At 40.1% G+C, this 72,089-nt stretch overlaps 2 protein-coding genes and 1 non-coding gene across 4 annotated transcripts; 1 reads left to right on the top strand and 2 right to left on the bottom strand.

Annotated features, from left to right (window-relative positions):
* Positions 1-4,416: 4,416 nt before the first annotated feature.
* On the bottom strand, positions 4,417-21,016 carry AFG2B (AFG2 AAA ATPase homolog B). 2 transcript variants are annotated; one of them, XM_065872084.1, is made up of 8 exons: positions 19,852-21,016; positions 18,665-18,850; positions 13,189-13,347; positions 9,466-9,675; positions 8,720-8,944; positions 7,234-7,368; positions 6,219-6,344; positions 4,417-4,770 (listed from the first exon to the last, which is right to left on the bottom strand). In XM_065872084.1, exons 1-8 carry the CDS (start codon positions 20,944-20,946, stop codon positions 4,603-4,605), a joined length of 2,304 nt encoding a protein of 767 aa, XP_065728156.1. In that variant the 5' UTR covers positions 20,947-21,016; the 3' UTR covers positions 4,417-4,602. The 2 variants fall into 2 exon arrangements, with proteins under 2 accessions (XP_065728156.1, XP_065728157.1); XM_065872085.1 differs by having other exon boundaries at positions 4,603-4,770; positions 7,234-7,364; positions 8,752-8,944; positions 19,852-20,946.
* A 12,824-nt stretch (positions 21,017-33,840) lies between these two features.
* Positions 33,841-33,944, bottom strand: LOC136119473 (U6 spliceosomal RNA). The gene has a single exon (XR_010655475.1). It is a non-coding gene; the product is annotated as a U6 spliceosomal RNA (small nuclear RNA).
* Positions 33,945-42,406: 8,462 nt separating this feature from the next.
* Positions 42,407-56,845, top strand: GATM (glycine amidinotransferase). Its single transcript, XM_065871842.1, has 9 exons — positions 42,407-42,475; positions 43,962-44,180; positions 50,185-50,380; positions 51,223-51,413; positions 52,397-52,534; positions 52,679-52,843; positions 54,124-54,187; positions 54,649-54,765; positions 56,733-56,845. Exons 1-9 carry the CDS (start codon positions 42,407-42,409, stop codon positions 56,843-56,845), a joined length of 1,272 nt encoding a protein of 423 aa, XP_065727914.1.
* Positions 56,846-72,089: the final 15,244 nt, after the last annotated feature.

Below are 72,089 nucleotides of genomic sequence, written 5' to 3'. Positions count from 1 at the left end.
TCCTTGTTGTCCTGATTTTTTCCATTAAAAAAAAAAATCAGGAGATGAGGGAGAAGAAACAAAAAGAATCAACCGGAGAGGTTTCCAGGAGAATATCTCTGAGACGACCCTGAAGGAACTCGCCCTTAAGCTAGCAGCCTAGCCTTTCACGGAGCATGAAGGCGGCTGCAGAACCACGGGAATAATAATTAAATCAGTATCTGTGTGTCAGGCACTGTACTGGAATCTTCTCGACATTTTTGCAAGGTATGTTATTTAGGCTCAGAGATGCTCTAGGCACATAGCCAGTAAGCGGCGGAGATGGAATTAGAAGCCCGGTCTGTCCGGCAATCAGGCAGCACTGTTCTTTCTGCACCCTGCTCTTAGCAACTGCGATTAAGTCAAGAGTGCAAGCTCAGTTATCTAAAAATAGTTATTTTAAAACAATTATTTTAAAACTGTTTGAAGTTCAAGCTATGAGTTAGCATAAAAACGAAAACATCTTAATGTTTTCTAAACGGCCAGACCCAGCTCTGTTTCAGCCCCATTTTATTTCTAGTCATGGGCTTTGCATTCAAACTGACGTGAGTTCAGAGCCCACCCCTGACATACTTTATTAGCTGATTGACTTCGAGGAAACTACTTAACCTTCGTGATGACTCTCAGTTTATATATCTGTAAAATGGGGACAAACCTGGCTCGGCAGGGAGTTGGAAAAAATGTTAGAATGTATGCAAAGCATGTAGCAGTCTGCCTTGCCTGTAGTAGGCATTCAATAAATAGTAATTATTATTTGCAAAGATTTGTTTTATATAAGGGAGATCATAAATATAACTTCTCACCCAGTCACTGACAAGGGTTCTTACTGTGTAACTCGAGCTGTAGCTGGAGACGTTTGTTGATTACTTCAGAGAAAATTCAACATTTTCCGTGGTTTGTATTGAATAGAATCAAAGGAGCCTTTTAATGCTCCTTCTGCAGAATCTCTAAAGCTTCTTTTGTCAGAAGGTTCTAAGAAAAGCCTCAATTTGTTAATTAAAGATAAATTGTTTTTTCTAGGATACAAGGAGAAAAAGGAAATCTTATAGGAATATATCATGGCCCACAAATTAAAATTAAAATGTGTAGCCCTTGGGAATTCCCTGGCGGTCCAGTAGTTAGGACTCCATGATTCCACTGCTGGGGGCCCGGGTTCCATCCCTGGTGGGGCAAGTAAGATCCTGCAAGCCACGTGGCGCGCCCCGGGGCAGGGGGTGGGGGGGTGGGGCGGGGGGCGTGTAGCTCATGCCTAGTAATGACCTTAAACTTAGAGCCCTGCTTTGCCAATGTCATTTCTTTTCAAAATGCAGTTTTGTAATAGCCTAGGCATTATTCTCGGAATGGGGCATGGTAAATTTAAAAGAATAAAACACAAGTCCCTTACTTCACGTTTCTTACAATTTAGCGCCTGTAAGTAACTCTAACACGCTCTGTCATGATCTGGTGCCAAAGACCGATGATTAATTCTGACTAATGGGCTCTGAGAAATCTTACCGAAGGTGAGGATATTTATTTGAACATAGAAATAGACAAACCAACTGTAAAGACATTTTGGGGGCAACTAGAGAAATTTACAGACCAGATATGAAATGATATTAAAGGGAGTACTGTTGATTTTTTCAGGTGTGATAATGGTATTATGGTTTTTTTTTTAAAAAACACATTTATAAAGAGATTATATGTGGAAATAATTAAGAAATATCATTATGTTTGGGATTTACCTGAAAATACTTGTTTTTCAGTAGAAAATGAAGCAAATTTAGCAAAATACTAATTATTCAATCTAGGTGACAGATATGTGGGAGTTTGTTATATTATTGTGTGTGAAAATGTTCAGAATAAAATGATTAAAAAATTTATAAATTGTATATATACAATTGTATATATTCAACTGAGTCAATTTGAAGATCTAATTGGCTTCATTCCATGTTTCATGAACTAGCAGGGTGCTCCAAGGGGTAGTACAAACAGAAAGCTTTTATAAAGGGAGGAGGGTGGGGCAAGAAGTAGTAGCAAAAGAAAATGCTCGTTTCAAGCCAGACTGTCTTCTTTTGGGGGCCAGAATGGGGTGGGAGGAGGGGGTGGGTGGGAAGGAACCAGAGGGGTCTTTATCATGCAGATTACCTCGCTACTGTTGATCAGGAAATTTTAGACTGGCTGTTCTAAAGCTCACAATGAGAACTAGACCCTGAAAGCCATACTTTCCCCCTTTCGGTTAATGCCCAGGTTTACTGAGCTTGTGTTTAGTCTTTCCCAGAATGACTAACTAGCAGGCACAGTTCTCACCCTTCAAATCTTGGCAGTGCCCCAAAGGAACCCACTCAGGATACTCACCAGCATTACCCTCTGTGGCTGCTCCAAAGCCCAAAATCCCTTGGGGGAGCTTCTCCTCCCCACCCCAATTGCCAGAAACTTCCAGAACCTTCTCTAGCTGCTGCAACCCGGGCTTGCAGGAGCATGGAACCACAGCTACTTGGTTCCCACGTTAGGAATTTAAACTTAGATTTTAATCAGCCCAGCTCAGGCTTTATAAGAAAAATAGAATATCCTTTCATTAAATATTTTGTGTTGGAATTCTTTCTGCCCACCCTTCAGTGGCTGCCTAGTTACCAGGTTTAGCAAATATGGATTTGCTAAATTCCAGATGGTCTGGGAGTGTACTATTGATACATTGTTTAATGCTGTAATGTGGCTCAGAAAGGAGTTTGAGCTTAATGTAAAGCTGTTCACACTTCCCAGGTATAATACTTAGAAGCTGAAGTGTTTTCTCACCGATTACGAACACAGCTTTTGGAAATTTCCCAGAGCCATCCTCTAATCACACTGAAGTTGAGTCAAAAGAAATCCTTGATCTGACTTCATCATTTACTGATTTATTTCAATGAGAGAAGAAACATGGTTTTTGTCCTCAGGAGGCTTCCAAAGTTCTGTTGCAAAGTTACAGTTTAAAAAGACATTTTCAAATAAAAACTCAGCCTCTAACCAAAGTGTGGGTACTAAATTTCCTGGCTGACCCCTAGAAACTTTCTCTAGGAAAAAACAAGGAGCATACAGCTAGAATCTGAGTTAAGGGGTTCAGGCCTAGGGATGGCAAAGGCCTAATGGCTGCCTTTTCCTCTGAAATCAATAATGGACAGAACATGAATGAAAATATTCAGAATTCTAAAAAAGTTTCTAGGTATTTTCCCTACTACTCAAAAGCAAGAGTCAGGTTGTTAGAATAATTTTAACTGGATTACATTTTATACCTATAAATAAGACAGGCCTTTCCCTTAATTGTTCCCCAATAGTGAGGTTTTGCTTGATAAGAGTACTGGCTCCCGTCAGATATAGAAAACTTTCCAACTGCTTGACATTTATGACTTCATATAGTTCACGCACCATGTCCTGACTGTACCTATACTTCCTCTGAAGCTCGTCTCCTGTGTTTAATTCACACTGCATGATTTGTTGGAGGTCTCCGCTCCCAGCTGCCCTATCAGTGCCATGTCTGTCTCCTTCACGAACACTCCTGCACCCTGTATGGCACCTTGAGAGTGAAGAAAGGCTCAGTAAGATGCTTACCAGATACTGTTAGGTGAGAAAAACAAGAGCTACACAGTACCATGCTTTTGGTTTTGAAAAGTTATCTATACATGTGTAAGGGACTGGAAAGTTAAATACCCACATGTTTTCTTCATGTTTATCTACATTTTCTAGCATTATTACTCTTTTAATAAAGGAAAATAAAAACTTATACATAACCTATCTCCTTAAAAAATACTCACAATTACAAAAGGAAAACTAGCAGCTATACAGTGGAGAAGATGGACAAGATCATAAACAAGTGATCAAAATTAACATCACCAATAATGTGCAGACGTCACGTGCCTCCAGCTGTGATCTGAGGACATGACAGCACATACATATGCTCCACTGGTGATGCATAACCTGAACCTATCATGATGCACATCAGACAAACACTAATTAGGAACCAACTGTTCTATAAAATACTTAGTCTGTACGCTTCAAAAGTGTCAAGGTCAAGAAAGACTGAGGAACTGTTTCAGATTAAAAAAGGCAAAGAGGCTAAAGAGACATGACAACTAAGTGCAGTGTATGCTCCTAAACTGGATCTTGTAATGGGAAAACAATTACTATTGGAAAAATGGATGAAATTCATTGTCAATAGATTAAAATGTTGTATCAATGTTAAATTTCTTGAATTTGGTACTGCACTGTGGTCATGTAAGAAAATAACCTCATTTATAAGAAATGTACACTGAAGTATTAAAGGGATAAAGGGGCATGATGTGTAAAATCTACTTTTAAATAGTTCAGAAAAATACTGTGGTGGGGAGGAGGGAGAGGGAGAGAGAGAAAGGAGACAAATGTAGGAAAATGTTAAAAATTGGAGAATCTGGGTTAAGAGTATATAAGAGTTCTTTGTATTATTCTTTTAACTTTTCTGTAAGTATGAAATCTTAGCTTATTAGGCACAAGCTTTTTTATTTATAGGAAATAACACACACAAAGTGTGAAGTTGCAAATTATAACGCACGTTCACGTTTAAGTTAATCCTTAAGCAGGTATGTAAAATAATTTTTAAATATCTTCTAAGTTAGAAAATCCTTGTTTCTGAAATAAGTTTTTATATAAAGTCAAATCCTTGTGACTTAAGGATGGTTTTACAGTCTTAAGTGATTCTAGAAAGTGCTCTTGTTTCACTGTGGTCGCTTCCAGTCCATTTTCTTGCAGAGCCAGTAAGGCGGCCTATAAGAGACAAACAATAGGAAATAATAAATATGCTTCATTGTTATTTTATAATATATGGTAATACTTTAAAATCTGAACACAAGAATCTCAGTCTCACTTCATAGAATTTCAATATTCATGATGCTAGAAACATTAAGCTAAAAAGTTAAAGTGATTAAAAGTCCTCTCAGTAGACCATCTTTTCTTCTACATTAAATTCTAGCCTTAAGTGGGTGGGGGGCTGGGGGGAAAGCAGACTGCAGAATAATATAGACATTGTGAGTGCATATATTTTAAAGACGAGATCAACTATACTCCGGTATAAAATAAAAATTTTTTAAATCAACTATAGGCCAATAAAAAAAAAAATTAAGTTACAAAAAGAGAGACTATATTCCTGACCTCAGAGTAGGAGTTTTTAAACAGGAAACAGCACTGATCATAAAGGAACAGATCAACACATACTAGATGACCCACCAATTCTCTTTGTATACGAAACAGACATACACACACACACGTATACCAAATTGTTCATAGCAGCATAATTCATAATAGCAAAAAAGTTGTAACACAAATGTTCAAAGATAAAATGCGTATATAAATGCAGCACATTCATATATTAGAATATCATAAGCAATGGAAATGAACTACTGCTACACACAAAACAACGGATGAACTTCACAGACATAATCTTGAGTTAAAGAAGCAGACAGAAAAGCATACCGTATGGGTTCCATCTATATAAAGTGCAAAAGCAGGCAAAACTAATCTCCCCAGTGCTGGAAGTCAGGAGAGTGGTTCTCTTTTGGGATAGAGTGGGAAGGCCCACGGGAAGCTTCTGGAGAGGTGGTTATACAAGTGTGTTCACTTTATGTTAATTCAGTGCACCATATCCTTCTGATCTGTGCATTTTTCTGAATGTTATGTTTAACACAAGCTTATAGAAAGGAAAAACCCAACAGTGGCTGCCTTTTTTGGCAGCCAACATAAAGACTAAATGCCTTAAAGTGACCTACAAGAACCTGTGTGATCTGGCCACTGTCCACTCCACCTCTTCAATAATGTCATTTCTCACCTCCAGTTGCTGCACATTTTATTCCTTCTGCCTCAAACACTCCGCTTCTCTCCCTTAGCCTAGCTAACTCTCTAATCATCCTTCCAGTTTCAATGTACACACACCCTCTCTCAGATAGCCTTCTCTGATGCCCCCAGGTCTGGACTGGTGTCCTTCCTAGGTACTCCCACAGCACCCTGAACTTCCCTGACTCACTACATGTTTTAATTCAGTATTACCTCTCTGCACCTCCCCCACTGCCCCATCAACCTGTAAGCTCTGAAGAGAAGGTAAGGGACCACAGTGGTCTTTTTCACCTCACATGGTACCTCCCTTTCAGTAAATACTGCCAAGTGAATGGAGTTCTGAAAAAATGTTTTGAACTATAGGTTTTCTTCATTAATTAACTTACTTCTTTGCAGAGGTTTCCAAGATCAGCTCCAGAGAAAAAACAGGTATCTGCTGCTACGTTTTCTAAGGAAATATCAGGCCCCATTGGCATGTTTTTTGTACAGACTTTCAGAATAGAAAGCCTGCCCTGGAACAAAATAAAAAATAATATGTTTATAACCTTACAACATTTATGTCTGATACAATGCTGTATTAAAACATTTCAAGTTAGAGTTTTCTATCATATTACAGAGAAAGTATATATATTTCAGAAACAATAAGAAAGAATCACTTCTTCTCAAGAAGTAAGAAAGTAAATGTGACATCATGATATATTTTAATATTTTTATGATTAATTTAAAAAACAACCAACCATAGATATAATCTTTAAGAGACTTGATGAATCTCTCTTTTGGGTACAAACAGTCCCATCAGACATGGTTCAAAAGCAAATACATAAATTATCAGACACAATTTAAAAATAAAATAGATATAATTTTTTTTCCATCCCTTCAAAATCTGGTAAAAGCCTAAGGAAGGAAAAAAATTCATTTTCTGTGTCTTTCACCACTCACTGCCAGTGGCTCTGGATGTGAAGGGCAACGGATTTACTGATTCTTTGGCTGTGGATACATTGTATAATCTCTGTAACCTCAGATTTCTCCACTGAAAAATAAGAATGCTGACCCAGATAACCTCCAAAACCCTTTTAACACTTTAGGATTCCTCCATTCTAGTTGCAAAATAATGTTGAGTAGACTCGATAAACTCAGTATTTTGAGTCTTCCACAAAAAGGAAATTACTACCTTGCTTTTAGGCTTATGTTTCTCTGAAAACAGGGCCAGAGAACCCAGCAAAAGCAGATGAAAATGATGATTTATGACGGGCCCAGATAAGGAAAAATGCGGAATTCAATATAGGACACATACCATGTACACCTACACCCAGTAAGGGATTCAATTCTGCCGTCTTCTTAGAGCTCAGACACTGATGTGTTGTTAGAAATGCACACAGAGTAAATGTGCACAATGATTACCTTTTCATCTGGAGGTGGAATATAAATAATCTTGTCTAATCTTCCAGGCCGTAACAAGGCATCATCTAACACGTCAGGTCTATTTGTTGCTGCAACAATCATGACATTGCTATTAAAAACTTCCTGAAACTCTAGCTGAGGGAAAACATACAACACAAAGTAATGTCAATAAGTTGTTAATTATTAAATGTATTTTTTTTTTAAATTACAAATCAGAAGGTCCATTTGTTTCTAAATAGAATTTCTTGGGACTAGAATACTTACATTTCCTTTCCAGACCACCTTCTTAATATCAAGGTACTCCAGAAACAAATTATCATCAAAGAGTTACTGTGTGTACCCAGTGAAGGGAGTGATCAATCCTGATGGGGCACCTCTCAGTGTGAGAACTGATGAAAAGCTTTACACCACAGCAGAGTACATCTATCTGTTGACCTAAATGCACCTGAGCCCCAGTGAATGATTACAACTTAAATGGACGACTTGAAAAGACAGAAGCATCTGACTAACACATGTATGGCTATGAAAAGTCTTGGCTCTCATGTTCTTGAAGAGGGAGATTTATTTTACCTCTTTGTTTTCTTTCCGAAGGCAGAAATATGACAATTAACATAAGCTGCATTTATATAAATCCTGAAGATAAGAAATATCTAAGAGCAACCAGAACAAGGCCTTACGCATGCTAAGCATTCAAAATTGTTGAACTTTATTATCAGAGCAGTTCTCCAGTGATGTGATCTCTCAAAGCAATGAGTTCCCTATATCTGCAAGTATTTTAGCAGAGGCTGGGTAAACACCAGTCAGAGGCTATACAAGGAAATCCTGCATGATGAGGAGATCTGATTAGAAAACCTGATGGGTCCCATCAAATTCTAGTGGCATATGTTCCTAAGGTGCTGTTAAGACTCTCTTTCCATGGAACAATTTAAAAAATGGGAAACAAGTAAGAACAAGAAAAAAATAAAAGAAAAAAAATTATCTGTCAGGAATTACTTAAGGATACCAAACTCTATCTGGAGAAGGCTCAGAAGAGAGGAAGAGGATTTCCAAGGTCACTTTAACTTTGTTATAACCAAGGAAACCCATTCCTTAAGAAAACTGAAAAATTTCAATTACTGATCATTATTTCCAATGATCAGTAACCCAAACATGGGTTATGTTTCATTTCACATAAACAATTTTAGAAAGGGATGAACACTAGTTTTTCAGGGTATAAAAATAAGAAGAAACTCCCTTCTCCACTAGCAATATGTAGTTATGTTTCTAATCTTAGGAAAAAATTCACATTCATATCGAAGATATTTTATTATAAAATTTGCCTCACCTTTCCCAGGTAAATCACTATTTTACCAGCTCTGTAAAAGTCCTAAGAGTCACACTGAAATTACATAATTCTATGAGATGAATCCAGCATAGGGAAAGCTAGTGCAGATGCATTCTACTTAATGCTGGCCTGGATTTTTGGTGTATTCTGGCTAATAAATACCTCTTCGTTTTTTTCCAGCTCCTTGTATTTACCATGTTGATCTGATTTACTTCCTCTTCTCTCTATAGTCTTCAATCCAACACCATCTAGTTCATTTAGGAGAACAGAAAGAACACGTTCTTGAACATTACATCCTGTTCTGCTGATTGATCGAGAGCCCAAGATTGAATCAATTTCATCCAAAAACACAATTGCTGGAGTATTTGCTCTTGCTTGTCGAAATACCTTTTGTTCGAAAAACGGAAATATTTAAAAGCTATACATCATGCCTTATTCATATGAATGTATGTTTTCTGCATTACTCTGTATTTATAATTTTTAAAATATAAAAAGAAGAGAAAGATTCTAATGTCTAAGAACTAGGGAATGAATAAATAAGGAATAACAGTATTATATGGGGGTTAAAATCATATTTTCAAAGAATATTTAATATTATTGAATTTTAAAAGTGATAATATTAAGTTAAAAAAAATCACAGATATATATTACCATCCACCCATTCCCTGCCCAAGGAAACTGAAAAGCAAAGGAAATTCACCAAAATGTTAACGGTAGGTAGAGGAATTATGGAGGATTTCTTATTTACACTTTTCTATATTTTCTAAATTTTCTATACACAATCAGGTATAACTTTCTTAATAGGAAAAAAAGCCAGTTATATTTTAAAAAATAAGGTTTATCCTTAAGGCATGAAACAAAAATTCAAAAGTAAACTTAACTGCATGAGGGAAAATAAAAAAACAAACCTGAGACAAGATATTTTCTGAATCGCCAACAAAAGGTGAAAAGAGATCAGCTCCGCTCACTGAAACAAAAGAGCAATGACAGCTCGTGGCCAGGGCCCTCACCAGGGTGGTTTTAGCACACCCAGGGGGACCATACAGGAGAACTCCCTTTGGCTCTGTCAGGCCCATCCTAACAAATTCCCGAGGGAATTTCAGAGGCCATTCAATGCTCTAAAAGTACACAAAAAGAGAGAGTTGTTTTAGTATAATGATGAACATCAAAAAATTCAGTAAATTCACGCGTTCCACAACCCTCAGGTACCTGCTATGAGCTGGAAATGTGGTCCGATCTCCACACAGCAGCCAGTGACCTTATGACCTAAGTGAGGTCACATCACTTGCTGCTTAAAATCTTTCCATGACTTCTCATCAGAATTAGAATAAAATCCAAATCCAAACTCCTAACTTACCACTGCTTACAAGGCCTCACATAACCCATCGCCCAAACACTCCAGTTTGTTCCCATCTCATGGCCTTTACCTGCTAGTCTCTCTCTGCCTGAACACTCCCTTAAGATCTTTGTGTGCTATCCCTCATCATACATGTCTCCACTCATATGTCATTTCCTTGGAGAGGTCTTCCCTAACCACTGTAGTTAAAGCAGATCCTCCTCCTCCTAGGCAGTCTACGCTGCTACCCATCTTCTACTTTTTTTTTTTTTTTTTTTTTTTTGCGGTATGTGGGCCTCTCACTGTTGTGGCCTCTCCCATTGCAGAGCACAGGCTCCGGACGCGCAGCCCCAGCGGCCATGGTTCACGGGCCCAGCCACTCCGTGGCATGCGGGATCCTCCCGGACCGGGGCACGAACCGGTATCCCCTGCATCGGCAGGCAGACTCTCAACCACTGCGCCACCAGGGAAGCCCCCATCTTCTACTTTTGAAGCACTTATTCATTTGCTGTCAGAAACTACTATTTTTCCATGTTGAGTTAGTCATTCTGCTCCTGCTAGAATGTAAGCGAAGTTCACCTCTAAATCCCCATCACCTAGAGTGACACCTTCACAAAGTAGGCACTCACAATAGTAAGTAAATCCTCACTACCTCTGAGGTAGATGGTTCTGTTATCATCATAACTTCACAGTTGCAGAAACTCGGGCTAAAAAAGTGAAGTAACCCGCCCAGATCTGATCTTACTGCTAGCGAGGCAGCAGAACTAAGACTAAACCCAGACAGTGTAGATCAAGAGCACAAACTCTTAACTACTGATATATTGCCTCTACAGAAAAGGACAGACAAGACCCCTGTACCTAGAAACTCCTATTTTAGTTGGGGAGACAGGCTTGTAAACTAACAAGCAGACCAGAGAAGGGCATTCCACAGACAAGGAACAATATATACAGAGACACATGAAAGCATCCAATTCATCTCCCAACAGTAAGCAGGAACAGAGGGGAGGATGAGGGAGGCGAGACGAGATAGAGCTGAAGTGGAAGTAGGATTCAGATCACATTGGGCCTTGACAGTTTTAGTCAACAATGAGGAAGCAGTATAGAGAATGGATAGAAGGAAATGAAACTAGAGGGAGGCAGACCACTTAGCAGTCTCTTGCAAGGATTCAGACTACAAAAATAATAAGGCTTGATGTGTCACAGGCAGCAGAGGTGGTATGGGAGGGATGTATATGAAACATAAAATGTAACTGTATTTTACGCAGGGGAAATCCAGAGGGGAAGTTACGTGATGTATGACATGACTCCATGCATTCAGAAGACAGGTTTCTGAGTGAGGGGATGGGGTGACTGGCTGCATTCACTGAGGGAGGGAATCCAGGTGTAGAGGTGGAATTGATTAGCTGAACTTTGGACATGCTGAGTTTGAGATCCCTGGAAGTTATCCAGTAGGCAGGCATTTAAGTAGTTCTAATGATCAAAAGAACTATCTGCGCTGGATATAAAGATTTCTGAGTTAGCATTTTTCAGGGGACAGCTGAGGCCTGGGACATTGAGGAGATCAAAGGCTCACTCAGAAAATGCAAAAAGAAAACTCTCAGGAGCTTGGAGAACTAACATTTAAGGTAGGGGAGACGAGTGCTCAGAAAGGCAGGAAAGCTTAATATTCAGAGCTAAAGAAACAGTGTTTCTAACAGGAAGGTGTTACTCATCTCCCACATGTATTTTGTGAAGATTAAATGAGACAAAGCATGTAAAAAATTAGGGGGACTTCCGTGGTGGCGCAGTGGATAGGAGTCTGCCTGCCAATGCAGGTTCGATCCCTGGTCAGGGAAGATCCCACATGCTGCAGAGCAACTAGGCCCATGAGCCACAACTACTGAGCCTGCACTCTAGAGCCCGCAAGCCACTACTACTGAGCCCGTGTGCCACAACTGCTGAGGCCCACATGCCTGGAGCCTGTGCACCACAACGAGAGGCCACCGCAGTGAGAAGCCTGCATACCGCAACGAAGAGTGGCCCCCACTCGCTGCAACGAGAGAAAGCCCACATGCAGCAACGAAGTCCCAACGCAGCCAAAAATAAATAAATAATTAGGGCATATTATAAACGTGCTTATCCATGGACACAAGGATTCCAGGGTTCACTGTAGATATAGCTTCCAGTTAAGACAAATAAATTATAATTGATACTTATAAATCAGTCTTGTGTGTGTGCAATTAGAGAAACCTACTTCCTTATGGCAGGATCACCCAAAGGGGTATTGGCAAAATCAACTGCTGAACCTGCAATGCAGGTAAGAAGGGCTGAAGAGCTGTGTCCCTCAACAGCCACTGTGAGAACCAGTATCAAGTAGCCACTCAGGCCATACTGACTGTTTATTATAATTTTGTGTTTTTACCAGTCCCAGGGCAAACTCAGGACTATGAACAAAGAATCTGTATTTGTATAGCCCATGAACTAATAAGAATCGTTTTTACATTTCCAAATGCTCAATAAATAAATAAATAATTCAGGGCTTCCCTGGTGGTGCAGTGGTTGAGAATCTACCTGCCAATGCAGGGGACATGGGTTCGAGCCCTGGTCTGGGAAGATCCCACATGCCACGGAGCAGCTGGGCCCGTGAGCCACAACTACTGAGCCTGCGCGTCTGGAGCCTGTGCTCCGCAACGAGAGGCCGCAACAGTAAGAGGCCCGCGCACCGCAATGAAGAGTGGCCCCCGCTCGCCCCAACTAGAGAAAGCCCTCACACAGAAACGAAGACCCAACACAGCCAAAAATAAATAAATAAAATTTTTTAAAAAATTCAAAAGAATACTGTTTTGTGACGTGAAAATTATATGACTTCGGTGTCCATAAATAAAGTTCCATCAGAACACAGATACTCATTGTATACTGTCTATGACTGTTTTCGTGCTACAATGGCAGGGTTGAGTGGTTGCAACAGAGACCACAAAGCCTAAAATATTTACTCTGGCCCTCTACAGAAAAGAGTTTACTAATCCCGGTCTAAATTATAAACTCTTTAGAGCAAAAGGAAATGCTTTTTGCTCTAAATTAAAAACTCTTTAGAGCAAAAAGCAAACAAAAAGAGGGTGAGGCAGGAAAGTATGAAAAATAATATTTGATGCCTATAGAGTCCGGTTAAATAAGGATTGAAAATCGACCATTAGATCTAGATGTTAGGATCGCATTAGTGATGACGGCAAGAAGTTTCAGTGTAGCTTGTTTTCACCATAAAGCATTACACTTAGACTGTTATATTCTACTGGCTTAAGCAGATTCTCTATCTCACCTGTTTTAACTTCAGTTTTACATCTTCAAGGCCACCAATCTGCTCCCAGCCAACAGGCTTGATGTCCATCAGTCCAATGACACTTCGAAATGATGAGGGCTGGATCTTTTTAAAAGCTTCAAGGAAGTCTGTTTCATCAATCATTGGATTGTCCTGGTTCTGAAGAAATCCACCCCAAAAAGCAAAATCAAACCAAAAATCAGGTGGGCCTTTTTTGTGGTACACAAACACAATTACTTTTTAATTGTAAATCCTCTTTTGAATTTATACATCTATTTTGTTATCACTATAAAGAAATTTGTAACACATGGTATAAAAAAATTAAATGTCCCCCCCTCAACTCCACCAATATTCATCCCCAGAGAATGTCAACAGTTTCCTGTGTATTCTTCCAGTATGTTTTATGACATACGTATATGCTTTCAAAAAGATACACAAATGTGACCATACCATACATATTAATTTGTACTTTTTCATTTATCTTAGAAATCTTTTCATGTCAACTAATACATCTCTACCTCATTCTTTTTTTTTTTTTTTTTCCTGTACGCGGGCCTCTCACTGTTGTGGGCTCTCCCGCTGCAGAGCACAGGCTCCGGACGCACAGGCTCAGCGGCCATGGCTCACGGGCCCAGCCTCTCCGCGGCATGTGGGATCTTCCCGGACCGGGGCACGAACCCATGTCTCCTGCATTGGCAGGCAGACTCCCAACCACTGCGCCACCAGGGAAGCCCTCTACCTCATTCTTTTTGACAACTGCATATTGTATGAGTATTTTAACGACATCCTTCTGTTGAACGTAGGTTGTTTCCAGTCTTTTGTTATTAAAAACAAAGCAGCAACTGAAAGTCCTTGTGCACATGCTCAAGTATTTTATATAATAATTTCCTCAAAGTAGAATTATTGTGCTTAAGAGTATGTACACTTACAATTTTCACAGCTACTACTAAACTGTCCTCAAAGCTGCACCAATATATGAAGCTGTTCTCCCCACACCTCTCCAACAATGGACATTACCAAACCTTAAATTTCGGCCAGTATGAGAGAGGAAATGGTGCTCACTATTGTGTTAATTAAATTTCTTTAATCAAGAGTGAGGTAGAGGAAAATAATGGAATTAGAAAATCAATTTTGCAACCATCACAGTAAAGGCTGTTTAGGGCAAGAATCAATGGATGCTAATCTAGAGGAGGGAAAGTTTGATGAGGAACAGTATGTCTGCATTGTCTCAGAGCATTTCCTCACAGATTTCTTATTAGTTGCAAAGGGAAAAATAGCAGCTATACAGTAAATAAACTGGACAAAACCTTGATTGATTGATCACATCAGTCACCATTAGGGACATCACCAATGAGGGGCAGGTGGACATATTGTGCCTTCACATGTGACATCATAAGAAGGACACACTATCACTTATGTAGTATCCCCAATGGGAATGCATAACCTGAATCTGACTATGAAGAAACAGACAAACCCAAACTGACAGAAGTTCTATAAAATCACTGACCTGCATCCTTGAAAAATGTCAATGTCAAATGTCGCACACACACCAAAAAAGTGCTAAGGAAGCGTTCAAGATAAAAAGAAACAAAAAACTAAACACAATACATTATCCTGGACTAGATCCTGTACTGGAGGAAAAGAATGCTACAAAAATGGATACAGTTAGCAAAATTAGAATAGGAACTATAAATCTGACAACAATTTTGATCAATGTTAAATTTCCTGAATATAATGAGATTATACATACTTTTTCATAGGAAATGGACATTAAAATATTAAGGGATAATGGGTTAAGATGCATGCAACCCCTTCTCAAATGATTCAGAAAAAAACAATGTGTATACCTAGGCAGTTGACCCTTGAACAACATGGGAGTTAATCCTCGTTTAAGTAGAGGTGGCCCCCCATATCTACCGTTCCCCACGTCTGTGTGGATTCAACCAACTCCAGACCGTGCAGTACTTATAGTATTTACTATTGAAAAATATCCATGTATAAGTGGACTGGTGCAGTTCAAACCTGTGTTGTTCAAAGGTCAGCTGTACAGAGAGAAGAAGAGAAAAGAGAGAATGATAAAGCTAATTTGGCAAAATGTTAAAAACTGGTGAATTTGGATAAAGGATTTAGCAGGAGTTCTCTATCTCAGAACTCTCCCCGAAGTTTTAATTACTTCAAAATAATAAGTTTTTAAAAAAGAAAAAGAACCAAAAGATTAATTTTTAAAGGAAGTTGAGGATTTTTCATGTGTATAAGCCATTTGTAATCCTTTTACTGTCAACTACCAGTTCATATCTTGCTACCCATTTTCTCTTGGATAGTTGGTCTTTTCTTATTGCTTTGTGAGAGTTCTTTCTACACCAAGGAAATTGGGCTTTTGTCATGGGCTGAAAGTATTTTTCCCAGTCTGTCTCATGTCTTGCCTTTGCTTATAGTATTGTTTGTTTGTTTGTTTTGATTTTGAACTTGTCATCTTTCTTTTTTTTTTAAACAGTATTGTTTTGCCATTCTAAAATGGCCAAATCAGTAAATCATTTCCTTTCTGGCTGTTAAAAACTTATATTTCTATTTGTAATATCTGTATTATATTTAAGTATTTGTCCTCATACATCAAATTCTGAACATTCAGTTATCCCAAAATTCCCATTTTCAATAACAAACTATTTTATCCCACTTATGAAAGATTAAATAAGTGAATATGTATATGTGGAGCTTTTCTGAACAGTTTTCCTAAAAAATGTCAATAATTATAATCTCTGGGAGGTGAGATTTCAGACAATTTTTACTTTCTTTATAATTTTTATCTTGTTTAATTTCTCACAAATAATGCTATTAAATAGTTTTTTGAAATAGCGCTTTTTTTTTAACTAGTTAGCAGTATTAGATATTGGGTAACTGAATACGAATTAATTTTTAGGTAACACCAACTGACATTTGAAAATCCCATTTACACTTGCAGATTACTTGTGTATACACTATTCATTTGATTTTCATAATCCTTTCAGGCAGATAAAAATCCTTTCCCCTCTATGTGTATATGTGTGTGTGTTAAACTGTCTTTCTAACCCTTTAATAGGCATACTTGACAAAAAGATGAACAAACTGTGATGTGCCCTTGTCTGCCCTGGCACAGATAGAGGCAGCAGCAGCCCCTCAGCTGCCTGGGGAGGGAAAGAAGAAAAAGATGGAGCCAGTACCTTCCCAGAAGCCTCTGCCCCTTCTTCCTTTTTGCCTTTCTTTCTTCCACTTCCCCTGGTTGTTTATGAACTGAGCCATCACCTGTGGTAACTATGCCTGGGCAGGCCCCTCCTGAAGTAGCAGTGGGCTCCACCCTAGGACGGCTGCAGCTGGATGGTCCACCTAAGCCAACGTGCTTAAGGTCAAACCTGGAACTTCAAAGCAGAGGGAATTCTAAATGTAAACCTCCTTTCCCACACCGTGGTGTTCTTGTCCTCCCCTCAAGAGGCATATATCCTCAAATCTTCACACATGGGACTTGTCATTAAATCTTCAAGCAGCTTTGGTTCTAAACTGAAAAGATGAGGACTTACAAGTTCACATAACTCCTTCCCCACCTTTGGTGTAAGAGTAAAAATAAAGGAAAAGAAAATGAGGAAGGATATAAATGACCTAGGTAAAAAGGTTTTCAAAATTTAGGATGATAAATCATCCTTTTATAGCTTAAACAAACTCGAATTAGGTTTTAAAAAATTATAAGGTCAAAGAACAATTTTAAGGTTACAAGAGAATCCTCAGCATGCTGAAAATAATTTTTTTCGGAAGGGGTTTAGGGATTCAGGTTGACATTACATAAAAGTGAACAGATTTTCCAATCTATAGTGTTGAAAACTACTATATTTAAGATAATATCCTAACATTTTTAAGAAAAGCAGTCATGAATTAAGGATTTGAATGTCAAAGATGAATTTAAATAAAATCCTAAGCACCTAATCGTCTCCTGAGTTAGAAAAGCTTATTTTCCCTTCAAGATGCTTATTAACAACAAAGGGAAAAAATAGTATCTTGAAAATGGAGAAATCTCAGAGACACCACCTTATCCAAGAAATCAAAGTTAATTTCACCAGTAATAGGACAAAGATATATCATTTGCTACCGAACAGATGCAATGAGAAGAACACAGTATTATTTCTGTGATATTTCTGCCAAAAATGCAAAACCTGAATCAAATCATGAGAAAACATCAGTCAAACCCAAGCTTAGGAATATTCTATAGAATAACTGAACTGTACTTTTAAAAAATTAAAGTTGTAAAAGAAAGACTGAAGAATGTTTCTAGATTAAAGATTAAGCAGCCATGACAGCTAAATGCAAGGTGTAATCCTGGATTAAAAAATATATATTTTTTTCCTTTAAAAATTTTTGCTACAAAGGAAACTAGTGGGACAAATGGTGAGATTTGGTTAAGGTCTATATAGATTAGGTCGAAGTATCATGTCAGTGTTAATTTCCTCATCTTGATAATTGTACTGTGGTTTTAAAGTCCTTGTTTTTAGGAAATATACACTTAAATTTTCAGTGCTAAAGGGGCATCATGGCTGCATTTGAGAGTATGAGTATATATATATATATATATATATATATATATATATATATATATATATACACACACACACATAAACATTCATACACATTAAGAGAGTATGATAAAGCAAAAGTGATAAAATGTTACATTTGACGAATCTGTGTGAAGGATATACAAAAATTCTTTGTACTATTTTTGCAACTTTTCTCTAAGTCTGAAATAGATTCAAAATAAAACAAAAATTAAAAAGATATAGGTTTACTTCTTCTGGGGTTACACTGTCTTTTTCCTGACTGCTCTGGGCTTCAGCACTAAAGAGTTACTATGGGAGTGGGGGAAAACACTCTGGGCAAACCTGAAGAACTCAGCTCTCTGTCCCTACTTTCAGTCATATACTATTTCTATGGAGTTCAGTTGTAAAACTATATGTAAGAGGACTTCCCCGGTGGTGCAGGGGTTAAGAATGTGCCTGCCAATGCAGGGGACACGGGTTCGAGCCCTGGTCTGGGAAGATCTCACATGCTGTGGAGCAACTAAGCCCGTGTGCCACAACTACTGAGTCTGCATGCCACAACTACTGAGCCCGTGAGCCACAACTACTGAGCCCATGCTCCACAACTACTGAAGCCTGCACGCCTGGAGCCCACGCTCTGAAACAAGAGAAGCCACCACAGTGAGAACTCCGCGCACCGCAACGAAGAGTAGCCCCCGCTCACCGCAACTAGAGAAAGCTCGCGCGCAGCAACAAAGACCCAACGCAGCCAAAAATAAATAAATAAATAAATTTATTTTTAAAAAAAATATGTAAGAAACAGCTGTCGAAAGTATCAAAAGTTTGAAGAAAATGTACTTACCACTTTTTTAAATCTCCAAATTAACTTGTTATGTTAATAAAAGGGTTCACATAGAAGGTCATAAATCAATCCTTCTTACCTTCTCACAATGAAGCAGAGCGTGCATGGCAGCCTCCCTACAGAGTGCGGTCAGGTCTGCACCAACATAGCCAACCGTCATTTCTGCAAGGAGGCTCAAATCGACTTGACTGGAGATGGGCATCTTTGAGGTAATCACTTGTAGAATCGCCTTTCTTTGTCTAAGTGTGGGAGTTCCAATGACAATCTATGTGCAAAGCAAGGAAAGAAAAAGTTTACAGCTTAAAATATTATTTTTTTAATCCTCACAAACATGTATAATAATTTAGCGAACAAATTTGTAACTATTACTGCGTACTCTTAAGCATACCGTAGATTCTGAATACATGAAAATCTTTATCTTCCAGAGGAGTAACACTGGCTAGAAAGTTGCACAGTTAAAATTACATATGTCATTTAATAAGTTTTTGTTATTTTTGAGAACCTACCACGTTCTAGGAGCCAGTAAACTAGATAGTCTATGTCCCTGCTCTTATGGAGCTTATTCAGGACAGGTACTACATGGTGTGAGGAAGAAATCCACTCAAGTTCTAAACAGATTATGCTAAAGTGGGCAATTATCACCTGTCTCTTTAGAAACCTACCACAAAGTTCAAACATCATTTAAATAATCACTATTCAAACTATTTAGTAGAAATCAAGAATCAATTTAGGACTGAAGTTTATAAAATAGGACAGCTTTGAATATTCAACCTTCCTGGCAACTCAGGGAGCAATTGTGGGATAGGAGGCTGGCGTTCGAACAAGGAATGAATAAATCTAGAAGAGTTAAATGTCTGCTCTGATTTAGTCCTTCCCTGCCTTCCCCCTTATTTCAATACATTTGTTTCTTGAGGCTATCCTACTTTAAATTCTCCTTCCAGATTCGTAAGAGTGTAATATGCTTGTAGCAGTCCTAGTTCCCTTAAAAACTAACACTACTGATTATAGTACTCCTCATTCTCAGGACCTGCACAACTCATCCCAAACGGCCCCCTTGCTTCTCAGAACAATTTGACTCTGGAGGGGGAAAGGGTCCTGGCTCGCAGATCATTTGTGGACCAGAGAATGGGTTCTCTGCTTTACAGAGCCCCACTCCAGCTTCACTGACTTCCAAACCTAAGTGGCAAACGCCTCGGGGCAGCCAACCAGGGCCAGAAGAGGCCGGGGTTCCAGGGGGCAATGAGCTAGCTGGCTGAGCCTATTTACCTCTCGGTCGAATCTCCCAGGTCTACGCAGCGCTGGGTCTAGTGCGTCCGGCCGGTTGGTGGCTCCCACAACCACCACCTCCCGGCCCCCACTGATGCCGTCTAGCAGCGTCAACACCTGGGCCACCACGCGGCTCTCGGGGGCTTGGTGTGGGCCGCCCCGCCGGGGACACAGGGCGTCCACCTCGTCCAGGAAGAGAAGGGTGGGCCTGCGGCTGGCCAGCTCCTGCGCGCGCTGGAAGACCCGCCGCACGTTCTCCTCGGTCTCCCCGGGCCGGGAGCCCTGCAGCGTGGGGGCACTCACGGCCAGCAGCTCCGCGCCCGCCTTTCGGGCCACGGCCCGCACTAGCTGGGTCTTGCCCACTCCGGGGGGGCCAGCCAGGAGCACCCCGCGTGGCACTTCTAGCCCCAGCGAGGCCAAGGCGCGGGGGTAGCTGAGCGGCAAGTCGAGGAGCTCCCGCAGCGAGTCGGCCGCCTCGGAAAGGCCCCCCAGGGCCACCTCGGGCTGCGGCTCCTCTTCCGACGGAGGTAGCCCGCTCAGACTGATGTGGGTGCGAGGGGTGACCAGCCCGGCCGGATTCGGGTTGGGTGCCCCGCTGACGATGTGCAGGGCGGCCACCGGGCCGGGAGCGCCCGGAGGAGCGGCCACCACGTGGCCCAGAGAGACCGGACGGTTCCTCAGCAGCTCCTGCGCCGCCTCCAGCACCGCGGCTGGATTTGGGGCACCAGACACGCCCGCCAGCTCCCGCAACACCGGCCACACGGCGAGGAGCCGAAGGGGCGGGCAGGGCACTAACCGGAGTCGGCTCAGGTTCAGACTCCCCCGGGACCCCGGCGCCCCCACTGCCGCCCCCGGGCTCGCGCACTGCGGATCCAGTTGCACAAAGCCGTCCGCTCCATCCCGCCGCGGCCAGGCGGTGCAGAGGCAGGAGCCGCCGTCAGGCAGCGAGATCTCCACCGCCGAGCCCAGGTGCGCGCCTAAGGCGCGGAGGGCCGCCGGGCCCAGGCGACAGCGCTGGGTGCCCCGGTCCCTAGCGTCTACGGGTAGCAGCTTTAAGAGCGGCCCTTCTGGAAAGGGGCCTGAGTCCGGAGCCATTACTCACGGAAGACGCGAGGCCCAGGAAAGTGGGGTAAGAATTCCACCCGGGCCAGAAAGACTGGTACACAGAGCTCCGCTGCCGGAAGCACGTGATGCGCATGCGCCAGGGATCAGTTGCAGTTCCCTTACAGGAGGCAGAAAGGACCAATCGGAAAGTTAGACGAAGTTAGACGAAGTTAAACGCTCGGACTCTCGGGGCTAGTTTGTTGTGGTGCTGGGTTTGATGAACTCCAGTCGTCCTTTCCATAGCTTTACGAACAAGGCCTTAGTCACGGGTGTCTGGGAGGCAGCGTAAGCTACCTTTACTAGGTCATTAAGCATGTACCTTGGTGGTTTGGGGAGTCGCCACATAGCACTCTCTTTCCCTGGCTCCCGGACTCGAGCATCACCATCTGCGCTTTTGGAGCCTAGAGATTTTGCTATTTTGTGAAAAAACCTCGACAGTCCTCAGGGGCACAGTATTTTGCCTTTTTTTTTTTTTTTTTTTTTTCCGTACGCGGGCCTCTCACCGTTGCGGCCTCTCCCGCTGCAGAGCAACAGGCTCCGGACGCGCAGGCTCAGCGGCCACGGCCCACGGGCGCAGCCGCTCCGCGGCATGTGGGATCCTCCCGGACTGGGGCACGAACCCGCGTCCCCTGCATCGACCGGCGGACTCCCAACCACTGCGCCACCAGGGAAGCCCAGGGGCACAGTATTTTGGAGTGCTCTCGTGCTAATGTCTTAGGTGACTTGGAGTGGATGAGAAATACAGCCTTGGCACCTTCGATAACCTGGGTTCCAACCTGTTTGTAAAGTCCATGCATGTCCTTCGTATACAAAAGAATCAGCCGAGCAAAAGAGAATCACAGTGTAGCATTTTAAATCCCTTGAAGAAGGGAAAGAAGGAAAACCAGGCCATCTGACGTAGTTGTGGCACACCAGTACATTCTGTTCATATTCCTGACTTCTCCTTTGAATGTTCTTTGACAACAACTTAATCATAACCTCTTCTGTTCATGTGATTAAGTCCTTCTTGTCTATCTGGGGCACAACAGTACTAAGTCCTGTATTAGAGGCAATGCCTGTCTACATTATTAAGACCTCCACCTAATATTCGCTTTCCACCTCTCCTCTCCTTTCCCCACCGGGAATTACTCTTTCCTCCTATACTTTTAAATTCTACTCATCAAAAAGAGCTATAGGGCTTCCCTGGTGGCCCAGTGGTTGAGAGTCCGCCTGCCCGGTCCGGGAAGATCCCACATGCCACGAAGCGGCTGGGCCCGTGAGCCATGGCTGCTGAGCCTGCGCGTCCGGAGCCTGTGCTCCGCAACGGGAGAGGCCACAACAGAGAGAGGCCAGCGTACCGCAAAAAAAAAAAAAAAAAAAAAAGAGAGAGCTACAGATATTCAAAGTCAAGATAATATGCCTTGTTTTTTTAAACTACTCACATCTTTCTACCTCTGTTTTTCCCACTTTCACTGAAAACCAAATTTATGTGATTACAAAATTGAGATTGCAGACGGAATGCTTAAGTCACTGGGGTTTGAGTGCTTTTTCTTCCTACTTATGCAAATAATCAGCTGCAGACTCTATAGTGATCTCTTCTCAATGGAAAGTACTGTCAGATCTGGGATCTTATGACTAATGCCCATTCCTGGCCTCACTCTATCCAAACCTCAGGGAAGACACTATGACTAACTTCTGGAGTCCACAGTCACTTATCAGATCTCTGCTGTATGTTTCCAACTACTGTGCTGGAACAACGTAAAAGGAACTAGAAAATAGCATACTAGGAGGAGGTCCTGAAATGGGTAAATCACCCATTACATCCTGTTTGCTTCTTTCTCTTAATCGTATTGCTTTCTATTCTCTTTGGAGAACAAAGACTCTAAACTCAGACTTTTCAAGAACAGCTTTGTATTTTCTGAAATAAAAAGCCAATGTTTTTTTTTTTTTGCAGCAACACGGATGGACCTAGAGATTATCATACTAAATCAGAGAGAGAAAGATAAATATATGATATCTCTTTTACGTGGAATCTAAAAAAAGGGTACAAATGAACTTATTTACAAAACAGAAATAGAGTCCCAGCTGGAGAAAACAAACTTATGGTTACCAAAGGTGAAGGCGGGGGGGGGGGGGGGGGGAATAAATTAGGAGATTGTGATTAGCGTATACACACTACTATATATAAAAGAGATATCTAATAAGGACCTACTGTACAGCACAGGGAACTCTACTCAATATTCTGTAATAACCTATATGGGAAAAGAATCGAAAAAAGAATGGATATGTGTGTATGCACAACTGATTCACTTTGCTGTACACCTGAAACTAACACAACATTGTAAATCAACTGTAGTTCAATAAATTTTTTTAAAAGCCAATGTTTTTACCTCTGAAGATGTGAACAAAATGCCCATTAAGTTATTCAATTATGATACCTCTACCTCACAGAGGTTCTTTTATTCTGGTACCAAGAAGCTTTGGGGATCCAAAAAAGGGAAAGAAGACAGGACATGATAACTGTCCTAAATATGCAAAGGGCTGTCATATTAAAGAGTTGGCAGATTTATGTAATCTATAATGCAGAACTGGCTAGGAAGTGAATGTTTAATGGAGTGAACACAAGAGTCTGCCTCCTCATGTGGTCATGTGCAAGAAGTAGGAGACATAGCCAAGGGGCATAACCAAAGCCAATATAGGGAAGCAAATAAAGTTAAGTCACTCTTAGAATTTTCTGAATTTGGTTTAAAACAGATGTATAGGCTGTAATATTAGGGATATGATATGAAGGGAACCACATGTTGCTTTGGGTTGGTCTGAAAGGTTGACTTTATACAAGGTCAAGCTAGAATTCTCTGACCTTGTAGGACCCATATACCCAGAAAATAGTCACTTCTCTCTATCCCTAAAAGGTTGAATTCTCACCATAGGTTGCAAACAAAAGCAAACAGAAATCCTGTTCCCGGACCTCCAGCTATTATTCACACATTCTCAGCAGAACTATAACTGGCTTTTCTAGTCAGCCAGTGAAATCCACTGTGTCCCTTTAGGTCAGACCATTTGAAACACTATTATTTCAACTACCTTAATAGCCACATTATCATACCATTCAATCACATAGTTTTCTTCTTGTGGGAAACCACTCAGGAGTTGTGTGGTCCTTTTGCTTGTTTTTAATATGACCCAAAATTTGATGATTCTACGAACTGAAGAGTACCAATTAAAGCACCAAAGTTTGAACCACTAGAGGGAGTCCAGAACCATATAAGCCCTAAGGCTGTAAAATTTGAGTTTGAAGTGTTCTCAACTGTGGTTCTAGGTTTTCCCAAGGTTCACACCCAGGTGTATGAAACAATCTGATGACTATATAGTTACTTATTTTCACATAATTTCTACATGCCTCGGGCCATGTATAACTCACTTCTCACATTGTTCACGTTATCCTCGGTACTGAATACTTCATTTGTCCTTTGAAATGAAGGTCACTGTTTCCCTCCCACGTCCAAAAATGTGTGGGAGTGGTCATGAATGCTTAGGCATTTTTCAAAGTTTTCTTTGGGAAACTTCTTTCCATGTTTCTCTGCTACTCCCAGACCCTCAAACTTTTCTGACTTCAAGCAGACTCAATATGTTTCATTGCCATGAAACAGTGTCTGACCTGCTTTGGTGCCACTGGGATGGATTCTAGGCAAACATACCACCTCCAGACAGAATTCATCAATTCTTCCTTTGGCTTTCCTCAGCATGTAACCTGCACCACTTTTATTTTTATTATTTATTTATTTTGCAGTACGCGGGCCTCTCACTGTTGTGGCCTCTTCCGTTGTGGAGCACAGGCTCCAGACGCGCAGACTCAGTGGCCATGGCTCACGGGCCCAGCCGCTCCGCGGCATGTGAGATCCTCCCGGACCGGGGCACGAACCCACGACCCCTGCATCGGCAGGCGGACTCTCAACCACTGCGCCACCAGGGAAGCCCTGCACCCCTTTTACTACATGGCTTCATTATGCCTTGAATGAGCTAGTTGTTTTCCTCCCTGTCTTCCCTCTACTCCCTTCTTACTTTAAGAGTTGACACTGTGTTATCTTTAATCTTTCATTCTACCTTTTCTCAACAGGGCCTAACTACTTGCTGTATGATCTTTAGCAATCCATTTAACCTTTCTGAGCCTGATTCTTGTAATCTATAAAATGGATTATTATGAGGATTAAGTGAGATAATATTATTTTTTAAATTGAAGTATAGTTGATTTAGAATATTAGTTTCAGGTGTACAACATAGTGATTCAATATTTTTATTGATTATACTCCATGAGATTCTATTGTCTTAATTGTAATGATTATTGTCCATTTTATAAGGATGTTATGAGATAATGTATAAAAATTTCTTTTGAAAAGTAGAAAACTCTATTGGTATGTAATATAAGGCTCTACTAAACAGTAATAGCTATATTTAGAGGGTGCCGGCCACAGTTCTAAGTGCTTTACATGTGTGATCTCATTTAATCCTCCCAATAACCTTGGGAGATTGGGATTATTACTTCTAATTTACAGATGAAGGAACTGAGGCACAGAAAGGCTAAGTAACTTCCCCAAGGTCACACAGTAAGTAGCAGAGCTAGGATTCAAAACTAGCTCTGTGGTTCCCACTCTGAACCACTACACTATGTTATGCTACAATCAAATTTCAGTTTACCAGCTAGGTTCACTTGTTACTTATTAGTTATGTGACCTTAGGCAAAGCTTAAAATTCTAAACCTAATTTTCATCATTTGTAAAATTGATAAAAGTAATTCCTATCTCACAGATTTACTCAACAAATATCTATTAAACTCCTCCTGTTTGCTATATGCTGGGCATATTGCAATATCACGTTGATTATATTCACATAAAACACTTGGCATACTGCCAGGCACATGGTAAGTGGCCAATGTTAATTATTGTTTTAATTAATAACAATAAGCCAATAACTTCTCTGACACATGTTTCCTATTACTCAGCTAGAGATTATGTTCTGATCATCACCATATTGTCATTTCTACTGTTCCCTTAATTCTATTTGAAATATTTTTGTGGCACTGTTCTGTAGGATATTGCCTTGCTATCATAGCAAAAACAAACAAAACAAAACAGCAATTCAAGTATCTCTCAGGGCTAAACAGAGAAAGTGCTTTAAATGGCTACTTTCTGATACATAGCTAAGGCTGGGTGAGGCACGCACAATATGCATACTACCAAGGAACATGAAGTATTGGGGTGGCCAAAAAGTTCGTTCTGTAACATCTTACAGAAAAACTCGCACAAACTTTTTGGCCAACCCAATATATTTGATGAATGTGAAGCTGTGAGGATCACCAAATATAATGCTTTCAGGAAATGTACAATAAGGTCATCTTGGGAAAGAAAATAACCCCACATTACATCTCCAGTGACATATAAAGAGCCCAGCAACACCTCTGGTAATCCAGACGGGAAGGGATGGCCTGTTATGCTCTACTGTGCTCTCCTGCACTGTACTTTGGTGCCCTGAGGGTCCATCCTGTGCTTGCCTTACCCACATACTGTGAGAGTCAGCAGTATTTGCTAGATTGCATAAGAGATTTTACCTCCCTAGATGGCTGATAATCAAATGAAATGATATATAGGAAATCACTTTGAAATATTACACACACACACAACACACATGCAAATAGTGAAGAGTTATATACAAGAGTGTTGTAGTCACGTCCAGAGAATACCTGATGTAGGAAGCAGATGTGGAAAGTATTATCTTCCCCATTTCTGAACTTGCTCTCAGCATCTTTTTCTTAATGTGGCCACACTTGCCTTCCTGTCTTGACTAGTTCCCCTTCTCCCCATTTCAGTTCCTATTTTTTTAAAATAAATTTATTTTATTTATTTATTTTTGGCTGCGCTGTGTCTTCGTTGCTGCTCGCAGGCTTTCTCTAGCTGTGGCGAGAGGGGGCTACTCTTCGTTGAGGTGCACGTGCTTCTCATTGCGGTGGCTTTTCTTGTTGCCGAGTGCGGACTCTAGGCGTGCGGGCTTCAGTAGCTGTGGCGCATGGTCTTTGTTGCTCCACAGCATGTGGGATCTTCCCAGACCAGGGATCAAACCTGTGTGCCTTGCATTGGCAGGTGGATTCTTAACCACTGCGCCACCAGGGAAGTCCCCCAGTTCCTATGAATAAGAATAACAATAGCGAACGTGTAGTGAGTGGTGCTTTACGTATATTATTTAATCATAATAACAACTCTGTGAGTTATGTACTAGTATTATTCCTGTTACATTCAAGAAAGCTGAGATCCAGAGGGTTTAAACAACTTCACAAGGTCATACAGCCAACAAATGGTAGAGTCAGAATCAAACCTGGAAGTACAGCTCTAGAGCCCATGTTCCCACTACTAGGCTGACTGCATCTCATCCTGCCATAGTGCCTGCCGCTGTCTTAGATATATATTTACCAAGCTAAATTTCTTCAGGCAGCAGTCAACATTTTTCTTCTTTACCTTTTATAATTCAGTCAATGATACCAGAGTCATTTTTTCATCTAAAATCAACTCAGGGGACTTCCCTGGTAGTCCAGTGGTTAAGACTCTGTGCTTCCACTGCAGTGGGTGCGGGTTGGAACCCTGTTCGGGGAAGTAAGATCCCACATGCCTCGCAGTGTGGCCAAAAAATTTTAAATATATTAATTAATTAATTAAATCAACTCATATAATATTTGTTACCTAGTATGATAAATTCAGAATCTTATCAACTGGTAATAATTCATGCTATAAACTTTGATTTTTCGTCATTATCTGGGGAAAAAAAAGAGTTTAGCAATAACTCTGTATAATATTAACTAAACCACTAGCTTAGCTAGCTGACAACCACAAACATATCTACTCAAGAAATGAGGTCAAATCTCAGCTATTTTTCCTCTGATGATTACTTGATATAACGTTAAAGCTGCAACTTGCTCAAGGGTTAGGCACAAGTTGGCAGAATCAGCTTTATTAATGACACTGTAAACAGGGATAAGCATTTTGAAATGTATGCAAAATATCTTTCTGAGCTATGGAAATGGAGTGGTGAAAGACTAGGGCTTGAAAGAAACCCTGACTTGAGCATCCATGGATTTTGGAATCCACAGGGGTCCTGAAGCCAATCCCCCTTGGATAGTGAGGAATGACTTTAGATTTAAATAAGTAGATTCCATACGTCATATTAGCTTAATTTGAAAGCAACTAAGGGTTTGGCTGCTGTGGCTTAGATCTTGAAGGACAGACAAACCCACCTTGTGTTTGTAAGAAAACAGAAGCAATCATATAAAATGTACATTAGTGTCATCCTAAAATCCTCAAGTGTAATTTTAGGATAAGAAGCCTCAAGTTCTAGAAGTGGACCTCTCTCCACAAAACTGATCTTTATGAAAAACTAGCTTATTGCCCTTTTGATGTAGTCTGGGTGCTTCTTTTCAACATCAAAGGAACCAGAAAGTCCAAGACCTGTTTGCCTCTAAAGTAGTTCTCTTAAGGAAGAGAATTCTCTTTCCCTCCTTTGGCTTATTTTAGAAGAATGAGTTATTTATTTTTGTCACCTAGCTCCTTCTTTTTCTAAGCTCTGACTGTACTTTGTGAATGATCCATGTCTATTCAAAGCTCTTTGCAGCATGAGAGAAAAGTTCTGCCCCGTCCCAGGAACTTCCTGGCCTCCTAAAGCCTTGCCAACAGCCAGACTACAGAGCTGGGTAGGTAGGGTTCCCTGGGTCCTTGTCACTCAAAGAATGATCTATGGACCAGCAACACTGGCATCACCTGGGAGGTTGTTAGAAATGCAGAATCTCAGGCCTGAATCAGAACCTGGCTTTTAACAACCTCCCTGCGTGATTTGTATGAGCTGTCCTGCCTGCTCTTGTGTGAACACTTGTTGCTTCTCTCTGATCTAGAAGTAAGGCTGAGACCACTGTACCCCAGCCCAAAGTAAAACCCTTAGGTTTAAAACAAGAAGTTTTCGGTTATTTGGGGACGTAACTTTATTAATCTTGTCTGATAGTTGTTAAACTTGGATTGGAAAAAACTTTAGCAGTCATCAAGTTTAACCATCATCGTTGCTGTGAATTTCAGTATCATGATCAATGTTTGTAAAAAGGCTAAATTTTTGTTCAGGATATTCTGTTCAAGAAGATAAAAGCATATGATATACCGTAGAAAGGCAGCCAGAAGAATGGGAGAAATTTATATATTAAAAAAAAAGAAGCTCTTGGTGATTGAAGGAATACATTTCAGTAATCTGGAAAGTTTATTGATGTGAACTCTCTCAGCCATGGTGGTGTCCCCCAAAGAGGTGTTTATCTCTTAAATTCATATTCTAACACCATATGCTTACTTTATATTGGCCCAAACTTACTGTCTTATACAGTTATAATTTTAGTTTAACTTCCCACAAATTCAAGGAATTGCTATTATCTACTAAACTAAAATCTCCATAAATAAAGGGAGGATAAGAGATAAATCTCCCTAATGAAAGAATTCCAAATACTATATGAAGATAAACCTCTCTTCCCTTCCAGGCCAGTCCTAGTGACTCACTTCTAAAGAATAGAGAATGGAAAGGAAAAACACTAACTTTATAGTGGAGAAACCTGGCACATACCACCTTCACCAAGTGATCAGGGTTAACCTCACCAGCGATAGCATGGGGATATCATTTACCTCCTGATGTAATGTGATGAGAAGGGCACTTGGCATTTGTGGTATGCTTTCCAAAAACACATGCATAACCCCAGTCTAATCACAAGGAAAACATAAGACCAAACCAATTTGAGGGACAATCTACAAAATACCCAACAGTACTCTTCAAAACTATCATGGTAGCCATAAAAAAGAACAGAATAATGTCACTTGCAGCAACAAGGATGGACCTAGAAACTGAGTGAAGTAAGTCAGGGAAAGACAAATATATGATATCGCTTATATATGGAATCTAAAAAAAGGCTACAAATGAACTTATTTACAAAACAGAACTGGAGTCACAGATGTAGAAAATAAACTTATATTTACCAGGGGGTAAGCGGGGGAGGGATAAATTGGGAGATTGGGATTGACATATACACACTACTATACATAAAATAGATAACTAATAAGGACCTATTATATAGCATAGGGAACTCTGCTCAGTACACTGTAATGGCCTATATGGGAAAAGAATCTAAAAATGAAAGGATATATGTATATGTATAACTGATTCACTTTGCTGTATACCTGAAATGAACAAAGCATTGTAAATCAACTATACTCCAATAAAAACTAAAAACAAACAAACTGTCATAGAGCAAAGACTAAGAAACTGTCACAGACCAGAGAAGACACAACAACTAAACATAATGTGGTATCCTGGATGGGATCCTGGAATGGAAAAAGGACATTGGTGGGAAAACTGGTGAAATCTGAATAAAGTCTGGAGTTTCATTAATAGGAATACACAGTGTTAGTTCCTTAGTTATTTTGTGTTTTTTTGCGGTACGTGGGCCTCTCACTGTTGTGGCCTCTCCTGTTGCGGAGCACAGGCTCCGGACGCGCAGGCTCAGCGGCCATGGCTCACGGGCCCAGCCGCTCCGCGGCATGTGGGATCTTCCCAGACTGGGGCACGAACCCGTGTCCCCTGCATCAGCAGGCGGACTCTCAACCACTGCGCCACCACGGAAGCCCAGTTCCTTAGTTTTGACAAATGTACCGTGGTAATGTAAGATGACAGCATTAGGGAGAACTGACACTGGGTGACAGGTATACAGGAACTCTGTACTACCTTTGTAACTTTTCTATAAATCTAAAACCTGTAATGGAAGATAAAAATAAAATGTCCCACAAACTCATGAGAATAGTTTTAACACATTAAAGTAAGATTTCTCTTGATAGTATCTTCTGCAAGTTTAGAGGGCAGACTTGGGCCAAACACCAACCTATACTATCCACCTTTAAAATACTTCTTGAGGCCTGTTAGCACCATTTTGCTAAACCTGGAAGTTAAAGTTTTACACATTTGAATTCCCAGAATGTAAAATAAAAGTCCATTTCCCTAAAGCTCACTTAACTCTCGCAAAGAAAATTGCACTGATCTCAGCAACACTTGATGGATTCGTATGGGTCATTGGGCTTTTCTGAGCTGTGGTTATCCCATCGACAAAGTGAGGTCCCTCCCGGTTCTAAAATTCTATAAATATGCCTCTCTCAAATATGTTAAACATTGTTTAAAGTGCTGTACCGATTCTGAGAGGGGAAAAAAATGAACATTTTGATTAGGCAATTAATTCCACAGACATTTATTAAGTGGCAATCACTGTGCTCTGGTACAGAACCTATAGCCCTTGCTCTCCAGAGGTCTCAGTCTGGTGATAGAGACAGATCTGGAAACAAGCTGTTACAGGCATGTAACAAGTGCTATAAAAGAGGTATTAACAAGGTGCACTGGTACTCAGGGAGGAATTGCTTCGCTCTGCCTGTGGAGGCTAGAGACGGCTTTGGACCTGAGAAACAAGGACAACAATGAAACATTACAAGTTGATCTAACCAGAGTCAGTGAGGAATCTGTCCTATGGTAGTAAACATTTATTTTAATTGGCTGTGTATGAGAATTTGGGATTACTGGATTTTCCCAGCCATACATTGGTTGTTGACTCAGTAATTCGGCTGCTACAGAGCTGGGCCAGAGAAGTACATTGTCTCAGGTGGCAGATGCGCTCTCTGGGGAATGTTGATACGCGTCAACGTTCACATGAACAAGATAACTTTCTAGAAAAGGCCATGTGTGGGCTACATACCCCGTCATTTCTAAATCAGGCCTCATTAAACATTCATGCCTCTCAGAGCATTTCATTTCCATCTTAAGTCTGAACATCTGTGGCTCAGGCCTTACAATCCTCAGTCTTAGTATATAGCTTTGCTTTTAAATTCTGAACAGCCTGGCAGAAATGGAAATTTAGGATTCCTAAGCAAAAATTCAAAATTGGCTCCTACCTGGACCCTAAGCTTGCAAATTCTGAATAATTCTATTTAGGCAGGGCTTTCTTTAGTGAGAACGTGACATGACTGTGGGGGGAGCTTTGCCACTTAAATGATCTTGATGGGGGTGGGGATAAGTGCTTTCTCCTGGGATGTTGCCCAAGCCAATCCGAGAGAGGAGTACAGAAAACTGGCAAATGTTACGTCTCCATTTCCCAGGGCCTAGTTAGAGAAATGCCTTCTGCTGGGAGTGATAATTTGGGGAAATTCCTCACCAGCAACAAGTGAGACAGATGGGAGTGAAACAGCAAGCACAGATCTGAGAGAGCTGGGCAAAGTGCACAACAGACAGACGTGCCTTCCCATGCTAATCCCCGCGTCCTGCCAGATCATCACATGTGTGGACACAGAGGAGCCAGGTAGCCATGGGAAGTGTTCTCCCAGAGCAGGGTTTATAGTTTTCCTGGGGCTGTGAGGGAAAACATCTGGGACAGTAAGAGAGTTCTTTGCAGTATACACAGAATCCTTTTCTTCTAAAGAAAAAATGGACATTTATGGGTTTTTTTCCTGATTATAAATGTAAGAATGGCTCATAGAGAAAACTGCACAAGTTGCTAAAAGCAGAAAGAAGATTATAAAGAACACCCATTATACCTCTATCCAAGGATGATAACTATTAAAATTTTAGTGAATTTCTTTCCAGGATTTTACATGCATAGGTATTCATCACGGTTGAGAGCATACTATATGTATAATTTCATATTCTGTTCTTTTCCTCTTAATATCACGACATAGGAATTGCCCTACATTATTAAAATTCTCTGTAAACATTCTTCTTAGTGGCTGCATGTTTTATCCTATGATGAAATCTATTTACTCTAAATCCTAAATTTATTCATTCATTTAAGAAGTATTCATTACATTTTTTTATTTTTTCACTTAAGAGCCCAATGCTGAATGTGTTTTAATTTCCTAACCCATCCGCTAGTTGTTGGCCACTCAATCCCTTTCTTATTTCATAGCTTTTTTTTTTTTTTTTTTTTGAGGATCTAGGCCAGATGTGAAAATAGGGAGTCAGCGTTAAGAAGAAGGTTGAAAAAATAATGGGAGAGGAATTTAGGCTGAGGGTCCAGTGAAAGCTGCTCTCCCACCACTAAGGCATCCAAGGATATTTCCTGCAAAATCAGGAATTGTTCATGGGCAAAGAAATCTTTGTGGCACTGACATTATATAACTTAATGATGGCGATTCAGTAACTTCTCCACCATTTCTGGAATTGGCCAAATGCCTTCCTCACTCTTGGGTGCTGACTAGATGTGGCCCACCCCTGGCCAGCACCACCGGTGCTAGCGGCTGTGGGGTTAGGAAAGGGAAGTGCCAACTCAGAGGGAAATGTGAGGCACCTTTTTCAGCAGGGTGAGTGGAGCTATTTTAGCCCCTGTGAAAAGTCTTAAGGGTGGATTCAAGTGGGGATGAATATGTAGTCTATTTCCAGAACCATCCCCATAGGATAGACCCTTGTGGAGCATCCATCCCCTTCCTGATGTTCTCCCCTCTTTGACTGAAGTGCAGGGGCAACAGCTACACCTACGCTAAAATACCTTCTCTTGCCTCTGTAGAGTTCTCAGTAAAACACCTAAGCCATTCCTGTGCTTGTTTAGAGTGCCCATACTTTATGCTTTCCTTTGCTGTGCAAAGCTTTTAAGTTTCATTAGGTCCCATTTGTTTATCCTTGTTTTTATTTTCATTACTCTAGGAGGTGGATCAGAAAAGATCTTGCTGCGATTTATGTCAGAGAGTGTTCTGCCTATGTTTTCCCCTAAGAGTTTTATAGTATCCGGTCTTAACATTTAGGTCTTTAATCCATTTTGAGTTTATTTTTGTGTATGGTGTTAGAGAATGTTCTAATTTCATTCTTTTACATAAAAATATGGAACGCTTCATGAATTTGCGTGTCATCCTTGTGCAGGGGCCATGCTAATCTCTGTATTGTTCCAATTTTAGTATACATGCTGCCGTAGCAAGCATTGGAGTGCTCATACTATGTTCTGGTCTTTCCCTGTCTTTGGCATTCAGCTATAGCTGACCTGTAGAAGTTCAATTTGTCAAAGACTCTACCACGCAATCTTTATAGGTACAGTGTTATCCTAAGAAGGGCAGTTATCTGATAAATAACTCCCAGAAGAAACACTCAGATATCCTGAAGGATAAATGGAAGCATGTGACACAACATGAAGCTTACAGGAGAGTATCTGATATTGAAAGTAGTTGGATTACACATATACCTTGTGTTGCAATACGTATTTCCCTGAGAATCTGGAGAAAATCAAGAGGTATGAGAGGTAAGGGCACAGGCTTTGAAGTCTGTGCCTGCGTTTGAATTTGCCTCTGTCAGTCACTTGGCAGCTGTTTGATGTTGGGCAATTTATTTAACCTCCCTAAGGCTTAATTTCTTCATCTACATGAGATTTGAGATTCTTTTAAGAATACCTCCTCAGGACTTCCCTGGTGGCGCAGTGGTTAAGAATCTGCCTGCCAATGCAGGGGACACATCCCTGGTCTGGGAAGATCCCACATGCCCGGAGCAACTAAGCCCGTGCACCACAAATACTGAGCTTGCGCTCTACAGCCCATGAGCCACAACTACTGAGCCTACGTGCTGCAACTACTGAAGCCCGTGCGCCTACAGCCCGTGCTCCGCAACAAGAGAAACCACAGCAATAAGAAGCCCGCGCACGAAGTGTAGCCCTCCTCGCTGCAATTAGAGGAAGCCTGCGCACAGCAGCGAAGACCCAACTCAGCCAAAAATCAATCAATCAATAAATAAAATTTAAAAATAAATTAATAAATAAAATTTGTCCTTATTTAAAATAAAAAGAATACTTCCTCATAGATGAGTGAATAAGATAACATACATGAAGCTCTTAATCTGGCACATTTAAGCACTCAGTAAATAGTAGCTATTATTAAGTAGAGTGGAAGTTATTTTCAAATTAATTCAGTCAACAAATATTAATTGAGCATTGTCAGGGGCAGGGCTGTATGATAGTCCCCCTCCGCTTATACTTTATCTTTCATGTGAACTGAGTTTTTCTCTGTGGGTTCATTAATATTAAAATGATAACTTTATCTTTTTCGAAACAGCAGATTTGTTACATTATCTACTAAGTCCTAAGCAAGTCTCAGAGGCTCCTCCAAAAATAGGAATATTGGTGGTAATGTCTCTTACAAGCCCATTGTTTAATTCTTGATGTGAGCAGTAGTTACTGTTTATTTTTCTGCTCTAAAAGAGAAATTTCCTTAGCTTTCCTTAAGAGAAATCACTTAGCTTTGAGGTTAATTTTTGTAACTTTTTGAAGATAAAAGTGTGTTTTTAACACCAGAGTCCTATGCTATATATTTAAAGAAGTATTTCCCCTTTGCATTTTTAAACAACTATTAATTTGGCCTCACTTGAAAGAATGCTGTTGGTTCCTATAAACAGGCATCAGTTCCACTCTAAATAAAGGTATTTTAATTTTTATCTGTCCTAAGACTGAGGTGACCCAAAGATGACGTACAAATGGCCAATACGCACATGTAAAGACGATCAACGTCATTAGTCACTGGGGCAATGCAAATTAAAACCACAGTGAGATACCATGTCACACCCACTAGGATGGATATGATCAAAAACAATGGACTTACAAGTGTTGATGAGGATGTGAAGAAACTGGAACCCTCACACATTGCTGGTGGGAATGTAAAACTCGTATAGCCACTTTGGAAAACAGTTTGCCAGTTCCTCAGAATGTTAACCATGGAGTTAACATATGATATAGTGATTCGACTCCTAGATATACATCCATGATCAATGAAAAATACATTCACAAAAAAACTTGTACGCAAATGTTCATAAAAGCATTATTCATAATAGCCCAAAATGAAAACTATACACATCCATCAACTGATGAATAGATAAATATAATGTGGTACTGAACCAACTTTAGCCACTGGGGACAGACACCAAAAACGACGGGAACTACGAACCTGCAGCCTGCACAAAGGAGACCCCAAACACAGTAAGATAAGCAAAATGAGAAGACAGAAAAACACACAGCAGATGAAGGAGCAAGATAAAAACCCACCAGACCTAACAAATGAAGAGGAAATGGGCAGTCTACCTGAAAAAGAATTCAGAATAATGATAGTAAAGATTATCCAAAATATTGGAAATAGAATAGACAAAATGCAAGAAACATTTAACAAGGACCTAGAAGAACTAAAGATGAAACAAGCAACAATGAATAACACAATAAATGAAATTAAAAATACTCTAGATGGGATCAATAGCAGAATAACTGAGGCAGAAGAATGGATAAATGACCTGGAAGATAAAATAGTGGAAATAACTACTGCAGAGCAGAATAAAGAAAAAAGAATGAAAAGAACTGAGGACAGTCTCAGAGACATCTGGGACAACATTAAACACAGCAACATTCGAATTATAGGGGTTCCAGAAGAAGAAGAGAAAAAGAAAGGGACTGAGAAAATATTTGAAGAGATTATAGTTGAAAACTTCCCTAATATGGGAAAGGAAATAGTTAATCAAGTCCAGGAAGCACAGAGCGTCCCATACAGGATAAATCCAAGGAGAAATACACCAAGACACATATTAATCAAACTGTCAAAAATTAAATACAAAGGAAAAATATTAAAACCAGCAAGGAAAAAACAACAAATAACACACAAGGGAATCCCCATAAGGTTAACAGCTGATCTTTCAGCAGAAACTCTGCAAGCCAGAAGGGACTGGCAGGATATATTTAAAGTGATGAAGGAGAAAAACCTGCAACCAAGATTACTCTACCCAGCAAGGATCTCATTCAGATTTGATGGAGAAATTAAAACCTTTACAGACAAGCAAAAGCTGAGAGAGTTCAGCACCACCAAACCAGCTTTACAACAAATGCTAAAGGAACTTCTCTAGGCAAGAAACACAAGAGGAGGAAAACACCTACAATAACGAACCCAAAACAATTAAGAAAATGGGAATAGGAACATACATATCAATAATTACCTTAAATGTAAATGGATTAAATGCTCCACCCAAAAGACACAGGCTGGCTGAATGGATACAAAAACAAGACCCATATGTATGCTGTCTACAAGAGACCCACTTCAGACCTAGAGACACATACAGACCGAAAGTGAGGGGATGGAAAAAGATATTCCATGAAAATGGAAACCAAAAGAAGCTGGAGTAGCAATTCTCATATCAGACAAAATAGACTTTTTTTTTTTTTTTTTTTTTGCGGTACGTGGGCCTCTCACTGTTGTGGCCTCTCCCGTTGCGGAGCAACAGACTCTGGACACGCAGCCTCAGTGGCCATGGCTCATGGGCGCAGCCGCTCTGTGGCATGTGGGATCCTCCCAGACCAGGGCACGAACCCGTGTCCCCTGCATCGGCAGGCGGACTCTCAACCACTGTGCCACCAGGGAAGTCCCCAAGTAGACTTTTAAATAAAGACTATTAGAAGAGACAAAGAAGGACACTACATAATGATCAAGGGATCGATCCAAGAAGAAGATATAACAATTGTAAATATTTATGCACCCAACATAGGAGCACCTCAATACATAGGGCAAATACTAAAAGCCATAAAAGGGGAAATTGACAGTAACACATTCATAGTAGGGGACTTTAACACCCCACTTTCACCAATGGACAGATCATCCAAAATGAAAATAAATCAGGAAACACAAGCTTTAAATGATACATTAAACAAGATGGACTTAATTGATATTTATAGGACATTCCATCCAAAAACAACAGAATCCACTTTTTCTCAAGTGTTCATGGAACATTCTCCAGGATAGATCATATCTTGGGTCACAAATCAAGCCTTGGTAAATTTAAGAAAATTGAAATTGTATCAAGTATCTTTTCCGACCACAATGCTATGAGACTAGATATCAATTACAGGAAAAGACCTGTAAAAAATACAAACACATGGAGGCTAAACAATACACTACTTAATAACGAAGTGATCACTGAAGAAATCAAAGAGGAAATTAAAAATACCTAAAAACAAATGACAATGGAGACACGATGACCCAAAACCTATGGGATGCAGCAAAAGCTGTTCTAAGAGGGAAGTTCTAAGAGGGAAGTTTATAGCAATACCATCCTACCTTAAGAAACAGGAAACATCTCGAATAAAAAACCTAACCTTGCACCTAACACAATTAGAGAGAGAAGAACAAAAAACCCCCCAAAGTCAGCAGAAGGAAAGAAATCATAAAAATCAGATCAGAAATAAATGAAAAAGAAATGAAGGAAACGATAGCTAAGATCAATAAAACTAAAAGATGGTTCTTTGAGAAGATAAACAAAATTGATAAACCATTAGCCAGACTCATCAAGAAAAAAAGGGAGAAGACTCAAATTAATAGAATTAGAAATGAAAAAGGAGAAGTAACAACTGACACTGAAGAAATACAAAAGATCATGAGAGATTACTACAAGCAACTCTATGCCAATAAAATGGACAACCTGGAAGAAATGGACAAATTCTTAGAAATGCACAACCTGCCAAGACTGAATCAGGAAGAAATAGAAAATATGAACAGACCAATCACAAGCACTGAAATTGAAACTGTGATTAAAAATCTTCCAACAGACAAAATCCCAGGACCAGATGGCTTCACAGGTGAATTCTATCAAACATTTAGAGAAGAGCTAACACCTATCCTTCTCAAACTCTTCCAAAATATAGCAGAGGGAGGAACACTCCCAAACTCATTCTACGAGGCCACCATCACCCTGATACCAAAACCAGCCAAGGATGTCACAAAGTAAAAAAACTACAGGCCAATATCACTGATGAACATAGATGCAAAAATCCTCCACAAAATACTAGCAAACAGAATCCAACAGCACATTAAAAGGATCATACACCATGATCAAGTGGGGTTTATTCCAGGAATGCAAGGATTCTTCAATATATATAAATCAATCAACGTGATACACCATATTAACAAATTGAAGGAGAAAAACCATATGATCATCTCAATAGATGCAGAGAAAGCTTTTGACAAAATTCAGCACCAATTTATGATAAAAACCTTGCAGAAAGTAGGCATAGAGGGAACTTTCCTCAACATAATAAAGGCCATATATGACAAATCCACAGCCAACATCATCCTCAATGGTGAAAAACTGAAAGCATTTCCACTAAGACCAGGAACGAGACAAGGTTGCCCACTCTCACTGCTCTTATTCAACATAGCTTTTGAAGTTTTAGCCACAGCAATCAGAGAAGAAAAGGAAATAAAAGGAATTCAAATCAGAAAAGAAGAAATAAAGCTGTCACCGTTTGCAGATAACATGATACTATACATAGAGAATCCTAAAGATGCTACCAGAAAACTACTAGAGCTAATCAATGAATTTGGTAAAGTAGCAGGATACAAAATTAATGCACAGAAATCTCTGGCATTCCTATACACTAATGATGACAAATCTGAAAGTGAAATCAAGAAAACACTCCCGTTTATGGTTGCAGCAAAAAGAATAAAATATCTAGGAATTAACCTACCTAAGGAGACAAAAGACCTGTATGCAGAAAATTATAAGACACTGATGAAAGAAATTAAAGATGATACAAATAGATGGAGAGATATACCATGTTCTTGGATTGGAAGAATCAATATTGTGAAAATGACTCTACTACCCAAAGCAATATACAGATTCAATGCAATCCCTAACAAACTACCACTGGCATTTTTCACAGAACTAGAACAAAAAATTTCACAATTTGTATGGAAACACAAAAGACCCCGAATAGCCAAAGCAATCTTGAGAATGAAAAACGGAGCTGGAGGAATCAGGCTCCCTGACTTCAGACTATACTACAAAGCTACAGTAATCAAGACAGTATGGTACTGGCACAAAAACAGAAAGATAGATCAATGGAACAAGATAGAAAGCCCAGAGATAAACCCACGCACATATGGTCACCTTATCTTTGATAAAGGAGGCAGGAATGTACGGTGGAGAAAGGACAGCCTGTTCAATAAGTGGTGCTGGGAAAACTGGACAGGTACATGTAAAAGTATGAGATTAGATCACTCCCTAACACCATACACAAAAATAAGCTCAAAATGGATTAAAGACCTAAATGTAAGGCCAGAAACTATCAAACTCTTAGAGGAAAATATAGGCAGAGCACTCTATGAGATAAATCACATCAAGATCCTTTTTGACCCACCTCCTAGAGAAATGGAAATAAAAACAAAAAAAAACAAATGGGACCCAATGAAACTTCAAAGCTTTTGCACAGCAAAGGAAACCATAAACAAGATGAAAAGACAACCCTCAGAATGGGAGAAAATATTTGCAAATGAAGCAACTGACAAAGGATTAATCTCCAAAATATACAAGCAGCTCATACAGCTCAATATGAAAAAAACAAACAACCCAATCCAAAAATGGACAGAAGACCTAAATAGATATTTCTCCAAAGAAGATATACAGACTGCCAACAAACCCATGAAAGAATGCTCAACATCGTTAATCATTAGAGAAATGCAAATCAAAACTACAATGAGATATCATCTCACACCTTTCAGAATGGCCACCATCAAAAAATCTACAAACAATAAATGCTGGAGAGGGTGTGGAGAAAAGGGAACACTCTTGCACTGCTGGTGGGAATGTGAATTGATACAGCCACTATGGAGAACAGTATGGAGGTTCCTTAAAAAACTACAAATAGAACTACCATATGACCCAGTAATCCCACTACAGGGCATATACCCTGAGAAAACCATAATTCAAAAAGAGTCATGTACCAAAATGTTCATTGCAGCTCTATTTACAATAGCCCAGACATGGAAGCAACCTAAGTGTCCATCAACAGATGAATGGATAAAGAAGATGTGGCACATGTATTCAATGGAATATTACTCAGCCATAAAAAGAAACGAAATTGAACTATTTGTAATGAGGTGGATGGACCTAGAGTCTGTCATACAGAGTGAAGTAAGTCAGAAAGAGAAAGACAAATACCGTATGCTAACACACATATATGGAATTTAAGAAAAAAAATGTCATGAAGAACCTAGGGGTAAGACAGGAATAAAGACACAGACCTACTAGAGAACGGGCTTGAGGATATGGGGAGGGGGAAGGGTAAGCTGTGACAAAGCGAGAGAGAGGCATGGACATATATACACTACCAAACGTAAAATAGATAGCTAGTGGGAAGCAGCCGCATAGCACAGGGAGATCAGCTTGGTGCTTCCTAACCGCCTGGAGGGGTGGGATAGGGAGGGTGGGAGGGAGGGAGATGCAAGAGGGAAGAGATATGGGAACATATGTATATGTATAACTGATTCACTTTGTGATAAAGCAGAAACTAACACATCATTGTAAAGCAATTGTACTCTAATAAAGGTGTAAAAAGAAAAGAACCCATCTGAAAAAAAATGACAGCTCTGAATTACTTATTAAAAATAAGTAATTACATATATTGTAGGCACAGACATGAAATACTCTCTGTCCCCTCTCCTTCTAACAATATAAATGTTAAACCGAGTTCTCTAGTTTTGCACAAATCTGCAGCAATTAAAACTTTGCACTGTTTGGGAGCTACTTTTCTAACAAATGTATCTTTATCAAATTGAAACAAAATTTTAAATACATGAGATAGAAGGGAAAAAATTCCCTGTAGTCCTCCCTCATTTCTGGCCCACATTTATCTCTATTTTCATGACTGAGTTTCTCAAGCCAGGGACACATGGCCGAAGACAATGAAACGACAAGTATTCCGAAGAACACGTAACAGGCTAGTGGGTGGACCACGCAGCACCCCGGGGAGCGGATGACCTGAGTTCCAGACTTGGTCCCCTCCAGGCTCCATCCCGGTGTTGCCCTAAGAAGCCACCTAAACTTGAGGTGGTTTCGTTCACTGCAAAATGAGGGGAGTGGATCAGTGCACAGAGATGAATTTAAACGTGAGACTCTACTCACGCTTTGCATATTTAAATCTATAAATGTAAATTTAAAACCATACATGTATATATCATTACTTGACTCGTCAGAAATCGCGTCCTCCTCCCCGTCCCTGAGACTGGGGGCCTGGTTCGGCGGACCCGGGCGGGGCTGGCGGAGCTCTGCAGAAACCAGTGGGCGGACTGACAAACTAACAGAGGGCCAGCCCGGGGGACTTGACCCCGCGTCCCCCGCTCTCCCTGCCGTTCCTAACTCCCGGGCGGCCCCGCGCGCAGCCGTGCGCTCCGCGGCCCCGCCACCTGCTCCCGGCAGCCAATGGGGCGCGCGGGAGGAGGGGGGGCGCGCGGGAGGAGGAGGGGGCGGCCGGGGCGGGGCGAGTCTACAAAAGGCCGAGCACCGGGACACCCTGCTGCGGGCGCGCTCTCGGGGCACTCGGAAGGAGGTGGCTGAGCGCTGGGCACAGTCGGCTTGTGGACCAGGCGGGCACGAGACGATGCTGCGGGTGCGGTGTCTGCGCGGCGGGAGCCGCGGCGCCGAAGCGGTGCACTACATCGGGTCTCGGGTGCGTGCGCCGCCGCCTCATCGGGCAGCCGCGTGCTCTCTTCCCCCTCTCCTTTCCTGGCTTTCCCCCGCCAGCCTTGCACGACCCTGTCCTTTCTGGGCCCCCTTGGAAGCTCGGCTTCAGGAGCCTTTGCCGGCTGCCGAAAGCTTGGCGGTGTTCCAGGGGAAGGGGGCGTGCGTTGGGGCCACACCCAGTGGGCACAGCTGCGGTCTACGCGCCTCGGGTTGCGTTGGCCGTCAGCGCGGGGGGCGCGGCCCTCCCCAGCCGGAGGGGGCGAGGGCGACAAGCAACACCGCTTAGTGAAAAAGGGCGGCCTTTTGGCGGCTCATCGCTATGGGTGGGCAGAGAGTTGGGCTTGCGTGTACCGTGGATGGACGGGAGAAGGGGCGAAATGGGACTCGGGGACGGAGGGGGAGCGAGCAGGCTCATTCCAAGTGTAACGTGGAGTCCTGAGTCGCGAGAGGAGTTGGAGCGAGTTCGGTCTGTACCCAGATTTCTGCCCGGTCCTGCCCTCCGCTTTCCTGGTATGCAAGCACGCGCCTGCAGCAAACCCTCCCTAGCTCCTGGGACGGGAATAGCCAGGCAGTTTGGCTTCCGCCAGCAACTGGCTTCAGAACAGCTGTCACTCCCTCCTGCTTTTTAGTCTCCACCCTGGCTCCCCTCCTGCCTCCTTCCTAAGGCTTTTAACAGAACCGGATAGAGATTTGTGGGGTTGAGGTTTGCCCAGTGTATGAGGGACTCTCCCTGATCTAGAGTTTATGGGCTCTAGATTTTCAAAAGCCTTTTTTGAAGTTCTTAGATCTCCTTCCTAGTTGTTTAAGTTTGTACCTGGGTTAGTTAATCCTTATCTTGCCTAGGGTACTGTGGACCATCTGTAAAATAAGCCTATGGCACTTGGTCACTCTCTCATAATTGCAGTGCCAAATAATGTGAAGTGTGTGTCAGTGAGGACAAATTGATGGTTTGAAGCTGATTATTCTGAAAGAGAAAGTCATTTAAAATGCTTCTATAGTTTCATTTGCGTGGGGCGGGGGAAGAGGATCCTAATACTAGTAACCTTTGGTACTGAAAGGGACAGGAGGCTCCCTCCCCCAGCTGGACTTGGCAGGGAGATCCGGAGCCACTTTCTGTGGTTTTCTGGGAAGAAGGGTGACCCATCATCTGCAGAAACTTGCTTAAGGCTTGATTGCAGAAAACCATTCCGAGATGTAAATGGGGGTGTATGGTCTTTGGGGACAAAATCTTCTGAGAAGTTTTAAAGAGTTATACCAATTAACATAATACATAAAAAGATAATGTATAAATAAACACAGAAGTAAAATCTGTAACCCCACTACCCACCTATCCACTAACATCTCGGTTTACATTCTCCTAAAAGATTTTAAATGCCTGGCTGTGTTATCCTGGGTTTTCATCCTACCTCTACTTCCCCCTCCCCCAAGTACTGTGCAGGACCACACAATAATCTTTTCTTTGTTCTTGGAAGCTTGGAAGAACTGTAACGGGATGGGTGCAGCGAACTTTCCAGAGCACCCAGGCAGCTACGGCTTCCTCCCGGAATTCCTGTCCAGCTGATGACAAGGCCACTGATCCTCTGCCCAAGGACTGCCCTGTCTCCTCTTACAACGAATGGGACCCCTTAGAGGAAGTGATAGTGGGCAGAGCAGAAAATGCCTGTGTTCCACCATTCACTGTGGAGGTGAAGGTAAAGCCAGGGTTTCACATGTCTGAGCGGGTTCATTCCTCATGGTCTGCAGTCTGGCTTCTGCTCCCACTCTCCTCTGTAACTGTGTTCACTTTAGCTTACCCAAGACTACCCAGATCCAGTGGCTGATGATATCTTACTTGGCATCTCTGCAGTATTTGACACTATCTACACCAATGATTACTCCCTCCTTCAGGTTTGGGGAGACCGTTTCGGGGGGGGTGGGGGGGATATTAGTTCTTTCCCTATTCCTCACATCTTCTTCCTTTACGGTCTGTAATGTTGGGCTGAACAGAATTTCACTGTAGCTGTTCTCATAGCTTCCTCCCACCCTTACACTCTGGTCCAGATCTCTCTCCTGAATTCTGTCCATATGAACACGTTAAATTCCTTGCTGGATATTGCCACTGGACCTCAAACATGGCACATTTGAGTTCAGGTGCCAGCCACTCTGCAAAACTGGGACGTTCTTCATTCCTTCCTTTCAGTTTTGGGCATTCTTATTTATTCAAGCTAAAACTTTTATTTATTTCTCCTTCAGTCACATCCTCCACATCCATTCTCTAAGATCGAACGAGTCTTTTATCAAAATGAACCTTACCTCCATCCCTCTGCTACTGCCTTAGGTCAGGAGCTCATCTACTGCCTGGACTATTGCAGTGAACTCCTAACTGGTCTCCCCTATTTGCTGCACTCTCTAAACCACCTCTAGCTTCTATCAGAGTAATTTTTTTTATATAAATTTACTTATTTATTTATTTTTTGGTGCATTGGGTCTTCATTGCTACATGTGGGCTTTCTCTAGTTGCGGTGAGCAGGGGCTACTCTTCGCGTGGTGCATGGGCTTCTCATTGTGATGGTTTCTCCTGTTGCGGAGCATGGGCTCTAGGCACGCAGGCTTCAGTAGTTGCGGCACGTGGGCTCAGGGCTCCAGAGTTATTAGCACAAAAGAACTTGTTTTCCATTTGGAGAGGGATGATGTTTATTACGTAGAAATGAAGACTAATACTAAGTATCTTATGGCAACTAGCTGGCAAGGCAGTTGAATTCAAATACCAGGCGAGCTAAGGGAAAAGCAATGACCAAATGCTGAATAGTTAGGAAGTCTTCTTCCTAAACGAAGAAAATAATTCTTGAGTTAGACCTTGAAGAGAAGGTAATAGAAAAAGTCATAACTTCTTCTAGTTGTTCTGAAACTACCTTTGGTTTTGATATTTGAAATTTGATGAACAGATTAATTTATGTATCATCCACATGTTTTAAAAAGGCACGATCTTTTTAAAGTCTTTTTTTTTTTAATAAGTTTATTTTACTCGTTTATTTTTGGCTGTGTTGAGTCTTCGTTGCTGGGCGCAGGCTTCCTCTAGTTGTGGTGAACAGGGGCCGCTCTTCATTATGGTGCGCAGGCCTCCCATTGCGGTGGCCTCTCCTGCTGTGGAGCACGGGCCCTAGGTGCGTGGGCTTCAGTAGTTGTGGCTCGCGGGCTCTAGAGGGCAGGCTCAGCGGTTGTGGCGCACGGGCTTAGCTGCTCCGTGGCATGTAGGATCTTCCCAGACCAGGGATCGAACCCGTGTCCCCTGCATTGGCAAGCGGATTCTTAACCACTGCGCCACCAGGGAAGCCCTGAAGTCTTTTCTTGAAAGGAAGTCCCATCCCCTAACCATTTTAATTGGGTGGAATTAAATTTCAAATTCAGACAATAGTTTATCCTTCTATTTGTCTTGAGAATAATTGACTTTTATATCATGTGATCTTACGGAATCAGAATTCTAAGACATTATTTTGAATTCTTTGTCACTTGATTTATGATTTTAGATTTTGAAATTTCATGGACTTTTGGAAGGTGTGCCAGGCTGAAGTCAGGAGATCAGGACTGAATTAGGTATTTGATAAAAGCTTATTAGCTAATCTCAGTTAATCAGCTATTTGACCTTGTGATCTTGATTCCACAGATTTCTGGGCCTCACTAAAATGAAGATATTAAGAGGGTTGCTATCTACCTAATGAGATTAAATAGGAAGGTAAAAGTTACATGTTACTTATTTTTAAAGGACAAAACTACAACTCATTATAGTTGTATGGATGCAATTTGCCAAGTCTCTTGAGGGTATAATAATTGTAGATAATAGTAGCTTTAGCAGTATTGATTTCATTCATTTGTCTGGTTATTTCTGCTTTATGACACATAAGAAACTAGGTATCGAGGGAGAGGAAATTAAATCTAAGACACGCATGGCCAACTAGAAGGTCTTACCTTCTAGTTGGAGAAAAATGACACAGATATATTAATCAGTTTGGGACCAATGAAATATAAAATAGTGTAGTAAACCATTTATAGGCAATTAGAGCATAAGATATGTTGGAAGACGTAAGTGCTAGAAAAATTTTATGGGAATGAGGAACATAGTCATCAGGAAGCACAATTTTTGAAAGCTATGTGGCTTTTTATTCTGCAAACATGGTGAATACTTTCCATCAAATATGTGCTTTTTGTTTTGCTTTTGTCTTTTTTTTCTAAAGCCCTTGATAAAAGGACCTTTTAAAAATACAAAGTCGAGTGGGATGAATTGGGAGATTGGGATTGACATATACACACTACTATATATAAAATAGATAACTAATGAGAACCTACTGTACAGCACAGGGAATTCTACTCAGTGCTCCGTGGTGACCTAAATGGGAAGGAAATCCAAAAAAGAGGGGATATGTGTATACGTATAGCTGATTCACTTTCTGTACAGCAGAAACTAACCCAACATTGTAAAGCAACTATACTCAAATAAAAATTAATAAAAAAAATACAAAGTCGATCAACATTAAGGTAATATCAGTTTGCAGCTGGATAAATAATGTTTCTATTGAGATTTCCTAGCCTTCCAAAGACAGTATTTAAAATTCATTTGGCAAACACCCCTAAAGGATTTTAGGCTCTGAAAGACTATCAGGTTTCTAGGAGTGCAGCCACATGTCTGCAACAGATTATTAAAAACATCCCATGCTAAGTATTTAATATAGTGTTTTTTTTATCTTGCAGACACTTGGTAAATGATTGCTAACTTACTTAGCAGGGTTGTAAAGGAAGTGTAAATAATTTCCAACTATCTCTTGGAAAATGTAGTCTGGCCTGATCACTCAGACTTTGTCCACCCTTAGCCAGAGTATGAACTATACAAGAGCATTCACACTTGTTCAAATAACTTTTTTCTCCCAGGGAAGTTTATATTTATCAAGCAAGCTTCACTCTGCACAAATAGTCACATGGGATACTTTGGAATGTGTCCAGCAAGAAAACATGGCTCTGCAGCAGAAACTGTTTCACCCAGTGTTAAATTTTCAAAGACTTCTTGTCCCCTCGTGGACTGTTAGAGATGTGCCTGGCATGAGAAGGAGGAAGTGGTGAATGGATGAGTAGTACCAGGATGTGTCTGAGAGGAATATAAAGAGTCATTATTATCCTCTCCTCTGGTTGCTACTGCAGGACCTCCTAGGAGTAGAAAACAGTAGAGTGCTCTTGTTTTGTTCTGCTTTTTAAAAGAGTGGATTGATCTTAACAAGCAATCAAATTTTTAATTCTGATAACATTTTTCATGGGCCAGAAATCGAGCTTATTGTTTACCTATAGATCTTCAAAAGTAAAGCAACTAACTGATCATTTAGACAGGGTTTGGCAAGGTTTTTCTTTACAGGGCCAGATAATTAATGTTTCAGGCTTTGCAGACCATAGGTCTCTGTCACAACTACTCCACTCTCAACTCTGCCACTGTAGTGCAAAACCACCACAGGCCATATGTAAATGAGTATTTCTATGTTCCATAAAACTTTATTTGCATAAACAGGCAGCAGTCCAGATTTGGCCCATGGACTTTAGTTTGCCAGCCCCTGTTTTAGAGCTTCACTGGCATCTCCCTGTTTGCTGAAGACCTGTTTTTCAGATTCTTATTCCCTCCCCAGCAGGCTCAGCTCCAGCCTAATTGATGTGAACCTAGGTATTGAACTAACAAGAGGCAGGTCTGCTTCCATATGTTTGATATTTATCAGGCTGAGGTGAAAGTGGAAGTAGAGACATATAATCTGGAAGAGACATGGTCTTTGACATTAAAGAGCTAGACATCTAGATAGCCTGTCTCATTACCCAGTTTCCCCTTCTTTATGGCACTTACCATAGTCTGTCTGAAGTTATCTGATTTGTAATAATGGAAACCTTATCGGACATGATTAGGGCTAGTGGTTGGTTAATCAATGATATAAGGAAACACTTTAAAAACACCTGCTTTAACACAGACGTGCTAGAGAATGGACTTGAGGATACGGGGAGGGGGAAGGGTAAGCTGGGACAAAGTGAGAGAGTGGCATGGACATATATACACTACCAAATGTAAAATAGCTAGCTAGTGGGAAGCAGCCGCATAGCACGGGGAGATCAGCTTGGTACTTTGTTACCACCTAGAGCAGTGGGATAGGGAGGGTGGGAGGGAGATGCAAGAGGGAAGAGATATGGGGACATATGTATATGTATAACTGATTCACTTTGTTATAAAGTAGAAACTAACACACCATTGTAAAGCAATTATACTTCAATAATGTTAAAAATAAGAATAAAATAAAAATACCTGCTTTAAACATTTTTTAAAAACTTAAAACATATAAATGTACGTTGCTTTGCCAATCTTTTGATGAAGGTCCAAGGCTTTTTCTTAGCATTTGGATCTTCTGATTGGAATTCTGCTTTATGTGTCTTAATAAATTATATCCACGTGTGTCTCCTACATTTCCCAATGTATTTTTTAATTTGAGAAATTTGCACATGGAAAACAATCTGAATGAAGAATCCTTCCAGACTTTTCCACTTTTGAAAACCAGTATTTTATAGTTGTTGTACCTACCCTAATTCAACAGTAATTTTTAGCAAATTGATTGAGACTTTTTAAAGCGTTCAACCGCTTTCCATTCAGTTGTCTTTTAAAATGCGTATAACCCTTGGACACTTCCTAAATGTTAAGATTTTTTTTTCAGCTACTTAAAAATTTGGGGATTTGCTTATCAAATCACTTTTTTTTTTTTTTTCGCGGTACGTGGGCCTCTCACTGTTGTGGCCTCTCCCGTTGCGGAGCACAGGCTCTGGATGTGCAGGCTCAGCAGCCATGGCTCACGGGCCTAGCCGCTCCACGGCGTGTGGGATCTTCCCGGACCGGGGCACGAACCCATGTCTCCTGCATCAGCAGGCGGACTCTCAACCACTGCGCCACCAGGGAAGCCCTCAAATCACTTCTTTTTATGGTGAAAGGACCTGAAGCACTATGAAAGCTTAGATGAATTGGGGAGAAGAGAGGTTGGTGAGGAGAGACACTTTGGCAGGGAAGTGTAGGAAGCACTAAAGGTAGACTTGCACTGCTGCACAGGTTTGCCAAGTGGTGATTCTGTTGAATGAGAAAATAATCAATAATGGCTTTTTAAGAGAAACAAAGCATAGTTGAGAGTATGTCCCTAACCTTTAAGGGAGCAGTGTCCTATTTTCCTACAAAGTATCTTGAAGTGCTGTTTTTTAGACAGAATTCTGGGATGCCTGGGTAGCCCATGGTTTTATCTTCGTTTAGGTGTACTTTTATTCTCTTAAGCTGTTTTGTTTGTTCTCTTATTTGATTTCATTGAGACTGTCTAATGGGAGCATCCATGTCCTATTTTGTCTATGAAGCATGTAAAAAGTGGCCCAAGAGCGTTCCAAGCCCATGTGAGGGCAGACATGCTGTGTGTGGTAAGGCATGAGATCTCAGGCAGAAGGAACAAAAGGTCTCAAAACATCCAGAGAATTTAGAGATCTTCATTCAACAAATATTGAGTGTCTTCCCAGAGTCAGTGTGCTTGGTTCTGGGGACGAACACTGCACCAGATGTGGTCTCAGTCTCAATTCCAGTAAGTTATACAAGTAATTGTTCACAACCTATGAACCTATCTTGAGCTGTAATTTTTTCCTGTAAGTATTTCACTTACTTTCTTCTGGTTCTAGGCCAACACATATGAAAAGTACTGGACTTTTTACCAAAAGTATGGGGGCCATCATTTTCCCAAAGATCATTTGAAAAAGGCTGTTGCCGAAATTGAAGAAATGTGCAATATTTTAAAAATGGAAGGAGTGACAGTGAGGAGGCCTGACACCATTGACTGGTCCTTGAAGTATAAAACTCCTGATTTTGAGTCTACGGGTAAGTGATACTGGATACTTAAACTGCTAGGGTCTTAATTTTATTTCTCTCAATCTGTAAGGAGAAAGCTCTGATTATTTCTCAGAGATCCCTTTGTTTTAATAATCCTTCAAAACTTTAAAGATTATTTAGGAACAGTTTGGTTCTTTTTGGTAAGACTTAGATGTACACATTTTAAACTCCATTGTAAATCTAGAATTTCCTTGAAAGAAGCAGTTTTTCTAAACTTCATGAGCATTTCCTTACATAAGACCAGTGGATTCCATTTAATTTTCCTCAAGAACAGAAATTAAAAGAGGAACAGAAACATTCCCATCTTATTTTTAACTGACACTGCTGCTGGATTGTTTTTGTGCCTGAGTTCAGTGTGTGTTTTTCTTTTAATATTTATTTATTTGGTTGTGCTGGGTCTTAGTTGTGGCAGGTGGGCTCCTTAGTTGCGGAGTTCGGTGTGTTCTAATTTACAGTTGTATAAGTGATCCTTGGCCCAATTTTCATCTTGTGGTACTGATATTCCCTGAAAAACTCTGTTAGGAGTTACAAAAGGTGAAAACTTGGTGGTTCAAGATGTCTTTGAACAAGAGATGCTTCTTTTTCTCTTTTCTTTTCTTTTTTTTTTTTCTATTTGGCCTGGCTTCATCATCCCCACACAGAATTCATGTTAACAGTCTAGCATGTATCATTTAATATTTTTTCATTTGCGTATAATTATGTACATATACACGTATAGGTTTTCTGTAATTTTTATTTTTTTTGCCAAAGAATGAAATCACATGATATAGACTCTTCTGTCTTGGAAATTAGCATCACTGAAGTTGCTCTGGAACTTTCTGGCCTGACAGGTTTATATGGTGCGATGCCTCGAGACATCCTGATAGTTGTGGGAAATGAGATTATCGAGGCTCCCATGGCCTGGCGCGCTCGCTTCTTTGAGTACCGCGCATACAGAGCAATTATCAAAGACTACTTCCGCCGCGGGGCCAAGTGGACAACAGCTCCTAAGCCCACAATGGCTGATGAGCTTTATGACCAGGTAAGTCCCCAATTATGGGAGAGCTTATTAGTAACTTTTCTAAATAATCCACAGAGACTGAGAGATTCTCTGATACCTTGTATTTATTATGTATTTCAGAAGCTGAGATGACCTACTTTTCGAAAACTGATTGTTTTATGATGAAAATAAGAGTAAACGATAAGTTATAATAACAGTAATAGTAATAGCTAACACTTATTGGTGTTTACCACGTGCCAGATCTTGAACTAAGTACTTTATTTACATCCTCAGTCCTGTTTATTTTTCACAACAACCTCATAAGGGAGTAGTTTCATTCCATTACAGGGAGGAAAACTTGTCTAAAGGCGCACAGCTATTCATTGGTGGAGACAGAACAGTCACTAGGCTGAACTCCAGCCTCTTCTAGAAAAAGAATTTGGTCTGTAGGCCATATTCACAGTAAAAGGAAGTATATGTCTCTTATTAGATCACTTACTATTTGATCACTTATAGAAAGAATCAAAAAATGAAAATTTCTTTAAACCCTTTATGGGTTTGAAGACAGAAGTAAGTAAAGAATCTATTACCCAACCGCATACCCAGTCAAATTTGGTAGGGGATGCATGGCATCGCATTTTATGGTATGAGTTAGGCTCAGGGCCAACTTCCTTTTTCAAAAGAACAGAATGACTTCATCTTGCAGATTTTCAATACTGTAGATAGATACATAAATCATTGGATGGGTCATGGAATATTTTCAGTTTCATTACTGCCTCTGTACCACTTGCTTCCAAGTATCAGGAACTTGTCATGCCTAGGTTTTAATTTTTTTGTTGGTGGTTTGGTTTATTTTGGTTTGCTTAGCATGGGCCTACATCTTCCCATGCCTCTTTCAGTCTAGAACAGGGCCGTAGTATTTCAGGAAATGATGATGTTGAACTAATTTTCTTAGTAATGAAGGCCCTATGAGTCATCTCCTCATGAACCAAGGCACTGTGTGTGTTCATTCTTGTTCCAATTAGGATTACCCCATCCATTCTGTAGAAGACAGACACAAATTGGCTGCTCAGGGAAAATTTGTGACGACTGAGTTCGAGCCATGCTTTGATGCTGCTGACTTCATTCGAGCTGGAAGAGACATCTTTGCACAGAGAAGCCAGGTTGATAAAGGCTACCTCGGAAATTTCTCACTTTATTATTATTACATTTTAAATTTCTGAAATTAAAATATTTTCATCCTATTTTTAGTTATCTAAACATAGAACCAAATCTTTATAGGTTTATGTCTCCTTTTTTATTTTCAGGTGACAAACTACATGGGCATTGAATGGATGCGTAAGCATCTCGCTCCAGACTACAGAGTGCATATCATCTCCTTTAAAGACCCCAATCCGATGCACATTGATGCCACCTTCAATATCATTGGGCCCGGTCTTGTGCTTTCCAATCCTGACCGACCATGTCACCAGGTAGGGGAGTTCTTAGGACTCTGGAAAATCAAGAGAGTTTGGCAACTGAAGGAATTGCCACTATTATTTTAAGCCCTTCCGTGATTTCCTAATGGTTCTAAACGACAGATTCAGCAATGCTCACATTATTATGATCAAACATTGGATTGCTTATGTTATATTTACTACAGGATGTCCAACACTCAGAAATATACACTATAGCCGTGATAATTAGTGTAGTGTCATCAGACTCTGACTTTGGCTGCTTGCTGCTGTCAGAGCCTCAAGTTTGTGCGTATGTGTGTGTCTTTATTGAACAGCGTGGTATTATCTCATAACTTGCAGCCGAGGTTCCTCAGCAGATGAATTGCAAACAAGATGATCTCTGCATGTCTGGGGTAACACCCCTAGGCAGTGGGTGTCTTCTTCCCTCTCCAGTGGGGCTCCCTTCAGCCAGGCCCACCCTGCAGGGGAGGAGCAGAGCCACTGCACTGCAGCAGGTCTATCCCCCCCCTGCAGCCTCCTACTTCTGCCCGCTGCCCCCTACTTCCAGTTGGGCGGTGAGTGATTTTGTGTTATTTGCTGGGCTGCAGTGCGCCATTGCAAAATTCACTATTTTACCATATCACTGTTCATTTCTATTCTATATATTTAGACCAATGACCAAGATTACTTATTCACTTCATTTTATTTATATATAATTTACATAAATCAATTATATATATTATTAAATATTTATTTAATATAATTTATATACTAAGTGGGTATGTGAACTAGGGATGGTTGGGTTATAATAGGTCACTAGGGACAGTTATGGTTCTTTGGGGGTATATTCCTAACATCTGTCTTTATACCATGGTCACAGACGCAAAGTGACAGACTATGAAGTGGATGGACTATGGGTTTGACATAGTCATATTTTGTTTTCTTACAACTAAGTAAGAGGAAATATTTTCATTTTCTTTAATGAGAATTTCTCAAGGAAAATATCTTTGGTCTTTTAAAAAAATCTCTGAAACCTGTGAAAAGCACAAGAATATTTTTAAAAGCTTTAACATTTCTGTTACTTTTTAACTTTAATCTGGCAATCTGAGGACTTTATGTACATTTTAACTAAGATTCACACAAAATCATCCAAATGTTTTGAAATTTTAATTTTTTAATTTTGGCAGTTGAGAAGACAGCTTCTCAAAAAGAATTATTAATCATAAGGGCTATCAGAGACCAAGAATGATAAGAATAGTATCTATAGATTTAAGCCTCTTTGGGTTTGGGGGGTTTTTTTTATTTTGGTCTTGCAGATTGATCTTTTCAAGAAAGCAGGATGGACCATAGTTACTCCTCCAATACCAGTCATCCCAGATGGTATGTTTACTTTTGTATACTCATAGCCTAAAATAATTACTTCAGTGGCCAAGAATCTTTCACCTATAGACAGCAGCCTGCATATTAGCAATTTAGAATATTTCTCTGGTAAGCAGTAAACTGGTGCTTGGCACTACGGGTACTAGAACAAGGCTGGACTTGTGTTCACAACCTCTCCTTCCATAGAAAATGAAAATGAAAAGACAGGAAAAATCAGTACAAAACAATTTGACGGAAAGCAAGAAATGGCTTTTTAAAGACAACAAGACGAAATTCAAATGTGTAATGAGTATGGATTGATTCATAACATTTACAGATAGTCTTAAGATTAAAATAAATTTTCACAGGGAAACTGAACTATTGAAAGAATTGAGCTGTCACTTGAATATTCTTCACTTCTGAATCCTTGCTTTTACCAAGAATAACAGCAGACATGATTTAACGGTTATTGCTATTTTTAGATCACCCACTCTGGATGTCGTCCAAATGGCTTTCCATGAATGTCTTAATGCTAGATGAAAAGCGTGTTATGGTGGATGCCAACGAAGTCCCGATTCAAAAGATGTTTGAAAAGCTGGGTATGTACCCAGCATAAATGAAACATGTTCATATTCAAAAATATTAAATGAGAAGAAATGACATGCTAGGTCTGATGTATGATTTATCTAATTAAATTTCTGTTCCTTTTAGAAGTACCAAGTTGTTATTTTGTAGGTGGACAATATACTTGTTTTCAACAGTCACCACCTCAAAAGGTTGGAGATGCATCCCAGGCTCCTTAGACACCCCCTGAGCAATAGGTTTATCAGTCTTCTATGACTTATCTAACTTCCTGGTGCCCAAGTGTGGAGAGCTACCCCTTTGCAGATAAGCATATAGATGATTTGGCCCTTCGCCAAATAAGAAATTGTTGGGGTCCTTTAAAAGTAATTTGTCATTACATATTTTAAAGGATGTATAAGGATACAGATACAGAAGTGACTTATCTGTGTGATAAGCACTGTGAACAAAGTAATGAAATACAATAGAGGATGTCAGTAAATCATTTCAGCTTTGAACTAAAAAGCAGAACTGGTTATTACTTGGGTGGGAATTTGCTTATCGTGGTATTCAAAATTTAGACCAGTTATTCTATACTGAGAAAAGCGTTGAAAGAATTTTCATATCGCTGTTATTAGGGTGCAGAAGTGTGTTTATCACTATCATTCTACTTGACATATCCTAAGTGTCAAATAAAGCCAGGCAGTACACTTATTGAAATCAAGTCATGTTTTGATTTATGTCTTATATTTCAGGTGTACTACTCAGAAGATATTGTTTGCCCCTTTGAAACATCCCTCTTTAATGAAGTATCAGTTTAAAAAGATTAGCCCATTAGTTTTAGATTGAGCCCAATCTAATGATTTCACCTGTAATGCTATCCCACTTTTTTTTTCGTGGCTTTTGTTAAATAAGCCAGTTGCTTGGGTTCAGTTTCCTGTCCTTTAAGATTTTATTGTTTCTCAACTTAAAATATTATTAAGTACCAAATATCTGATTTATAATTTTGTTTTTAATAAAGTCTTTTTGAACATAGGGAACTTGTTAAAGCAAATTAAATTCTCTCCAGTTCAAGGTTATATGGCTCTAGCCATCTGACTAAGATAGATATGTCTTTCTAGCAAGAAACACATGCTCATTGTTAAAAGCCCACTTCTTATCCCAAGCCCACTCCTGAGCCCGTGTCCAAACCCTGTTTTTACTCTTCAAAGCCCTGCTCAGTCTTACTTTCTCATGAAAGGCTTTCCAGATGACTCATGCTGCCTTTCTAACTATACCAGTGGACCCTTTAGCAACTCTGTAGCTTAGCTTTCCTCTCAAAATAATGGATTCCTTGAGAGAGGAGAATAGATTTTCTTTTTAAAACCCCATTATGCCAAACACAACAGATTCTTCCAAAATACCATTGGTTGACTGGGCCATGTACATCATAACCATATTAATACAAATGGTGCTGGATTAAACTAATTGCCTGAGTAGCTCTGATACCTGTATGACCATACAACCCAGATGAACTCTGTTCCATTGTTTCCTTAAGGTGGCCTGGTCAAGCTAATTATGTCAGATAAACTCTGCTTGTATGTGGGCAGGTAAAGTCAACTTTTCAGGTTGGCTAAATTATACTTTTCTTACTAAATTGACATGGTAAAATTAGAAACAGTCTGACAAAGTAGTTAAAGCATAATTCTAAAAGGCCTTGAAATTTTACTATTTGGATTGTTTCTGAACGTTTGTCAGATATATCCGCTCATGAAACCTGTTGACTTGTGAATAGTCAGTAGAACAAAATAGACTTCAGAGTCTCTGCTGACTTTCTGGTGAAGGTTTTATATTAGCAGTGGAATAGATCAGATGAAATATAATTGACGAATAAAATTGAAAGACTATCCTGGGGTGGACTTATGGGTTAGAACCACAGTATTCCTACCCATTTTTAGGCTCATTTCTATAGAAGAATCTTCATGTGAGTCCATCTAACTGGCCACGTCTCTCTCTTTCCATGCAGGTATCAGTACCATTAAGGTTAACATTCGTAATGCCAATTCCCTGGGAGGAGGCTTCCACTGCTGGACCTGTGATGTCCGGCGCCGAGGCACCCTACAGTCCTACTTTGATTGACCAGGCCTGCTGGGGCTTGGGGCTGGGCCTCAAATAAAACTAGGAAGCTTAGGGATAAGGTTCATTCTCCTGCTTTAAAAAGTGCATGAACTGTAGTGCTTTATACAATCATATCCATAACAGGGGTCTTAAGCCTGGTTTATTTTTATTATTTTTCTTTGATAAAAGGAAAATAACCTGTGCTAGATCTTACTCTCTTCTCCTAAATATTTTACTGTTTGGCTTCAAGCATAAAAATTTGGTGAATGTCTACCAAAACAAAAATTAGTCATTTGAGTAACTTGGCTACTAATATATTTAACCATCTACCTCTGTTTTTAATTTTCTTTCCAAAAGGCAGCTTGAAATGTTAGTCCTAATAGTCACTTTTTTTTCCTTTTTGCTAAACTTGTGAATGTTTGTATCACTTCTTTTTTCTAAACTTGTGAATGTTTGTATCACTTCTTTTTTCTAAATAAAAGACTCAGAATGTATACAGATCTTATAGAACCAGTAATTGTCTCTTTTTCTAATAAGGAATTTTTAATTTTTTGTTTTTAAAAATAACCTAGACTATTGCAAACATTTAAGTGAATTTTCCATGAATATTTTTAATATTCTCATCTCAACATTGGTGATATTTGCTATTAAAAACCTTTTCGTACAACTTACCTCATTTCAAGTGATTTATTTTAATCTCTTTTTTCTTCTTTGTCCAGAATTTTAGAGGAATATTTAGTGCAATAGGATATAACTATCAGTTCCAATTCCTAAATTTTGATGTTCAGTATCTAGTGGATACATTGCATCTTTGGTAATCTAAGATTTGTTTACAGATGTGCAAATTATTTAAAGCACAGACTTTAAAAGCATTAAAAAAAAAAAACTAATGGAGGTAAAACCTACATGCGATGTGAAATAATTTTAACATTGGATACGGTACATGTATTTTTATTCTAATAAACTTTTGTGTTACAGAATGGGTTTTATTAGAGTTTGGCATCAGTCTAATCATTTTAAGCATAAGTAAATTATGGGAATATAGCTCTTGGAACAGTGTTCTAATGCTTTGAATTATTCAATATATTCACCTCCAGTAGATAAAAATTTAAACCTAATGCTTGTATTCAGAAATGTTTAGCAGAGTCAGATTTTATTTATTAATTAATCCAATCAGTCAACAATATCTGAATGTCTTCTGAATATAAGGGACTAATCCTAGGCCCCAGAAGAGGAAAAAAGTCTCCATTCTCTAGATACTCAGTATTTTGACCCATGAAAAATCTGTGGGGTGAGGATGGGGGGAGGTGTACTTTGAAGTGGTCGTGGGTTTCGACCGTGCCTTTGTAGCCTAGTGTCTTTTTTCACACACCACAGAAATACCTGCCCATTCTACACTCGACTGAATCCTGCTTAAGAAACCTTACAGGGGCTTCCCTGGTGGCACAGTGCTTGACAGTCCGCCTGCCGATGCAGGGGACACGGGTTCGTGCCCCAGTCCGGGAAGATCCCACATGCTGCGGAGCGGCTGGGCCTGTGAGCCATGGCCACTGAGCCTGTGCGTCGGGAGCCTGTTGCTCCGCAACGGGAGAGGCCACAACAGTGAGAGGCCCGCAAAAAAAAGAAACCTTACAATCACGTGGATTGGTGCACAGTTAGGGGATATATTCCTGGGTCTAAATACTACTCTGCAATTCTATTACACACCCCTCCACATTCTCCTCAGTGGCTCTTCCAGACCTTCACTTTGTTCTCTTATCATATTGCTTCATTTTTCACAGAGAAAATAGAGGCCATCAGGTGTCAATTCCCTCAGCTTTTCTGCTCCAATTCTCTATAGATTTACCTGCATTTGCATTCCCTGGTTAAATTCTTTCTCTCCTTGCCTGTACTAGCTAAGCTTCTAAAGAGAAAAGTTGGGTCTTCCTCTCAGCACTCAACTGTACTTCTCAACCCTCTACAAAGACACTTCTCTCACTACTGCAGAGAAAGAGGTGAACCTTTTGACCAGGTCTAATCCACACAACTGTCCTTAGATTCTAATCTTTCTCTCCTCTTTCAGGAACTGGCTTCATCAGTTATCATCTTTCTTATAACTCCAGCCTGTGTGTGTGTGTGTGTGTGTGTGTGTGTGTGTGTGTGTTTTCCCTCAGCAAATAGTCATGTTCAAAATAATCTTCAAAACAAAAACTATCCCTCTGGCAATGTCACTGTCTTTTAGAGCTCAGTTTCCAGAAAGAATACATCTACTGATATGTCCACTTTTTCACCTTTTATTTACTCTTCAATCTCTTGCTATCTGATTTCTACCTTATTGCTTCAGTGTACTGCTGAGAACCCTGACCCAAGTGTCATTTCCAGTGGACACAATTCAGGCCTTACTGACCATTCCTTTGAAGGTCTCTCCTCTTTTGGGTTTCTGAGGTACTGCTTTCTCCCTCCCGGGTTATCTCACCTGTGCACAGGTCTTACCCCCTGCATATCCACCAGTAATTCCCAGAGGCTACGTGGGAGGGGAGGCCCTAAGCCTGGACCTTCTAGTCTAGGCCTGGCCCTGAGCCCCAGGTCCTGTTCCCAACTGTCTGTGGACATTATCTGGATGTGCAAAGGCACTGCAGGCTCAACACTATCACAACTGACTCAGTTGGCCAAGCCATCCTGGACTCTTCCCTCTTTCTCATCTCATCGTGTTTCCAGCATTGGCCTTTTGCATGGTTATTAAATAAGACGATTACTTCAACAAAGATAGCTCAACTGAATGATTTAATAAAGTCTCTATTTTTAGATCCTTGGCACTGCTTGTGGTGTCCCCTCTTGTCAAAGTTGTAGAGGAAAACAGAAGCAGCCTGGTGTCCACCACACAATTGCTATCAGGTTTCTTTTCGTCATCCACCAGTCCTGCAACCTGGTGGCTTCTCTGGTATCTGTAGCAGGCAGAAGGCCCACCATTTGCCGCTTTAGAGTCACGGTTTCCAGATCACTTGCCAACAACTGCAGATTGCCATTCTTCCTAGGGACCACCAAGCCTTTTGTAACTCGATGTCTGAGGAAACAGCTGTGCATATTAGGACGAACCTACTGTCATAAAAAATGAACTAAATTTAAATTAAAATATCTAATATTGCCAGGGCAGGTCTAGTTCCTTGTAAAAAAGGTATTTCTTTCAGGAATAGCCTTTTAAAAATAAAGTTCATGGATCTGACCACTCTAGTGTGTTAACTTGCAACTACATAGGAATACCACCCAATAGTTCAGAAGAATGTAAAAATACAGTACCTCAGATTTTTTTGGGTCAACGTTTTGGATGTAGAGGATCTTTTTTTTAAGAAATTAGAAGAATATGAAAAACATTTAGATTCCCATCACAGTGCACCAACAGTAACAGTTAAATGAGGTTTGACTGCTAAAGTCTCATAGGACTTAAAATGACAGTGCTTATATATCTATATAGTTTATTACAGGAAAAGGACACAGTATAGCAATAGTATTAAAGATATGCATCACAGCCAAAGGCCATCTCACAGCAAAGAGTCCAGGGCAGCCAAGCCCGACCTGCATTTGTTAGCCCTCTGTAAGGGCTGTCTAGACACACTTTCTCAGATCTGGAACCACCAATATGAGCACGGACCATCTCAGAACCAAGGAGCCCAAGGTAGAGTCTCAACCAGGGTTTCTCATCCCCTGTTGGTCACGTGGGCATATACTTGCTATGTAACCAGTTCCAATGACAGAACCCTCTGGGTGTCTCAGACCAGGTGCAAGTCAATTTCACTGTTATCAATAAACAATGTCAACAGCTTGCCTTGAAACTCCTCCCACCCATGGTTACAAAGCCGCACTAATAATCAGTAGGTGTTATGCCTGGACCAGAGGTCGGTGTCAGGTGGGTACATTTCTTATTTTAGTAAAAGAGTTCGGGCCAATTTCAGGTCTGCAGGAATTAACCCTCACAGCACGGACTAACCCCTCATCCATGGTCGAGACCATTTTAGGACAAAATGGTCACTCTTAGTTTGAGAGCCATTACTTGCTTGACGATATATAATCAAGTAGACAATCAAAATGTACATGAAGATTCCATGCATTTGTAATAATCCGTGGGCAGCTGGTATGGATTTAAACAAATAGCTGAAAATTCCAGCATAAACTTTCTCATACTTCTGAACTAACTTTACAATTTGTCTACTTCTTCTACAGCCATTGTATTTATGGTATGTATCTGCTGAGGGATTCAGGGACTGTAGTCGACCTACCATTGCTCAGGTCAAATTTTTCTTCATGCAGGTTCTCCTCCACAGGGATAATATCCTAAAGGGGTTTAGTTCAGTCTCCCAATATTCACATGTGATTGTCCATATCAGTATTATCACACGTTTTATTAGCTTCTACAATATTAGTTTTACCCAATTATCTAATGTAATTCTACCTTTAATCCTCCTCAGGTCAAGTTATAAGACATAGTCCTATAATTTTGTGGAACAGCCCTTCAATCACTTGTTTTCCCTCAGTTTAAAAAGCATATGTTTTGTTCATCCCCATTTTCTATTAACCCATTACTTTGAGAGTGACAAGTAATACGCTAAGCCTGCTGAATATGTTTCTTTGCCTACCGTTTCACTGTATATATAGGCAGTGAAGTGTCTTGATCTGATCTGATGAAATGTAACTAGGAGGGCCAGACAGGAAGGCGATGTGTGTGTGTGTGTGTGTGCGTGTGTGGTTGTTGCAGTCCTTTGACAGAATTTGCAACACTGACTTTAGCCATTGGTATGTGAAACCAAACCCTTAAGGCCAATATTTAAGTTGCCAAACAATAGGTAAAGGGACAATGTAATCTATTTGCCAGCTATATGATGGAACTTTTCCCCTGGGAATACTTCCCCAGAGGAACCGAAAATTCTGCCTTTCCTGTTGGCAAATAGGGCAATTTTTATTAAGAGTTTGAGACTCAGTAGGGCCAAATAACAGCTGGCCAATCCTCTTCAGGAGGCTCTATAGTCAGTCCTACGGGAAAAGAGGCTACTTGCTTGTGACTACAGTGAGTTCCTCCCATGGAAACTCCCAGGAACATGCTCCCATTGTGTACCAAATCCATTTTAGGATGGAACTTGTTTGGGCATTGTCCTTCTTGTTGGAATGCTTGTCTAACATCACCCATGACGTGCTGGTATTTCAGGTCTTAATATAATCTTATCTCCTTCTATTATTGGAGCTGTTCCATAAATGCTCAATAACAAGCCTGTAACTGTCTTCAAAAGGAATATACTAGAGAGTAGCATTTGGTACTTTTCTAGTTCAAAAGTCCAGGTCACCACTGAGCAGTAGATATTGCCTTTGGCCAGACACTCCAGTTGGCATGAGTGCAGGTAGCCAACACTTCTAATATTATTTCATCATGGGGATCGTAAGGTCCAATGGGATAATTTGGGCTACAGCCCTCTGCGGTTCTAAGAAGCCTTGTTGCTATTCAGCTCCTCAGTCAAATATAGCCTTGTTCTGGGTAATCTTACAAACTGAAACTAACGATATCCCTGATTGAGGGATACAATTTTTCCAAAAGCCAAACAGGCCCACTAGGTGTTGAGTCCCTATAGCCTGAGAGGTGGGAAGCAATAATTTATTGCTCATTGTCTACGGTATGCAGTCCCCCAAATTTCATAGTCTGTATACAGCCCTGGATTTTTTTGGAGTTAATCAATTATCCCCAATTAGTTATATGATTTATGACCTTCGTAAGGTCTCTTTTAGCTTGATCCTCAGATTTTGAGATAACCATATCACCAATATAACATATTCGAACATTGTCCAGTTGTATTAGATCTAGGGCCCACCTGACCAGACTGTGACAGTACGTGGGCGAGTTCAAATATCCTTGATGTGATACAGTAATTGTGTATTACAGACCATAACACGTCAATGCAAGCTGTGGTTGCCTCCCCCTGTCGACTGATAATGGGAACAGCACATTTTCTGTGCGATTCTGTGGTGAACTGGCTCACATTGGTCTCTGCTTCCTGTACCCTGCTGTCTGGATTAGGCATCACTCCTCCATCAGCTGTCCTGTCTTCCAAAAATTTATAGGCAGCTCTCATCTACTGTTCTCCCTTTTCTCTTAGTCCTTCTGGGTTTTTACCTTGTTATTCCATTACAGTTACAGGGCAGTTTCAGGGGAAAGTGAAGATAAATGTTTATTTTTAATCCAATTCAGTCCCTAATCATGTGTTAGTCTTTAGACAGTTAATTCTAAATAGCATGATAAACGAAGAAATTGAGGGAGTTTCCCCCAAATCGCACAACCTGGTTGCACACCAGGAATTACGGTGAAATGGAAGTGAACCAGCCCTTGCACCGTCTTCAGCTCAGCTTCACATCATTTGAGTAGCCCAGAAAATCTCTAGCTTGGAATTGGATTAAAATGATACTTGATGGCTGGAACTCCCAGATGCCTGAAAAAAGTAATAAGAATTGTTCTTTGAGGGAATGTAACATCTGTCTAGGCTTCAGATTGTTTCTAAAAATAAGATTTCATATACAAAGTCCCATACACAACCAAAGATAGACAGACACACGAAGAGTAAAGACCCTTTCAGCAAAACATTCAACAGAAATATATCCACAGAGACTCCAGATATCAGATTATCAGACAACAGACTATAAAGTGTCCTCCCACTAAGAAGCCCCATACCCATTAGCAGTCATTCTCCATTTCTCTTCTAAGCCCTAGGCTATTACTAATCTACTTTCTGTCTCTATAGATTTATCTCTTCTGCAAATTTAATAAATGGAATCACAAAATGTGGTCTTTTGTGATGGGATTTTTTCACTTAGCAAAATGTTTTCAAGTCTTATCCACTTTGTAGCTCATATCAGCACTTTGTTCTTTTTTTATGGCTGAACAAAATTCCATTATATGGCTATTCCACATTTTATCTGTCCATCAGTCGGTGAATATTTATGTTATATCCATTTGGGGGCAATTATGAATAGTGCTGCTGTGAACATTTGTGTGCAAGTTTTCGTGTGGACCCAGCAATACCAGGGTGGAACTGGAATTGCTCGGTCATATGGTAACTCCATGTACTACTTACAGAAAGAAAAAAAAAGTCACATTAAAAAGAAGCTAGTAAGGGTTCTTTGAGAAGATAAACAAAATTGATAAACCATTAGCCAGACTCATCAAGAAAAAGAGACAGAGGACCCAAATCAATAAAATTAGAAATGAAAAAGGAGAAGTTACAACAGACACCGCAGAAATACAAAGCATCCTAAGAGACTACTACAAGCAACTCTATGCCAACAAAATGGACAACCTGGAAGAAATAGACAAATTCTTAGAAAGGTATAACCTTACAAGACTGAACCAGGAAGAAATAGAAAATATGAACAGACCAATCACAAGTAATGAAATGGAAACTGTGATAAAAAATCTACCAACAGGGCTTCCCTGGTGGCACAGTGGTTGAGAGTCCGCCTGCCGATGCAGGGGACTTGGGTTCGTGCCCTGGTCTGGGAAGATCCCACATGCCGCGGAGTGGCTGGGCCCGTGAGCCATGGCTACTTAGCCTGCACGTACAGAGCCTCTGCTCCGCAACGGGAGAGGCCACAACGGTGAGAGGCCCGCATACAGCAAAAAAAAATCTTCCAACAAACAAAAGTCCAGGACCAGATGGCTTCACAGGTGAATTCCATCAAACATTTAGAGAAGAGCTAACACCCACCCTTCTCAAACTCTTCCAAAATACTGCAGAGGAAGGAACACTCCCAAACTCATTCTATGAGGCCACCATCACCCTGATACCAAAAGCAGACAAAGATACTATAAAAAAAGAAAATTACAGACCAATATCACTGATGAATATAGATGCAAAAATCCTCAACAAAATACTAGCAAACAGAATCCAGCAACACATTAAAAGGATCATACACCATGATCAAGTGGGATTTATCCCAGGGATGCAAGGATTCTTCAATATATGTAAATCAATCAATGTGACAACCCATACTAACAAATTGAAGAATAAAAACCATATGATCATCTCAATAGATGCAGAAAAATCTTCTGACAAAATTCAACACCTATTTATGATAAAAACTCTCCAGAAAGTGGACATAGAGGGAACCTATCTCAACATAATAAAGGCCATATACGACAAACCCACAGCAAACATCATTCTCAATGGTGAAAAATTGAAAGCATTTCCTCTAAGATCAGGAACAATACAAGGATGTCCACTCTCACCACTATTATTCAACATAGTTTTGGAAGTCCTAGCCATGGCAATCAGAGAAGAAAAAGAAATAAAAGGAATACAAATTGGAAAAGAAGAAGTAAAACTGTAACTGTTTGCAGATGACATGATACTATACATAGAGAAACCTAAGGATGCCACCAGAAAACTACTAGAGCTAATCAATGAATTTGGTAAAGTTGCAGGATACAAAATTAATGCATGGAAATCTCTTGCGTTCCTATATGCTAATGATGAAAAATCTGAAAGAGAAATTAAGGAAACACTCACATTTACCATTGCAACAAAAAGAATAAAATACCTAGGAATAAACCTACCTAGGGAGACAAAAGACCTGTACGCAGAAAGCTATAAGACACTGATGAAAGAAATTAAAGATGATACCAACAGATGAAGAGATATGCCATGTTCTTGGATTGGAATAATCAATATTGTGAAAATGACTATACTACCCAAAGCAATCTACAGATTCAATGCAATCCCTATCAAATTACCAACGGCATTTTTTACAGAACTAGAACAAAAAATCTTAAAATTTGTATGGAAACACAAAGGACCCCGAATAGCCAAAGCAGTCTTGAGGGAAAAAAATGGAGCCGGAGGAATCAGACTCCCTGACTTCAGACTATACTACAAAGTTACAGTAATCAAGACAATATGGTACTGGCACAAAAACAGAAACATAGATCAATGGAACAAGATAGAAAGCCCAGAGATAAACCCACGCAGCTATGATCAACTAATCTATGACAAAGGAGGCAAGGATATACAATGGAGAAAAGACAGTCTCTTCAATAAGTGGTGCTGGGAAAACTGGACAGCTACATGTAAAAGAATGAAATTAGAACACTCCTAACACCATACACAAAAATAAACTCAAAATGGATTAGAGACCTAAATGTAAGACCAGACACTATAAAACTCTTAGAGGAAAAAAGGAAGAACACTCTTTGACATAAATCACAGCAACATCTTTTTTGATCCACCTCCTAAAGTAATGGAAATAAAAACAAAACTAAACAAATGGGACTTCAAAGCTTTTGCACAGAAAAGGAAACCATAAACAAGATGAGAAGACAACCCTCAGAATAGGAGAAAATATTTGCAAACTAATCAACGGACAAAGGATTAATCTCCAAAATTTATAAATAGCTCATGCAGCTCAATATTAAAACAACAAACAACCCAATCCAAAAATGGGCAGAAGACCTAAATAGACGTTTCTCCAAAGAAGACATACAGATGGCCAGGAAGCACATGAAAAGCTGCCCAACATCACTAATTATTAGAGAAATGCAAATCAAAACTACAATGATGTATCACCTCACACCAGTTAGAATGGTCATCATCAGAAAATCTACAAACAACAAATGCTGGAGAGGGTGTGGAGAAAGGGAACCCTCTTGCACTGTTGGTGGGAATGTAAAATGATACAGCCACTATGGAGAACAGTATGGAGGTTCCTTAAAAAATTAAAAATAGAATTACCATATGATCCAGCAATCCCACTACTGGGCATATACCCTGAGAAAACCATAGTTCAAAAAGACCCATGCACCCCAATATTCATTGCAGCACTACTTACAATAGCCAGGTAATGGAAGCAACCTAAATGCCCATCGACAGACGAATGGATAAAGAAGATATGGTACATATATACAATGGAATATTACTCAGCCACAAAAAGGAACAAAATTGGGTCATTTGTGGAGACGTGGATGGATCTAGAGACAGTCATACAGAGTGAAGGACGTCAGAAAGAGAAAAACAAATATCGTATATTAACGCATATATGTGGAACCTAGAAAAATGGTACAGATGAACCGGTTTGCAGGGCAGAAATTGAGACACAGATGTAGAGAACAAACATATGGACACCAAGGGGGGAAAGCAGCGGAGGGGGTGGAGATGGCGGTGTGATGAATTGGGTGATTGGGATCGACATGTATACACTGATGTGTGTAAAACTGATGACTAATAAGGACCTGCTGTATAAAAAAATAAATAAAATTAAATTAAAAAAAATTTACATTCCTCTCCCCCAAAAAACTAGTAAGAATAAAAGCCTACTAATATACCAAATCAATGTATGATTTGTGTTATTCATTTGTATAATAGTTGGTATGACTGTATTACGGCTTGAAAAAGACAATGAAAAGGATCTTAAAGGCAACGTGGCTCTCACGTGAAGATAGACTAAATTGATTGAACTCAGTCTAGAAGAAGGAAACCTGAGGAAGTTACAAAATCAAAATTGAAGTTACAGAATCTTGACTAACTGGTCAACTTCCAATTTACTTAACCATTTTCAAAACACCTCAATAAGAGTACAGTCTTGCTTTTAAATAAGATAGTTTAGGAACCTAATAGCAAAGTAATCTGGACTCTGTTGGGTTTTTTTACCAAAAAAAAAATAATGAACGTATATGAATATTAATATATGAGTTACTGAGAATCTACCATAAGCTAGGCATCAACCTGAGTACAAAACATGCTTTATCTCATTTGACCTTTCTAAAAAACTTCAAGATAGGTAGTATTTTTCTTATTTAAAAAGGAAGAGAAAATAAAGGTTAAGTGCTCATTCCAAATCTCTCCTATTTTAACAACAATTTTCTCTTAAATCACATCATCCCCCAGCTACCTCTCATTTCCTTCCCCCCATGTAGAGGTAAATCTCATGAAAGGATTGCTTGTATTTCCCATAATCATTTTCTTACCATCCTTATGGTAAGAAACTTATACCTGAAGTTTGCCCCCACGACATTGTCAGAAACTGCCTCCTCTGAGTTCAACACCGAAGTGAGAGTTCCAGTGCCATTTTCCAGACTTTCTCTCAAAAACCTCTTCCCTTGGCTCAACCTCTAGAGCAGGATTCAGCAAATGTTTTCATGGAGCTAAAAATGGCCTTTGTATTCTTCAATAGTTGAAAAAAGTCAAAAGAAGAAGAAGATTTCACAACATGTGAAAGATTACATGAAATTCTCATTTCAGTGTCCATAAATGCTTATGGGACACAGACATGTGTATTCACTTCTGTATTGTCTATGGCTGCTTTGGTGCTACAATGGCAGAGTTGAGTAAGTTGGGACAGAGGCCTTACTTATGTGGTGCTATCACTGCTTCACGCTGCTGCTCACGGGCTCTGAATCACACTGACACACTTAGAACTTGACAGGTCCCACTGACACAGTTAGAACTTGACAGTGTTTCAAGAGCCTTATGTATCACTCTATCCGTGACACTTTATTTTTTTCACTGCCAGTGCATACCCATCATGTCAAAACAAAAAAAGTGGACTTCAAATGTCATGCCTCTAAGGCACAGTGGAATGTGGGTTATTTTGATCAAATTAGATGCCAAAGCATTGTGTTTATTATACAATGACATTAAGGCTGTGCTGACATTACCAAACTAAGCCTGATCACAATATTCCCAGCTCACAGGAGAGGAACAGTCAGAAAAATTGGAAAATCTTAAATGGAATATCTCATCACAGAAAGATTTCTTCACAAAAATAAAAAATGAAAATAAGGCTGCAACAAAAGCCAGTTTCCTACTGGCTCATTTGTTAGCCAAGCAAGGAAAGCCATTTACTGTTGGTAAGTTCACTGGATCATGTTGGATTGCAGCAGCTGAAGGAATCTGTCCAGAATAAACAAACTTGCTTAAAACTATTAGCCATTTGGTGTGAAGCACTGCTCCAAGAGTTGAGGACATTGGGAGCAACATCGATAATCAATTAAACAAGAAGGCAAATGATTTTGAGTGGTTTTCCTTGGCTCTTGATGTGTCAGCAGGTATTACTGATACTGTATCTGCTAATACGGAGAGGGATCAACTTGAAGTCTTAACACACATCATGCCCTAGAGCATTTTTCATCTCTCCTTCTCTAGCCAGCTTTCACACATACCACAAAGGTTTCAGATTCGTTCTCTTCTCAAGCAGGGGCATATTTATTCTTGCAGGGTTCTAACTGCAGTTCTCAAAGCTCTAGGATAACTATGGTACATTTTCAGAGAGTGTCAGTTTTATTCCAGGATTTGGAGAAAAACTGTTTAAAATGTTTGCCCCTTAAAACGGTTTTGTGACACATGTACAAGTAAAATTAGCAAAATTCTGCTTTTCCATGTCAGTCAAACTTGTGTTTTTCTTGAATGCATACTGTAGAGTAGGAAAATTTTTATGTGTAGAGAGTGATTGAAAACTCTGGCATTTTTTGGTGTAATCGAGGAACCCATTGATATTAGCTCTGGAGTCTCCTTAAGTGAATGCAAGACGCTACACGAGACAAGAACAAATTTTGTGGGTATCTGTGGCCCATATTTATACTTTGACCAGAGTAGACAAACTTGAACATGTGACTTCTCAGTGAGTCCAAGAAGGCTGAGATATCTATTGTACAATAGATATTTATCTACCTTATAAGTTTCTCACCTCGTAAATCACTGTTACTACTTGGATTATACACAAAACCATTGGCTCCTGCAAATCAGCTCCATTTCCTGATATAATTGCCCTCAATCAAATGTTTTGGTATATTGAAATATTTCTGGATAAAATCATATGATATTTAGGATTTGGTTCAAAATAATATGGGATGGGGGAAGTACACTGGAGTAAGGTTTCAAACTCAAGGTCGACTTGCTTTTCATTAGGCAAGAAAAGAGAGGTGATGACCAAAGACAAAAACCTGGATAATTTGACTAACTTGTTCATCGTGGTGATAAAGAATGTCTCACTCAATTTTCTTATTTAATAGCTTTTGGTTTATTTGTTTGAAGTCTAAATAATTTCAGATAACAACTGCAAAGCAAAACTGTTAACGTTTTTTTTTTGTGAACATCAATAAAATTGTTATAATAAAGATTGAGAGTTAGATGGAAATCATAAGGACTATATCACTGAGATTCTCGGTTCATTTAAGCACAGTGAAAGTTTTGGCTTTAGTGAAACAGAAAACATCATTACTCATCTTTCTTCAACATAAAAGTGTTTTGACAAGAATTCTGTGGAAATAGTAAAAAGGGCTGACTGGGTCAGAGAGCAGATCATATGACACTGATTACTTGGCCTGTGAGCAGGATGTCGCAACTCTCAGGATTGTTTATCACAGGAACCTGAAAATACTGCACCATCACTCTCTCTCCAGCAGCATCCTACACATATTTTTTCAGCATTTACCCTTTTATAGCCCATAAAGCAGTGAAAAACTGCTTGCCGTTTTTTTGTGGGTGTGGGTTCTAGAGACACTGGGACTCCAAAATAGAGAAGAGAAGTTGTCGAGATGATGAATCTGGTACTGGTGTCAGCTGCCTTCAGCGCAGCCCAGTTTTCTGACATGGACAGAATCCAAGAAAAGCAGCCTCTTCATTGAACCAATGATACAAGCAGAACATTTCTTTTTCCCTGAATGTTAATTGAAAACATTTTAATATATTTTAAAATATGGTGTTATTATAGTATAAAATGAAATATTTGTATCGATTTTAATATTTCAAAAAGAGACTTCAAAGAAACTTAATGATTTTATTGGCTACTTTGGCCATACCCCCGTACTCTGCAGAGTATGATTTGTTCTCTTCTGCTAGGAGGGGTAACTGGTGGAAAATACTGAAAAGTCCTGATTGAACTGGTTTTCTTTTTTTAAGGAAAGCTTAGGAAGGTATCAATTATTTAAAACTTCTCTAAACCATACCTGTGGGGAGAAATTCTTCTCAGTTATTTAAAAATCAGGCTACCAAAATATTTTTACATAAACAGTAGTTTTATTATTTTCTAATACTCTAGTATATTCAAAGTAGGCTAAGAAAGCATTGCCTAATAGAGAATCGGTGAAATGGGGGAAAAATGAATTGATTTAAGAAACCATGGGCTGACCACAAATCAATTCCTAAACTGAAAATTTATTATTTGCATAGACATTAAAGATAATGCCTGAAACCTTTTTAAAAAACTAAGTAAAATTTCCTGTATAATTCTGTAGACAGCCTAAAATTTCTACGGGAACAATTATCTCTAAGGTAAAAGGGGAAAATTTGATTTTGTCCCTTCAAATGATCACAAATGGTCAAATCTGTTTTAGGAAGGTTTTATTATAACCTACATTGCATAGAAAGGATGCTTGGGTGGTATTTGTGGGAATGCCCAGAAAAAAATGTATCGTCTGGTCAAAGCTGAGACATCGAGGTCAGCATTTTCATCCCATCCTGTCCTTGGGCTCTGGGATGCAGGGATTGTGGCTTTCAAGTGAGCGCCACAAGTCTTTCCACTCTGTCCCTACAGAAACTATTTCCTTAACCAGAATTGCTGGCGCTTATTGTGCAGAGTGGGAACAAACTCCTGGCACAATGTGTTCAGCGTTCTGAGAATTGCTTTAGCAATTCTCCCCTCTATATTTTTTTTCTCTCTACTAGACATTTCCGCTAGTATACAAATATAGTACTATTTCTTCCACGTAAAAAACAAACAAACAACCACTCCTGACCTCATTCCCCCATCTAGCTTACTGCTCTATTTCTGTTCCTGCCACAGAAAAACTCCTCAAAATAATCATCTACCCACCTCGTCCGCAATTCCTCTCCTCTTCTCTTCTGAGCCCACTCACTCAGGCCTCTACCCCGACCTCTTCACATAAGTTGCCCTTGTTAGGGCTACTAATGTCTCCCACATTGTAAAATCTAAGGCACATCTTCTTTATCCTTACTTGACCCATCAGCAGTGTCCCGGACAATTGATCACTTTATTTTTCTTCCTTGTAACATTTTCTGCCTCTGGTTTTCAGGACACCCCTCTCTCCTGGCTCTCCTCTCTCCTCAATGGCTGCTACTTGGTCTCCCTGGTTCCTCCTGTCTCTCTGACTTGAAACGCAGGACTGCTCCAGGGCTCCGTTTTGGCTCTTTGTCTCAGACTACAATTTCTCCTGGGGAATCTCATTCAGTCTCATGCACGTAGATGACATCCAAATGCACATTTCCAGCCCTGACCTGTCCACACGCATATATTCAGCTGTCTG

Source organism: Phocoena phocoena, chromosome 2, assembly GCF_963924675.1.
Source record: "Phocoena phocoena chromosome 2, mPhoPho1.1, whole genome shotgun sequence".
In the NCBI taxonomy this organism is placed as follows: Eukaryota; Metazoa; Chordata; class Mammalia; order Artiodactyla; family Phocoenidae; genus Phocoena; species Phocoena phocoena.
The sequence above is the reverse complement of the archived record's forward strand: the minus strand, read 5'-3'. Positions and strand labels throughout refer to the sequence as shown.

What these genes read in the sequence shown, in the direction of transcription:
- AFG2B (XM_065872084.1), bottom strand. Translation starts at nt 20,946, where the DNA reads ATGGCTCCGGACTCAGGCCCCTTTCCAGAAGGGCCGCTCTTAAAGCTG. An exon ending in CTCTGCTTCATTGTGAGAAG is followed by an intron (nt 13,348 to 18,664) that starts GTAAGAAGGATT and finishes GGATTTCTTCAG; the next exon opens with AACCAGGACAATCCAATGAT. An exon ending in TTGGAAACCTCTGCAAAGAA is followed by an intron (nt 4,771 to 6,218) that starts GTAAGTTAATTA and finishes TGTCTCTTATAG; the next exon opens with GCCGCCTTACTGGCTCTGCA.
- GATM (XM_065871842.1), top strand. Translation starts at nt 42,407, where the DNA reads ATGCTGCGGGTGCGGTGTCTGCGCGGCGGGAGCCGCGGCGCCGAAGCG. An exon ending in TGCACTACATCGGGTCTCGG is followed by an intron (nt 42,476 to 43,961) that starts GTGCGTGCGCCG and finishes TGTTCTTGGAAG; the next exon opens with CTTGGAAGAACTGTAACGGG. An exon ending in AATACCAGTCATCCCAGATG is followed by an intron (nt 54,188 to 54,648) that starts GTATGTTTACTT and finishes TGCTATTTTTAG; the next exon opens with ATCACCCACTCTGGATGTCG.